The sequence below is a fragment of the Lissotriton helveticus genome, chromosome 1_1 (genome assembly GCF_964261635.1).
Source record: "Lissotriton helveticus chromosome 1_1, aLisHel1.1, whole genome shotgun sequence".
In the NCBI taxonomy this organism is placed as follows: Eukaryota; Metazoa; Chordata; class Amphibia; order Caudata; family Salamandridae; genus Lissotriton; species Lissotriton helveticus.
Window position 1 is genome coordinate 1,242,138,980 of NC_136057.1, and position 72,089 is coordinate 1,242,211,068.

The window sequence follows — 72,089 nt, forward strand, 5'->3', positions numbered from 1 at the left end:
GTGCCTCAATCATAAACTACTAACACATGACTCCACTATTTCTGAAATCAGCGAGTCAATCCGCACCTTTCTTTGCACCAGTGATACACCTGATACACCAGTCGCTTTACGATGGGACTCCCTGAAGGCAGTGCGAGGAGGCTGATTGATAGCTATTGTTGCCCGACTTCATAGGCACTGGAAAGACAAGCAACTTCGCCTAGAGGGACAGGTGAGGGAATTAGAGGAGACCCATTAGCAATCTGGTTCCTATAAAGTACGGCGCCAATTAACAATAGCCCACAAACATCTTAAGGCCCTAGATATGGACTAGGCGGAATACGCCCTCCTTCGTACTGAACAAAAATATTACGCAGGGGGCAATAAAGCAGGCTATCTCTTGCCACACCGGCTACATGCTCAGGCACTCAAACAATCAATCAATCAATCAATCAATCAAAGCATTTGTATAGCGCACTACTCACCCGGAGGGTCTCAAGGTGCTAGGGGAGGGGGGGTCCGCTACTGCTCGAACAGCCAGGTCTTGAGCTGCTTCCTGAAGGCGAGGTGGTCCTGGGTCAGGCGGAGGTGAGTCGGGACGGAGTTCCAAGTCTTGGCGGCGAGGTAGGAGAAGGACCTTCCCCCTGTGTTGGCTCTTCGGATGCGGGGGACGGCGGCGAGGGCGTGGCCGGTCGATCGAAGCTGGCGTTTGGGAGCGTAGAAGTTGAGGCGGCTGTTGAGGTATCCTGGGCCTTGGTTGTGCAGGGCTTTGTGTGCGTGGGTGAGGAGACGGAAGGTGATTCTCTTGTTGACCGGGAGCCAGTGCAGGTCTCTCAGGTGTTAGGAGATGTGGTTGCGACGGGGGATGTCCAGGATGAGTCGTGCCGAGGCGTTCTGGATCCGCTGGAGTCTCTTCTGGAGTTTGGTGGTGGTTCCGGCGTAGAGGGCGTTGCCGTAGTCCAGTCGGCTGGTGATGAGGGCCTGGGTGACCGTCTTCCTGGTCTCGGTGGGGATCCACCGGAAGATCTTGCGTAGCATGCATAGGATGTTGAAGCACGACGAGGAAACGGCGTTGACTTGTCTGGTCATGGAGAGGGAGGAGTCTAGTATGAAGCCCAGGTTGCGTGCGTGGTCTGTTGGTTTGGGCGCGCTGCCCAGGGCGGGGGGCCACCAGGAGTCGTCCCAGGCGGAGGGTGAGGATCCCAGGATGAGGACTTCCGTCTTGTCTGAGTTCAGTTTCAGGCGGCTGTTCAACATCCATTTGGCTACGTCTGTCATCCCTTCGTGCAGGTTGGCTCTGGCGGCGGTGGGGTCGTTGGTGAGGGAGAGGATCAGCTGGGTGTCGTCAGCGTAGGAGATGATGTTGAGGTTGTGCTGGCTTGCGATGGCTGCGAGGGGGCTCATGTAGACGTTGAAGAGGGTTGGGCTGAGCGAAGAGCCTTGAGGAACGCCGCAGATGACTTCGGTGGCTTCTGATCTGAATGGGGGGAGGCAGACTCTCTGTGTCCTTCCGGCAAGGAAGGAGGTGATCCACTCCAGTGCCTTCTCCTGGATTCCGTCGTTGCTGAGGCGCTGTACTAGGGTACGGTGGCAGACAGTGTCGAAGGCCGCGGAGAGGTCTAGGAGGATGAGAGCCGCTGTTTCTCCGTTGTTGAGCAGGGCTCGGATGTCATCGGTTGCTGCGATCAGGGCGGTTTCGGTGCTGTGGTTGGCCCGGAAGCCGGATTGCGAGAGGTCGAGGGATCCGTTCGTCTCGAGGAAGGCGGCCAGCTGCTTGTTGACGGTCTTCTCGATGACTTTTGCGGGAAACGGGAGCAGTGAGATGGGTCGTAGTTCTTGAGGTCGGTGGGGTCGGCTGATGGCTTCTTTAGTAGGGCGCTGAGTTTGGCGTGTTTCCAGCTCTCCGGGAAGGTAGCGGCGTTGAAGGAGGTGTTGATGGTGTCCCGCAGGTGGGGTGCGATGACAGCGTCGGCCTTGTTGAAAACGTGGTGAGGGCAAGGGTCGGTCGGAGATCCGGAGTGGATGGAGTTCATCGTGCGGATGGTGTCTTCGGTGCTGATCGGGGTCCAGGCGCGGAGGGTGGTGGTGGGGGGCGGTGGTTCGGTCGTGGCGTGCGTCGGTTGAGTGCTGAAGCTGTTGTGTATGTCCACGATCTTGTTGTGGAAGTAGGAGGCGAGGGAGTTGCAGAGGTCTTGCGAAGGGGTGATGTCGTTGTTTCCGGCGTTGGGGTTGGAGAGCTCTTTAACGATGTTGAAGAGTTCCTTGCTGTTGTGTGCGTTGTTGTCCAGTCGTTCCTTGAATGCAGTTTTCTTGGTGGTGTGGATCAGTTGGTGGGGTTTTCGGGTGGCGAGCTTGAGGGCAGTCATGTTGTCCGGTGTTGGGTCTCTGCGCCAGGCTTTCTCAAGGGCTCCTCAGTCCTTCTTGGAGCTCTTGAGTTCGTCGGTGAACCAAGGGGCTTTCTTGCTGCCGGGTTTGCTAGGCGGGGTCCTCAGAGGGGCGAGGTCGTCTGCGCAGTCGCTGATCCACTTCATGAGGTTGGTGGCCGCTTGGCTGGGGTTCGTTGCGCTGGTGGGTGGGTTCTTGCTCAGGGAAGTCGCGAGCTGGTCGGCTGTGATCTTGTGAAACAGTGAATAACAGAGACAGAATGGACACAGGGTTTAAGGGTGTTTCAAGACACACCAATCGTGCAAGAATTTAAGCACTTCTACTCTACACTATGCATGGCGGAGGCCTTTGATCAGGGGGACGTTGAGCTCTACCTAACCGAGGTTCCTACAGACCGCATCCCTGAAGATGATCCTTAACAGTTAGATAGGGATATTCATCCCAATTTAGTTCTCATGGCCATAATTCGCCTGCAGTTGGGTAAAGCACCTCTCCAAGATGACTACACTTCTTTTTTTTATAACTAGTTGCCATTCCCCCTGAACCCTGTCCTTGCCTGCCTTTATAACTCCTTCAGCACTCCTGGCTCCCTCACAGATACCATGAGAGAGGCTACAAATATAGCACTCCTCAAAACGGTTTAGAACCCCACATTTTGTACCTTATATTGCCCTATCTTATTCAAGTCAAGTCAAGAATATGTTTATTTAGACCAGTGGTCTTTAAACAATACAGCAATAAAAAGGTGATAAAATACATATGTAGCAATAAAATACATATATAAATTATTTACGCTGCAGCCGTACCCTCCAAACGTGGGAGGAATAAGGGTGGAATATGCATTTACATCTCAAACATGTTGGACGTTGTGAATATCAAAGTAGTCAAGTTAGGACCATGTTACCAAATTTTATTAATTCGGTTGGTTTCTAAGGTCGATATTGTCCTGGTTAATATTTATAACAACTTGCTTGAACGATTAGTCCCTGAATTGGTATCCTCTGTGACCAAAGGCATAAATGGTATTGTTACCCCGATAGGGAGGGACTGTATTATTGTTTGCGGGGGAGATTTTAATTATAATTTGTGTGTTCATGAGAGGGGGGGTTGTGGATTCACCGGGGCAGATGAGGAGGATATTTCCCCACACTTTTCCCACCAGGAAGGCGGTGATTCCCTGAATGAAATGATGGCATCTTTTAATTTAGACTTTGTCAACAGGCTGTGCTCCCCTAGTGTAGAATTTGGCGCAACCTTTGTGGGTAGAGGGCACGGCACCACTATAGATTTTATCGTTGCCTCAGAAAGTCACGCTACTTGGTATGCAGATTACTCCACCTATCCCGTAGGATTTAGTGACCATCTCCCTCTTTCTTTTGCCATTAATATACCTCAGGCTAAGTCTAGTTCATTGATAGAGAGATTGTCTTGGCTGAAATCCTGTGATATGCCCAGACAAAATGGCTACGCCATCAAATGGAGCCAGATTGATTCAGAAGCTATGTCTGTTAAGGTAGTCAGGGGATCCTTGGAATCCATTGATAGGTGTCTTGATGTAGAATCTTCTCACAAGGAGACGCTGGCAGCCTTTGATGCTATCACACGGACCATACGAGATAGTCTGTCTCGTAAGGGGAAAGGCCCTACCACTAGGTTGACGACCAATTAATGGTTTGACGCCCCATGTTCTAGGGCACATTCACATCTCATGGTTGCATTACATAAAAAGATTAGGGATCCGGGTGAGGTGGCCAACTGCAGGAAAGACTATTGTTTTTCCCGGAAGAACTGTAAGTACAACATAAAGCAGGAGGCATGGAATAATCTGGTTACTGCCGCACAATCTAAGGATAGTGCCCTATTTTGGCGAGCAGTCAATGCACCCTTTTTTAACGCACCAAATAATGCTAGGGTGGAGGTGGCCATTAATGAAGCTTCCTGGATCTACTTCTTTTCGGAAGTTTATAACCCGGAGGGGTCCCCAAAACTTGTTGATATGGGGGGTCCGGATAGGGACATGGCCCGGAACTTTCAACCTGTTAACTTGGACATCTCAATTGGCGAAATGTCCGCTGCCATCGAGCAGAGTAGGGGAGGTAAAGCTCCAGGAATAGATGGGGTTCGCATTGATTTATTTAAACACTTAGTCGACCTATGGTCTCCCATACTGCAGAGAGTCCTGGACGCTAGTTGTGAGCTGGGGTTTCTTGGGACCTGGTCTGATTACATCATTATTCCCATCTTCAAGAAGGGAGATAGGGAGAGCCCTTCCTGTTATCGCCCTATCTCCCTTCTTGATTCCTTTATGAAAATTACGGGAAGGGCCGTCATGAACCGGTTATCTTCCTGGGTGGAGGTAGCAGCAGTACTATCTCCGGTTCAGTACGGTTTCCGCAAGGGGATGGGAACTGTGGAACAGGTCTTGAATTTCACACTCCTTCGAGGAAAATACGTCCAGGCCAAGGCAGGCAAACTCTATGCGGCATTCGTCGACTTGAGTGCCGCATTCGACTGCGTGAAGCATGATCGATTGTGGAAGGTGTTGGAGGATCTTAAAGTAGAAGAGGCCATTATTTCTTTTTTAAGACAACTTTATGCTGGGGCAAGGGCAAGGGTGAGATATGGAACCAATGGAGAATGCACCAAGCCGTTTCACGTAAAGCGTGGAGTAAGGCAAGGGTGCGTACTTGCGCCCCTCCTTTTTAATCTATATACAAATGATTTAGAGGATGTTCTGGTGTCCAAAGTTATTGATTCGCCCAGAATTAATTCCAAACAAGTGGTGTCATTATTATATGCTCACGACACCGTCATTATGGCGAGGACAGAGAGAGGTCTGCAGTTAGCCCTGGACGCTTATATGAACTTTATGGATTCCAGGGGATTGTCATTAAATGTGAAAAAAACCTTTGCAATGACGTGCGCCAGGGGCAAGTTCAAAACCTGCAAACTGTTTGCACGCAAGGAAAGAGTGCAGACTACTAAATCTTTCTCTTATCTAGGAGTAGTCCTTGAGGGTGGGGGACTCTGGGGCTCAGCCATAAGGAGTAGGACCCTGTCGTTCTAAAAAGCAACCGCAGCACTCATGGCCTTTTCACGTACAATGGGTAAAAGACCCCCTGAAATTTTACTCAAAATTTACAAGGCCAAATGTGTTAGTACAGCCACTTATGGGGCTGGCGTTTGGGGCATCCAAGATACTAGGGAATTACAAGCTGTAGAAAATGCTTTTTTAAGGTATATTTTAGCCGTTCCATCCAGTTTATCTGTGTTTAATTGTCATGCTGAGCTGGGGGTTAGATACATCAGTGACCTGATTGCGATGCAACCTTTGTTACTTTGGCACAGGGTTTGGACTGGAGCAGACTTGGAACTCAACAGAGAGATTCTTCGCGATGTCATGGCTCTTGATAAATCCAATAACATAGTGTGGCTGTCTTACATTCAAAAGTTCTGCCAGGACCTGGGGAAGCCTGAGTTTTATACCTCACCAGAGGAGCTATCCAGGATCTCGAGGAGAGATCTAAAGAACAGTTGTTGGCTTCATTTAGAATTCTTGCGCCTAGGTTCTGAGTTGAATAAGGAAACGGTAGCGCGGCACCAATTGTTGCTCACCTCGGCTAACATGGAACCCTACCTGAACTGGTGCACCAAAGGTTTTGACAGATTTTTACTCACAAGGCACAGATTTAACATCTTTTTTCGCCTAGTGTCATTCCCACAAACTAACGATTGGTCTAAAATGCTCACCAAATGTCCATGTGATGGGAGGGCAGAACAATCAACCCTCCATGTGATTTTCTTTTGTAAATTCTATCATAATGAGAGAGTTCGATGGATCAAACCACTCTTGAAAAGCCATGGAACTTGGTACCAGTGCCGCCCAACCTTATTGTATCTTACTTAATGATGAACTGTGTGTGGCCACTGTGGTTGGCTTTTTAAAAAGTGTTTTTAGAAAAAGGAAAAGTTTAATATATTTATAATATTTGTATCCTTATTTTCGTAGCCTGTTCTAAATGCAATGTTATTTCTTTGTACATTATGTATTGATTTTTCCTCTGATGTAGCTTTTATGATTTTTTAATTTACAAAAATCGAATAAAGCTTTTCTACTACTATAAATTATTCAGGTAAAATGTACCCTTCAATAAAATCTACTAATAATTTTATAAAACATATCCATACCCCTACTAGTTCTCAATAAGCATTACAATAGCAGCCCTCATAAATCTTCCAAAAGCACATGCTATATCTAAAAAATGCATCTCAGCTAAAAATTCTACGGCATGTACCTTGGGTCCTAATTTCATATTTCAAAAATATTGGGCGTACCCATTGTTTGCACTGTTGTTTGAGTTTTAAGCAGTCCTTCAAAATATGCAGCATGTCACATTCGGTGTCTTATTGTTAAATGTTGATACTAAGATCTTCACCTCTATATTGGCGACCCGCCTCGCCCTTATTAGTGGTCCCTGATCAGGCAGTGTCCATTCCTGAGAGGGGCTGTGGTGACAACACCAAGCACTTCTTCCACCTTATAGATAAGACTTGTTGTTCGCGCACCGCAGCACTCCTACTCTCCTACTCTCCATCGAAGTTGAAAAGGTATTTGACCGGGTGCACTGGCCATATCTTTAGATAGTACTGGCCAAGGCGGGTAATTAGAGGCAAATTTCGGGGCTGAATATGGTGTAGTTACACCAGCCTTCTAGCCACGGTCAGGATCAACGGGCTGATGTCGCAACCCTTCAATGTAGCACGCTGCACTCGTCAAGGATGCCCCTTGTCACCACTCCTTTTTGCCCTTATCTAGTTTAAACTGTATTTCTTTTTATAGGGAATACTGTTTGCCATGCTCCGAATACCAAATGTAATTTGCAAGTCAATTGTTTTTATTATTTGTCAAAGTGTGCTAAGATTGTCAGTGTAAATTAAGCTGGTATGTTAAGTAGCATAATATATTTTATAGTTTTGATATTCACAATTCCACTTTCTGGCATTTTTATTGCAATGCATAAACTGTACTTTGATTTTGGTGTCAAGGTTAGTATGCCTATCTTTGTGACTTGCCTACTGTAGTTAGTCAGACACCAAATTTCATCCACATTTGGGCTGTTAATTCCTTCAAACAGGTAACTAAAGTCACAGGCTTAAGTGCTGATCAGCTTTCATTTGTTGAATCTCGTAATGCACTCTGCACTAGTGACAGACCTGCTAAACATATGTTTGTGACGGTTTAAGATCTGATGTCACTTCCTGTGATGTCACTTCCTACGATGTTAGGACGTGATTTCAATTCATTTGATGTTAATTTCTGGGATGTCAATTCCTGTGATGTCATGGGCCGTGATGCCACTAGCCCTTCCACCACCGGCCGTGATGTCACTAACATACTTGGTGAGTCCCCCCAATACTTTTTTCCGACCTGTGCTCTGAATGAACTCCAGCAATGTGCTTTATGAACATTACAGCTAACGACTGTGGAGTTTAAGAAAAAAACAGTTCAGAGAAAGGAGAGCAAAAGCTGGTCATCTCTTTAATTTTTAAACATTTTGTAAGCAATTGTAATTCTGCCAGCATTTAACACTGTTTGCTCGAACAAGTGGCCTTGTGGTGTCACCACTCAAAGGTGATAATTTCTTATTGTAGAATAGATATGACATTTTACTTCTGGTATTACAGATGACTAGAAATGCCACTAATAGATTGTAAAACAAATTAGTGACATATTTACCCTTTTGTTTATTACAATTATTTATTTATCAGTACAACACTACTGTCAGACAAGCAGTACATAGTAACGGTGGTGCATTGTGTCATAGACATTGGAAAGGTTACTTAAACTTGAAGGGGTGGTTGGTGGTGAGCATGAGTTTTTATAGTTTGAATGAGTTTAACCTACAAAGGAAGCAGAAATTTCTGTTACATATGCCACCGTGTCTTCATTTTTTAAATTTGGCCTACACACAGTTCTATTTTTCTTGCCCGCCAAATGTGAAAAATAAAAATCATAAATTAAAAGCACATACAGATACACATACATAGAGGGGGTATGGGTCAACCCTCTTAATTCATTGGTCTTTTCAAGTGTTATTTACATTTTGCTTCTAGCCACCATAACGTACAGCATGGAGAAATGGTTCCCTCAACTTTAGCCATAGGCTCTCTTGCACTGTGAGTGACATCAGTTTATCCACATCACTTTGCCATTGTTGGTCCATTTTTATTTGTTTAGCCATACTGGCATGTTCAAGCTATGTCTTTAGATTACAGCATTCAAAGCCAATTGTACCTTTTGTTTGTGCCAATAAGAATCATATTTTCCTGTGATGAACACTAAGGGCCTAATTACGATGTCCGTTCTGACCGCTGGTTGGAGGCTTACCGACCAACATAGTAGGTTTACATTCCGACCGCAGAATTATAATGTCGCCGGTTAGAGTGTAAGCCGGTTGGGCAATGCGACTGGGAGCACGTCGGCTGGTGGGCGTCTCCGTCGTCAGGATTATGATGTTGGTTCCCGATTACGTTCCCATGTCAGCCTTTCTGACATGGAAAGGCTTTTTGAGAGAGACTTTGGGGGACCCTAACAGGGCCCCATCTCCCCTGGCCCTCCTGTTGTGCCCCTGGGGAGCACCATATTCCTGCACCTTGTGGTGCCTGCCACAAGGTGCAGCGATGTGCCAAAAATTCCATTTTACAAAGCTTGGACGCTTGAGCTGCAGGCGGTATCGGACCGCCGCACAAACTCTCATTGTAAAATGAAGTGAACCATGTGCGGTCGCATCCTGATTCGGTATGCAGAACCACCGGTCAGACGGTTCCTTAACTGAAACGGTTTGCCTGACATCGTAATGAGGGCCTAAATGGCTTCTTTAGCAGTAATAAGTACACCTGCCCGCACATGTACATGCAAATTATACCCAAAGGTTTTTTTTATTTACAAAATATGGCCATTACATTTAGGCAGTTGTATGATTTCTGTTTTTAATTCTTTTCATTTTTGTCTCTTATGCTTGCAATAAATAATAAATATGACATTTACTATTGCATCTCTTACAAAGGCTAGACCTATTGGCTTTGTCAGTGCTTGCTAATGCTATGCTTCCTTGGGTGCATCAGGGTTCAGTTTGCGGAGTAAGTGGGCATTTGTCCATTCCTGTTACACAGCAGAATCAAATTGCTATACTCTGTTTAGATTGTGTAGAAAGTTACAGAGGAAAATTATTTATCAAAACATTTTTTTTCTTTCTTCCTACAGAATACAAGCTCTTCGCCCTCACAGACAGAAGGGGCAGATGAACTCAGGGGAAAGTCCACAGTGTGCTGAAAAGTGGAGTAATGATGAACTAGCGACCTATGTTGTGATTATTGTCATCATCTCATTAGCCCTTTGGGAGTCTTGGTCAAGGAAAGATCCCTACCGGTAGACAGCATTGAGGGAGAACATTGAATGTCTTGGTTGGAATATGCGCCTCTTGCTCACACCTACACCCGGGACTGCTTGGTAAGAGTGGATCAGTAGTTGATGCACAGGAGTGAAATTATGAGTCCTGGTAAGGACTTGAAACTGCAAGCTATACCTGAAGAGAATGGGACAATGAAGTTGTAATTCCGCCTTTCAGCTGCAACAACTCAACATTGACTCTTTACGATGCACATTGTATGGTATTGTATTAATTTACAATACAGACATATAAGAAGCATTTTGACAAACTCCGAGAGGGGAGGTCATACATCTGTTTACACATTCTCTGTTATGCCTTATGCACTCACTGCATCACAGCAGAGACTTGAAAATGCCTCGCTTTTGGGATTGATTCCAAAGCTTAGAGAAAACACTGAATATATACTTAAGCCATGTGAATTGAATGTTTAAATAATTTATTTTCTATTTATGCTCTAATTTATCAATTGTACCTGCTGTTTGGAACACTCATGTTGCCACTCTGCTTTTGGTTTTGCAAAACTTCATGTACTTCATGTAGAAAGACCAATCAGTGTGGAGTATGAACACAGGAGACCAGTAAAAAGTCATGTTTTCTTTCCAGATCGCTCACAATTGACAATGTGGAGCATGTAGGTCCAAGAGGACAGGCTTCATCATATACATTGTATCTAAATGAATCTAATATGGACATCTTGAAATTTAGACATGGATCTGACCTTCTTCAGAGTCACTGCTGACCTCACAATGAAGAAAGCTTTCATGCCCTATGAAGATGCAGCACTCCGGCATCAGTGCCAATTGTTTGCACTGGCACTGCTCAGCCATACCTCATTTGGGCTTTCGGTGATTTACAATGTTATGGACCTCCAAAGCCTAGGAACAAGCAGGGGAAAAGAGAAGGCTATTGAAAGGCACAGGGCTTCTTCAGACTTTGAAAAGAAGTTTGCTTGTCATATTCTTTGTGATTACTATTAAATAAATTAACAGAGAAGGAGGTGTGGCTTCTTGCTCTTTCGGTAGTAACAGAGGTAATGATGGTGGGAAAGAAGCATTTGTATGATGAGGGGTATATTCACAAATCTTGAGTAAGCATGATAACGTAGGGTTTTCTCTTGAGAGGCAAATGTTTCTTAGTTAGTAAGACATTAGGGACTTCCTTACCGATAACAGAATGTCACCTGCTGTAAGTGGTGGTTATAGCCGACACAGAGTTTTGCCTTTCATAGAAGGATGAAATAGTGGTTTAGTACCATCGGGGTAAACCCCCTGCTGCCGGAGGTAATTTCATTACCATTATCAGAGCCAACGATAAAAATACTGCCAACAACTTGTAGAATTTACAGCTCAAAATAGGATCAGTGCTTGGATGATTTTAAAATGGATAAAATGAATATGAAGCTGTTGCAGCATGGGTATTGGTTTATATGTGGTGATTAAACACTCAGGCAATGGTGCAGGTGTGTATGTCCTCGATGGCCACTATCTCCACCCCTGAACCTGCGGTTTATATTTTGGATAGTGATATGTTTACCACTGAATGATAACGTTTACCCCTGGAATTTGTTCAAAATATGTGTTCAGCTGACTGTATTCAAGCCAGGATAACTACAATCAGCAGTATTTCTTCAGTTTAATACCATTTGTATTAAAGGTAAATGAGAAAATAATGCAACCATATTAACCCTTTGTATGCTGATGACGGAACCGCTCCGTCATCAGGTGCGGTGGCGCTGTGCTGCGCGAGGCGGATCCTGCGCCTGCGCTGGACGTTCTATTGAGTGGGCGGGGCCATGACGGAACCGCTCCGTCATGAGCACAGCCCAACCGCGGCTGATGACGGAGCGGTTCCGTCTCCAGCATGCGGCCGCAGTGCGGCCGCCCCGCCCCCTTAGCACTGCGGCGGAATAGCCGCCGCAGTGAAGGGGTTAAAGAACAAAAAAGAATTACCATCATTAAAAAAGAAACATATAATGATTATACAATGGGTCATGTTATAATGACATGTAAAACTCATTCTAAGAAAAATAAGTGAAAGAGATAAAGAAAAAGAATAGACTAAAGAGAAGAAAGAAGAGAGAAAAATGAAGATATGGTATTTTATAAATATCTAGTTAACCACTTTGCTGCTTTTGACGGCCAACGGCTGTCGCGTGCACTACCTCCGTAGTGCTGCGCACGTCCGTTGGCCGTCGTGGCCCTTCCCACTGCGCTAAACCACCGCAGCGGAATTGCCGCCTCGGTTAAAGGAAACCATAATAAATCTGACTTAATTTTAGCTTCAACTAAACACAAAAAAGGTCCCAGGGGTATGTTTTCAGACCCTGACTGCTAAACCCCCTGATTAGAATTGACACCAACCTTAATTAACAGTGAGTCCACACAAATAATGTACCCGAATATAGAACAAAACAACAGGGAAAGGTTTAACAAAAACGAGTTCCCATCAGTCCACCATCGAGACCGCCCTTCATCATCTGGGATCTCTTGTATATATGTATATCTCACAATCAGGGGTAAAAAACCTGTCCTGGCAGGTGATATGCCATGCGCAGGAGTAATCCACAACAATTGTACAGATGTGAAGAAGTGGCGTGCCTAGTGGGGAACTGAATAGCAGTGCATGGAAAGATGTGTATTGTGAAAAAAGAAAAGAGAAGAAGGCTCTAAAATTAGGTCGTGATCGGGAAAAAAACTATTTTAATATACACCCTCACACTCCTAAATCAGTAAAAACAGTGCAAATTAGTAGTATAACAAATGACCACTAAAAAAAGATGTGGTGATATGGTTTATATTTATTTTTAATTGAGCAGTAGCATTAATGGTCCTGAAGAAGCAGCAGGAGATCTCGAGACTCCATCTGACTGCAGAAACATGTCGACCTTACATCTTTTTTTAGTGGTCATTTGTTATACTACTAATTTGCACTGTTTTTACTGATTTAGGAGTGTGAGGGTGTATATTAAAATTGTTTTTTTCTTAATTTTAGCTTCACCAGTTTGAGCCAAAATTTTATCTATTCTAAGGCTGTCATATATATGATTCCACCAATAAGAAATTAATAAAGTGGAACAATCTTTCCGTGAAGCTGTAATCTGCCTAAAAGATATAACAATAAAAAGAGCTAATAGTTTTAACATTTCTATAAAAATAAGATTCAGGGAGAGCAATTGAACCAAGAAAAACATTAATAAGTGTTAAAGGTAATGAAAAGGTAAATATTTATGAACATTTGGCACAAACAATTTCTCAATATTGGTAAACATGATACATTGGAAAAACATATGCATTAAAGTACCAGCTTCTTTTGTGCAAGACCAACCCAAATCAGAAGCATTAGGATAAAAATTTGAAACTCGGATAGGAGTCATCAACAGCCTATTATAAATAAAGAATAGTAATTCCAAAATAACTGCAGACCTGGCAGTGGGAAAGAATGTTTTGAAAATTGTTGTCTAAATACACATGCCAAAACATTGCTGCATATCACTGTTTCAAATAAGTTCAATAGTAGATTTGGATCTATTTAAGTTTAGTTTGTGTAAACGTTTATAAACAATAGAAGCTCTAGGAGTAGTATGACTGCAAATTAACCTATGAATGTTATGTAGCGGGATAACTACAGATTAACTGTTGCCATGGCATTGGATACAAAAGTAGAAATAAATTCAAACTAATTGTCATAATCCATTTCAAAGCCGTCAAATGAAGTATATTTTGTTTGAAGTGTCATAAAAGGTAAAACAGAAACACCATCACAAATCTGACCAATCCAGGGTATACATTTATCTTTCCACTGTTTACAAGATTTTTTTTCTTCTTATTTTTAAGTAATTCGCCACAGTAGAGGCGAAAAATACAATTAGGTTCAGTATAATCAGAAAGGGGAACGTTAGCAACAGTTTTATCTGTAAATTTCAGTAGTAAGCTGTTATTAAGGATATTAACATTTGAAATATGAAGAGCTTCATATAAAGAAAAGTTGACCAGAAAATACCTCTCCATTTGAACTGATAGTGGAGTAGAAAACATTGGGAAATTAAACATTAACTTGCATGCTTGTCTAATGTATGTCTAATATAAGAGGTGTGATATAGTTTGTGATTAGAGAATCTGGCACCATCTTCCAATTTCGTTCTCGTAAGTATAGACAATGCTATATGTGAAAGATAGTAAAAATACATTATGAGGAATAACCATCATTTCAATAGTATCCATGCAACCACACCATGATGGATGTAGAGGAAACCAAATAGCTAAGAGGTAATAAAATGTAGCTTTCTGGGAGGAAATGTTGAGTTCTATATTTTTCTTGGGATTTGTAGGAAACCATGTACCAAGGCATATCATTTTACAATGAGCCAATACAAAGTTGGTACCATGGAACATATTACTTTTACAGTAAATATTTAATAGTAATACTTTGGTTTTATTTAAATACGTATATAACCTGAATCTTTGAAATGATGTGTTAACTTCTAAAAAAGGGGTCAATGAGGAAGAGGGGTTAGACATATATATTAAAATAGCATCTGCATATGCAGGTAATTTGACTTCATGGCTTATGTTATGTTATGTTATGTTATGTTATGTGTTTTTATTAGGCGCACAGATGCTCCAGCCAAGGAGCGTCCTGGCGCCCGACAAGGCAGCTGCACAACACAACGAAACAATAATCAAACAAATTTAAACTAAGGGAATAAAAAAGTTTTCACCGCACGGCGAAAGGAGAGCAGATCCCCAAGGGCACGAATCGCCGGGGGAAGGGAGTTCCAGAGCACCGCCGCCCGAACTTGAAAGGAACGCCCACCCGCTCTGCTCCGCTGAAAACGCGGGACAACAGCCAGTTCTAAATCAGCAGATCTTAAAGCTCGGGCTGGAATGTAATGGGCCAAAAGTGTAGACAGAATCAAGGTTGGGGACCCCTTCAGAATCTTATAGGCGACACAGAGGACCTTAAACTGGATCCGCTGGGCCACCGGGAGCCAGTGCAATGAGCGCAGGGTACTGGAAGTGGGGCACGATCTAGGTAATCCTACCACCGCCCTTGCTGCGGCATTCTGGATCCGTTGCAGACGTCCGATCTCTGCCTGGTTCAGACCTACCAAAAGGGAGCTTGCGTAATCCAGCCTAGAGATGACAGTAGCTTGGATCATGAGCTGCCTAGTGGAGGCATCAAAGAACTTGAGCACTGGACGGAGCCCGTGCAGGATACCAAAGCAGCAGGCCGCCGTACGCTTGGTATGGCAGGCGAACGTAAGGGAAGGGTCCAGCCAGACCCCGAGGTTTTTAAGCTCGGCAACTGGGATGGGAGTAGGACCCAGATCCCCTGGCCACCATCTCTCTCCCCAAAGTTCCGGTTGTTTGCCAAAAATCATGACCTCGGTCTTGCTAGCGTTCAACTGGAGACAGTTGGACGTCATCCAGCCGGCGACCGCCCGCAGTCCTTGTTGGAATCTGGGGGCATCGACATCGGCATCCCCGCTGATCGTAACCGCTAGCTGGGTGTCATCGGCGTATGACACCATTGTCATACCCCATTGCCTGACAACCTCAGCTAGCGGCCTTACGTAAAGATTGAACAACGTAGGACTCAGCGAGGAGCCTTGGGGAACCCCCAGGTCCAAAGGATGGTATTTGGACTGGTACGGCGGGACGGTCACACTAAAGGCCCGATTGGCTAAAAAGGACCGGAACCACTGGAGAGCGATGCCGGTGACACCAACTTCCTCTAAGCGACGCAGAAGGATCGGGTGCGATACGGTATCAAAGGCGGCGCTCAGATCTAATTGCACAAGCGCCGCCGTTTGACCCGCGTCAAGCACGGAGCGAATATGCTCCACCATATACAGCAGAGCCGTCTCCGTGCTGTGACCGGCCCTGAATCCATTCTGCGTTACATCGAGGACGTCAGCATGAAGTAGATGTTCCGAGAGGACCGCGTTGACATGCGCCTCAGTCACCTTGGCGGGCCATGGTAAGAGTGAGATTGGCCAATAACTCTCGGGCTTGCTACCATCCAAATTAGGTTTCTTAAGGATAGGACGAACCATAGCTTGTTTCCACTTTAGTGGGACTACGCCGGAAGTGAGCGACGTATTGATCAAAGAACACATCGGTGAGGTGTCATATGCCGCTAAGTCTTTGAACACAGCTGGGCAAAGCGGATCCGCAGGGGACCCCGACTTCACTTGGTGAGCCAATTTATCGAGGCTTTCAGGTGTTAAAGTGGGAAAAGAATGCAACCCCTCTGATGTTAATGGCTTAAGAGGTGGATTAGCCGAGGGAGTCGCCAACGGAAATGCCCGATAAATGGCGTTGACCTTTTCCAAAAAGAAATCAGCTAGTTTTTCACAGTGCTCAACAGAGCTCTGGTGGCTCGTCGTTACCTTTTTGGCCGTGAGATCTTTCAGCACCTTGAAGATAGCCTTAGACGGGTTAGAACTCGTCCTGAATTGTGCGGCATAGAAGGCGGCGCGGGTTCTGCACACTGCCCGGTGATACAATTTCACCGTAGACAGGTACAAGATTTTCTTCCCGCTATTATAGGATTTGCGCCAGGCCCGCTCTGCACGCCTACAGGAAACCTTCAATGCCCGCAGCGAGTCATCGTACCAAGGGCTGGATTTACCAGTCCCCACTTTACAGCATACAATTGGGATGAGGGTGTCTAAAGCCCTGGTGACCCAGTTACAAAACCAATCATAGACCTGATCAGCTGACCCGATGATATCAAAGGGGTCGGTCGATAAAAGATGGAAAAACTCATCCAGCTTTAGTTTGTTCCAGCGTCGTCTCGGAATAGAACACACCACTGACTTAGGTTGTATAGCCGGTGTAGGGCAGTGGATCTGTATCAAATAATGATCAGTCCATGCCAATGGTGTATAGCTGGAGATGCAGGCTTCCGAAAGGTTGGTAAAAAACGGATCTGGCATTTAATACCAGTAATTTTTTTAATTTTATTTTTATTTTATATTGCGCACAGCTATCCAAAAAGGGTTTCCCGGCGCCGGAGCGGACATGAGTTAGAGCTAGCAGGTCCTGCAGGTGATCTTACTGATCAAACAACCAGGTTTTAAGGTTTCTGCGACAGCGGATATAGTCAGTTTCTTTACGTATACTGGATGGGAGTGTGTTCCAGATGGACGGGCCCAAAAAAGAGAAAGATCCTCCTCCCATTCTGGAAAGTTTGATCCTAGGCACAAAAAAGTTACCTAGTGTTTCAGATCTTAGACAGCGGGAAGGTTTGTAAGAGCGAACTAAGGCCTGAAGCTGTGCCTGCCTTTATTTTGAACATGTAGCTCAGGGCTTTGAACTTGATCCGGTTCTCCACCCTGAGCCAATGTAGTTCTCGGAGATACCCAGAGATGCTAAAGGTCTTAGGAATTTTACAAAGTAGCCTCGCAGCTGAGTTCTGAATTAGTTGCAGTCTACGAACTATGGCTTTGTTTGATCCCAGGTAGAGAATGTTGCCGTAGTCAAGTCTTGATGTGATAAGTGCGTGAACTACAGTCTTTTGAGTGCACACGGGCAACATCCATATGATTTTCTTTAGCCATTTCAGAATGGTAAAGCAGAGTGCCGTCACTTTGACTGTATGTTGGTGCATAGACAGTGTGTCGTCAATAATGACGCCCAGGTTCTGAATGTGACTAATAGGTTTTGGGAGGTTACCCATTTGAGTGGGCCAGTGAGAATGATTCCAAAGGTCTTTCTGTTTGCCCAAGACAAGGACCTCGATCTTCTCACCATTGTGTTTCAACTGGCTCTTTGTCCTCCAGTTGGAAATATTACTGAGCCCTAATTTTAGATCAGAGGGTGCCAAGGGATTGGAGTTAGTGAGGGAGAAAATAATTTGCGTGTCGTCTGCATAAGTAAAAAGAGTTAGTCCAGCTTGGTCTGCTATATCTGCTAGAGGTCTAACATAAAGGTTAAATAGTAGCGGACTAAGAATCGAGCCCTGGGGTACTCCGTGCGGTGCAGTGTAGGTTTGGGAGCGGGATGTAGTTGACATAATTTGAAAAGTGCGACTGTCCAAGAAGGAAATGATCCAATCAAGTGCCGAACCACCTATACCTGAGTTTTTTAATGTATGCACCAGCAGTTTGTGCGAGATGGTATCGAAAGCCGCACTAAGGTCTAACAGAATTAGTGCGACTGTCTGACCTTCATCTAAGAGTTGACGGAGTTTCTCTGTGACTCCCAGTAATGCTGTCTCAGTAGAGTAGCCGGCTTGAAAGCCGGACTGAGAAGGGTGAAGAGAGTTGTTATTTTCAGTGAGGTGTGAGAGTAGTGAGTGGACGTGTCTTTCCAGTATTTTGGAGAAGGTTGGTAAGAGAGAAATGGGTCTGTAATTAGCCAGGACCTTGGGGTCCGCCATAGGCTTTTTCAAAAGAGGGGTCACGATTGCATGTTTCCAATGGGCTGGTGCGATGGATTGTGAGAATGAGGCATTTAGCGTATTAAGAATTACCTGCAGGTGAGGGGTATCAATTTGTTTTACGATGGTAATAGGTAAGGGGTCATTAGGTGACCCTGATTTGATTTTATTAAGAATGGATTTCAATTCATCCATCTCTATAGGAGGCCAGCAGTCTAGATGGTCCATAAGAACAGAGGCAGTTACAATGTCCTCATGGTTGGTGGGGGAGCTGTTGTCGGGATTGGAAACAGTCATTTCAAAAATAATTTTTTCAATTTTCCCTCTGAAGAATTGTGCAAGATTATTGCATTGGTTGTCATTTGAAGGCAGGGGAGTAAACAATGTGAGTGGTGAGGTGAAGGTGAAAAAATAAAAAATACCTGGCACGTGAGTACTGAAAAATTTTATTAAGTCTCCGGCTGGTATTATTAAAAGAGTGCTGGGATGGTTGTGGTCTACTAATTAGGGTAACCCAACCATGTCAGTGCGTCGACATGTCTCACCACTCACATTGTTTACCCACACACACCAAACACATAGTTCACCTTAAAAGTGCTCCTGCGTAGTCGTGAAGTCGTAGCACGCCGCATCCCGTAGAGGTTTGCGAAGACCCCGATGATGAAGCATGACACCAAGGGGCCTGTTGGTGTGTGAGGGGTATTTTAACAACCCTGGTTGCTCCCCACCATTGTGGTAGCAACCACCTTCCACTTTGTGGATTCCTTTTGTTTAGGATCAAATGAAAGGGTAGCATTCAGAATTTTAAGTTTGGTTGCCAATGAGATCACATTTGCAAAAACTCTTGCATTTTCTGATGTGAGTCTCTTTTAGTATTAAATATTTTTTATTGAAAGAAAAGATAACAAAGGGGGGAAAAACAGCCATCTGCAAACAAGGTGGAGCGGACCCACCAATGATAATACATGTGTGCATGCAGTTCTGTAATCAGATCCACACGGGTGCGTTTATACACAGCAAGCCGCCTACAACCCAGCTGGGCCGGCCGCGTTATAAAGGATCAGGCGTTATCAATGGTTGCTTTATGTCACATAGCAGATGGAAAAAGTGGAAACCCCAACATGCACCCCCCATCCCACCCGCCCCACCCCCCTCCTTGTCCAATCGAGCAATAATCAGTAGGACGCCCGTAGCTCTGCTGGAGGGTCCCAAAGGGTGACTCACTTCCGGGCTCTCGACCCACGTGATTGCGTGTTAGTGTTTGCCAGTTGGGTATCTGCCAGTCGTAGCAGTCGCAGATAGCGGGGGCAGCTCAGCTCCCGGAACTCCTCAGTAAGGAGGGTCAAGAACGGCCGGCAGAGTTTCGCGAATTCCGCACTCTTCCCCGCCTTTGCTAGCGATAACTTCTCCATACCTAGTACCATCCATGGCCTATGCACCCACCCTAGCTGGGGGGGGGTGTTGCGTGTCCCTCCAGTGCGCTACGATGTTCTGTATAGCTGCCCCCGGAGCGATCGCTATAAGTCTCCCCCTCACTGACTTCAGGGGGTACATCAAGGGGTTAGGAAGGCCAAGCAGCACATAGGCGGGGAATCGGGGAAGCTGTGGATCTAGGTGCTGATCTATCAAATCCAAGATGGCAGTCCAGTAAGGTTGTATGCGTTCACAGCTCCATAAGAGGTGTTCTAGGGTGCCCAACCCCCCACACTCCCTCCAGCAGCGGTCACTGGTTCGTGGGTCCCAACGGTGAAGGCGTTCCGGAGTGTGATACCAGTAGGAGGCAACTTTGGTCAAAGTTTCGGTCAGGCCCATGTGGTAGGCCGAGTGTCTAGCTCTGTGATATATGCCCTCCCACTCTTTTCGCGTAAGCTCTCTCCCTAGGTCCTTCTCCCATCTGGCCCTCCCGGCATGGTATGCATGAGTGTTGGTGAGGAGCAAGTGTTGGTACAGGTCAGAGAGTAACTTTTTGTCTGAGGTGCGCGCCAGTAGCCACTTTTCGTACGGTGTGAGAGTTCTTTGCGCGCCCGGCGTAGTGGACGGATGCAGGACCGAGTGACGGACCTGCATATAGGGCAGGCGATCCGCTTCTGGTATGCCGTAGTCCTCTTTGACCTTCTGAAAAGGTAGGATGCCATTAAGGTCAAACATATGACCTACAACTCTGCAGGGCGTTGTCCTCCAAATCAGAAATGCCCGGGGTCGAGACCAGGGGAAAAGTCGGGATTACCGAAGATCGGTGTCATTGGGGAGGGAAAGGAGGTGAGGCCGCGTCGTGTTGCTGCATTGTCCCATGTGGTCAGGACCGTGCTCGTGATCTGTGAGGCATAGAGGTTGGGTGGCCTGTGGCGACGCGGCAGGAACGGGATGCCCTGAAGCGGTCGTCCCGCCACCGCCTGGTCCCGAAAGAGCCAGTGTTTGCTGGATTCCAGTTGGTGCCATTCGACCAGCGTGCGCAACTGGGCGGCCTGAAAATAAAGGGTGAGGTCGGGGATTCAGACTCCACCATGCGCAGGAAGAAGTGTGGCGATCATCCGATTCAGGCGTGGACGGCGACCGCTCCAAATATAACGCGTCAGGTCGGATTGCGTTTTCTGAAGCCATCTCGCCGGTGGGCGGAGGGGAAGAGTCTGAAAGATATAGAGAATTTGCGGCAGCAGGGTCATTTTAGTGGCCGCTATGCGTCCTAGCCATGAGAGCGAGAGGTGTTTCCACCTCCTGAGTTCTTCTTGGAGGCGCGAGCTGAGTCTCGCGTAATTGGCGATTGCCGTGCCTCGCACAGTCGGTGCCAGCAAGACCCCCAGGTACGGGATGGGAGAGTCCGACCATCGTATGTCAAATTCCGCTTTAGCTTCCGCCAGGACGTCCGGCGGTAAGGATATGTTCAGAGCCTCTGACTTCTCGACATTAACCTTGAAGCCAGAGGCCAGCGCAAAGGTGTGGAGCTCTACAAAAAGCGATCGAAGGGACTGCACCGGATTCATCAAAGAGAGGAGAACGTCGTCAGCGTAAAGGCTAACCTTATGGGTATCCCCGCCAAATGGGATGCCCTCAATGAGGCCCTGTTGCCATATACGTTGCGCCAGAGGCTCCATATAAAGCGCGAACAACAGGGGGGAGAGCGGGCAGCCTTGCCTGGTTCCGCGTCCAAACGGGAACCGTGGGGAGGTATGGCCGTTGACTCTGACCGTGGCGGTCGGTCGCCGATAACAATTAAAGATGCGGTTGCGGAGAGTCTCGCCCAAGCCGAATTTCTGCAGTACCCGATCCAGGAATGGCCAGTGCACGCGATCGAACGCTTTCTCAGTGTCGATGGTAAGCAGCATGCAGCCCGGCCGTTTCCGCGACCCGGCTTCTATTAAGTGGAGGACGCGTCTAGTATTATCACTGGGTTGGCGCTGTGGGATAAACCCGGCCTGGTCGGGTTCCATCAGTTGTTGCATATACGGGGCGAGTCGGCCTACGATGATCCCCGTATAGAGTTTGAGGTCGATGTTTAACAGGGATATCGGCCTATAGGAGCCGCATCGGGTGGGGTCCCGGCCGGCTTTAGGGATCACTGAAATCGTGGCCTCCAGGAGATCCGGTGGGATCGCCCCGGGTTGATCGAAGGTGTTAAAGAGGTCACGGAGTAGAGGGGCTATTTGTGGACAGAACGCCTTATAAAAGGCCGCAGAGTAGCCGTCCGGTCCCGGGGATTTACCGAGCTTGAGACGGGATATCGCTGATATTACTTCTTCCAAGCCTATCGGGCGGTCGAGGAATGTCGCCTGCGCTTCATTCAAGGAAGGAAGGGTCGCGCCCCGCAGGTAGTCGTCTCCCACCTGCGGATCCAGCCGATCTGCTGCGTAGAGGTCGGCGTAGAAATCTCCAAAGGCAGCGGCGATAGCCGCATCCTCCGTGATCGGGTCGCCTTGACCACGTTGGAGGGTCCGAGTGTGCTGCCGCTGCTGCTGAACCCGCAGCCTACTCGCCAGCAACTTCCCACATCGGTCTCCCCCTGTGTAGTATGCATGGCGCAGCCGCAGTGCGGCGTATTCAGCCACATCCTGATCTAATGCCGCGAGCATCTTACGTTCAGCACAAAGCTGACGCCATGCCCGCGCCGCCCCCGTGCGCTGATGCATTTGTTCCAGCTCAGCCACACGTTGTGTGATCTCAGCTCTCTTTTGGGCACATTCCTTGTTGTTGTCCGAAGCCAGCGAGATGAATTCTCCCCGCAGGACTGCCTTGAGAGCCACCCACTGGGTGGCTTTGGTGGTGTCTCCGTTGGCATTGTGGTGCAGAAACTGGTTGAGAGCGGCCGTGATCCGCTCAATCACAGCCGGGCTCTGCAGTAGACTGTCGCGCAGGCGCCAGTGCCGCTGCGGCCTAGGTGTATCGGGCATCAGGAAGGATGCCTCTACCGGGGAATGATCCGACAGGGAGGCGGGTTGTATTTCAACATCCCGAGCACGGGATGCCAGTTGGGAGGAGCACAAAAAGTAGTCGAGTCGCGCGTAGGTTTTGTGGGCTGCCGAGTAGTGGGTATACGCCGTGGTACGTGGATGTGTACGCCGCCATAGGTCAGTGAAGCCCAGGTCCGTAAGACGTGTGTGGCCCGCCGCTGATAGAGCCCCCACCTGACCAGAGCGCTGGCCCGACCTATCCTCTATGTTGTGAAATACTAGATTAAGGTCGCCCCCTAAGAGTAAATGTGAATGCGTGTTGGCTGTGACTGTCTCCAGTGCCCTGTGTAAGAACGCCTCCTGCCCTTCGTTAGGAGCGTATATGGAGACGATCAGCAGTGACTGCCCAGCAAGAGTGAAGCGGTGCGCCAGTAATCTGCCCTTGAGCTCCGCCTCTTTTTGTAGGACCCGGCCCCCAAGGATTTGGCCACTAGGATTGCCACCCCAGCTACCTTCTTGTGAGCAGAGGAGAAGAATTGCCATGGGAAGGCGCGTGATTTAAGTCTATGTTGGTCTTTAGGGAGTAAATGTGTTTCCTGCAGGAGGCAGATATCCGCCCCCGACTGTTCCAGTAGAGAGAGCACCGCTTTGCGTTTGACCGGGTTATTCAGTCCTCTCACATTGAGAGAGAGAACGGTCAAGGGGCGAGTCATGTCAAACCTTCAGGTGGAGCTGCGGTATGTAACCCTTGTGTCATGTAAGTGAGAAGCGTGGAACAAACCCACTCAAAACCCATGGACAAGGAGTCCCCCCCTGCTCCCCTCCCCCCTCCCTCTTCCCCCCCTCTGCCCACCATCTCCCCCAACGCCGCCCGTCCCTCCCGTGTCCCCCCCCTAACCCCAACAAGGAACCCAAAAGTGTCATCCAAAACCCGGCTCCCATACCCATCATTGTCCAAGTCCAGTCCCTCAAGGGAACATGTCTGTGGAAGGTCACCTAAGTGGACGTCCAGCCACCAGGCCTCACCTCGGGGCCCCCCATCCCCGGGGCCCAATACCTGCTCAAGATGAATGCTGAAGTGTTCTCCCCCTGAGGATGTCTCAGGCTGTGGGTGCGGTGTCGCGTGCTACTCCCCGCACCGTGTCTTCCATGTCTGCCCTGATGGTCTGCGTGTCTGGTCGCACACCGGATCCCGATGTCAGACGTCGGGAGACCTGTTGCCAGCCGTCTCTGGTAGGACGTCTCCGTCGTGGAGTGGACGTGCCCTCTTCCACGGCCGTGATCCCCAACACCCCGCAGGTGTCCTGGAGGGAGCGAAGCTGGTGTAGGGTCCCATTCCATCTGAAGATGATGCGGAAGGGTTGGCCCCAGGCATATGGAGTCTCATGTTCCCTCAGGAAGTCCGTCGCAATTTTAAAGGACTTACGCTTCTGCAGTGTAATGGCGGACAGGTCCTGGTAGAGAGCCACCGGGTGTCCTTGGAATTGCAGGGGTTGACGCTTCCTGGCTTCACTAAGGATACGTTCCTTGAGTGGATAGTCTGGGAGGAAGGCTAAAATGTCCGGTGGCGGGGCCGAAGTCCGTCGAGCAAGCCCCACCCGGTGGGCCCTGTCGATCCGGATTTGGAAGTCTTCTGCCACGCCCAGTATGTCGCGAAACAGGGTCTGTAGGTAGCCCACCACGTCGGTGCCCTCTTCTTTGGACGGAACGCCCCGGACTCGAATGTTGTTCCGGCGCGATCTGTTTTCAAGGTCTTCGGCGTGCGCCTGGAGATCGAGCTGCTGGTCTTTCAGGCGTATAACCTCCTGCTGCAGCTGCACTATCTCTTCATCCCAGGCGGTGTCCGCCCCCTCTATGGCGGCCACTCTCTCACCGAGGTTGTCTACTTCCCTTCGCACCTCTCTTACTTCGCCCGCCACCTCTTGCTTCAGGGCCTGGAAGTCTTCCCTCAGGGAGCTGAAGAGGGACTCCAGAAAAGAGCGGGTGACCGGCATTTCACTTGTGCCAGCGTCTCGTTGGGGCGTCGAGGGGCTCGACGAGGGTTGTCCTTTATCCGCCTTGGCCTGGGCTTTGATCATCATGTCTGGTAGGGTCCGTTCGCCCTTCTTCCCACCTCCTCGGCCAGTCATCTCTGGGGAAGGTTTGCCGCCTGTGCTCGATCGCAGCCGCGGCGCCCCCGGTCCAAATGTGTACAGCGGCCGCGGGGCCTTGCGGCTATATCATTAGGGTCCCGGCCTTCAAAGTCCCCTCCGCTCCCAGATCAGGGCAACACCGGCAGGCAGCCCGGGCCTCGTCGGGGCCAGGAGGAGCGGGTCGCCGCCCCCAGCACAGGGCGTCCCTAGAGGTCCACGCGCTCACACCCCGTCCATCCACCAATTGCGCCGTCGGTCTCCTCACCTTCAAAGCGCCGTCACCGGTGCCACTCCCCGATGCTGCCCGTTCCGCTGGTAGGGCACACCGCCAGCGGCCTCGCCCCAGGGGGTGGGAGTCCAGGGGCGTGCGGTGTGGGGCGGTCTCCCCAGGGTTCGGGGGGGAGTCCTGAGTCTCAGCCTCGTGGCCGCAGGGAGTGGCGGAGTGTGCTGCAACGCGTAGGCCGGGCGCGACCACCTAAGATGGCGGCTCCGTGTCTCAGCTCAGGCCGCCCAACCAGGTCACCGCCGCAGGGCCGGGCCCCCGATGTCACTACTGCCGCCGGGAGCCCAAGACCACAGCAGGCACAGGCAGGGGTCCACAAGGCGCCTCAGCATCCGCCTCCGAGGTTCACGTGAGCATAGGCCGCAGCCGCGGCCTCAGTTAGTAGTGCGGGCGGCCGCACCCGCCGCCGCCGGCCCCGACCCCAGCCTCAGTCAGTCACAAGGCCGTTTGGTGCTGCAGGGCCGGGCGCCACTACTTCATCGCCCGCTGGGTGGAGAGTGCGGGACTCGCCGTGTCCGCTCGCCGAAGGCCCGGATGGGCGCCTCGCTCTGCGCTGCCGGCTGTCGGTCTCCGGCCGCCTCGGTGCTCCGCCGCGGCCTCTGTCGCCACACTCTCCCGGTGGCGTGCCGGGACCAGATGGTGCACAGGGCCGGTTCGTTGCTCTTGCCTCCGCTGTCCCCGCTATGCCGCAGCAGGGGGGTGAACGCTAAAATGCAGGCTTGGGCCTAGGCGGTTTGGAGGAGCTCCGAAGGGAAGCGTCCGTTCACTCCGCCATCGAAGCCACGCCCCCGTGAGTCTCTTTTAATAAAATATTTTGGGTACGCAATTTGACATAGCTCTTGTCATTTTTTAGAGAAAGCATACAGAAAAGAAACACAGAGGACAAGAAAAAACATCTTGTCTTCTTTTACATTCTGCTTGCTTTCATTCTCCATCCCTGTCCACTCTAAGCAGATCCTCAGTTATATGATATTAATGAGAATCTTCTTGGAAAGACATCATAGCTATCCCTCAGGTCAGACAGATCCTTCAGGTTCAATAGAGCTACAATACACCAGTCTTACCAATTCAGGGCTCAGACGGCCGTTACAACAAGTGAATGATAAACTATAAATGTGGATCATATAAGACTTTTATTTGAGCCTTTAAATAATTGCAACAACAGCTACAACCGTACTCAATCAGCAAGAAGCATCTTGCATTTAGCCTACAGATACTTGCCATATTCTGAAAATATGATCAATGTCCCTTTGTTCTTGAATTTTATTTTTGGGAATAGCCTATAACCACCCCAACTCCCAAAAAACAGCTGGTAAGTTGTTTTTAAATATTTACACAAATATTTCGTTCAATATTACAATGCTCCCTAGTATCTCCAAGATAATACAGTCATTGCTACCAGGTCTTCAGGTACCCCAACATATGGTAGCCAATGCCAACATGTGCTCTGGTTTACCCCATCTCATGGATGTCTCAATGCATGCCAGCCAGTGTCGTGTGCACTGTGATCCTACATGTGCAAGACAGGGTTCTACAGCCTGAGTCAACCCACTATTGAGCTTTGGCCTGATATTTTGTGGCATTGCATTAGAATGGACCAGGCATAGCAGTAGCAGAATGCAGTGTGAGGCACAGCCCACAGACTCTGACTCTCGTTCTACTTGTGTCAGAGTACTCACAGGAGAGTGGAAGATCATATCCAAGTGACCTTATTTGGTAGTTGACTACAAATCAATCATGTGTCAAGCATTGAACAAATGAAAGGTTCAATTAAAACTGAAGTGGGTTAAAAAACATGGGACTTTGCCAATAAAACACATAGGGGTCTATTAGGATGGCGGGCGGACGGCCGCCGCTGGGCCAGCGGTAGCAACCGCCGGCATACATCCGCCCGCGATCGAAACCCCGAAAACTGCCGGTCCGATTAACATTGCGGTCGTGACCGCAGCGGTGTGATTTTCCTCCCGCCACTTTTCCGCCGGTTGCAGTCCGCCCGCTTGCCTGGCGGGCGGAGCTGGACCGCTACAATTGTGGTGGAACAGGTCCAAGCACCGCCGGCATGATTATGATGTCGGTGGTAGCCAGGCTTTCCGCGACGGTGGGACTGCTATGGAAAAGCATGCGGAGAATGTCTCTGGGGGTTCATTGCGGGCCCCCAATGTGTTGGGGGGGTGTGGGTGCACAGGGTGGGTACCCCCCTACATGTCCCTGTACCAGGTGCCAGGTACTGTGCAATGCCTGTCACACAGTGCAGGGACATGCAGGACTTGCTGTCTTGGACATCGCGGCAGTGCTGCTGGCAGCAGCAACCGCCACAATGTTAACTGCTGCAATTCGACCACCGCAGTCGGATTTGCATACTAATTGGACCGGTGGTTTCCCGCGGTCCTAGCGGGCGGTGTGTTCCGGCTACCATGGCGGTCGGAGTGATTTTCTGACCGCCATCCTAATAGACCCGAAAGTGCTCAATAAGAGTGAGTTCTTAAGATGGAGCATTCTTCTCACAAAATGCTGATTTGCACCACTGTCTCTAAGAAGAATTAAATATTCCATGTACTAAGGGCAGTTTGCAAACAGGATGTGCAAATTTGTGAACTGTCACTTATTATGTGATGTGACAGATCCACCAATCAGTTATTTCACAAAATAAATATTTATAGAGGGTTGCAAATACTTCTGCCTCACGAATAATAATGTGGCAGGTTGGATTTTGCGACCTTCTATAAATTGCTGCAAATGTAAGGAACCTCGTCTTTAGAGCTGCCCTGGGACCGCTCAAGGATTTTGGGGGCCCCTGTCCAACTTATTTGAGGGCCCATGTTTGGAATAGCTTTACCTAGGTTCACTGACAAAATATAGACGTAAAAATATAGAAATAAAAAATATCAATGAAAAAATATAGAATGCAAATATATCGACTCCCTTTACTTAAACAGGTAAGTACAAAAATATGAGGATAACAATATCGATGTTAAAAATGAAGTTGTACAAATTACCGATTTTATATGTCTATATATAAAAAAAATATTAAATATGTTACATAATAAATTTTTAATAAAAAATAAAGTAGATTTAATATAAATAAATACTAATATATTTAATAAACGTAATTTAAAGTTTAACACACATACATATTAATTAATTTATATTTAATTTAAAACAATGAATAAACTATTAATTTGAATTTACTTTATAATTTGAAAGATTATATGAAAATGTGCAATGTATATATATATATATACATATACCAATAACATAGGATCTAATAAAAAACACTCTATTATAAATTAAAACATTAAACCATTTAAAAATCTTCAAACTTAAATTTCTCACTCCGATAAATGTAACAGTAGGGAAAGTGTTGTATAGCGGAGGGGTAAAAATTAATATTCCCACTCCAGTGAGTGCAACAGTAGGGAAAGAGGGAAAGTGTTGGATGGGGAGGAGTGAAAATTAATATTCCCACTCCAGTGAGTGCAACAGTAGGGAAAGTGTTAAATAGCGGAGGGGTAAAAATTATTATTCCCACTCTAGTGAGTGCAACAGTAGGGAAATGTGGTATATAAAGTAGCCAAGTAGCCAGATAGATGAATCCAGATTATGTTTATTGAAGTTAAAGAATAGCGACCCCATCCAACATCAGCTCCTGCAACCGTCAAACTGACTGTTGCCTACATTCCAGATCAGAGCATGTTACTGAACATTCTACATTCTACATTCTTAGTTCTAATGTTAAGGTTATATTCCAAGCACACTACATCACCTCCCTTCTCAACAACAACTAAGAAAATAAAGAAGAGAGACTAAAAACATTAAAGAAGATTTGAGAAATGTGCTATGTACAATGGACAAACAAAATCTTCAGATATAGTCTTGAAATCTTGCAGGACATTGAATCACTCTACGATGTCTAACATTATTTTGAGATGAGACCACTTCAGAATCATTTGACACATTTCCTGGATGACATTTAACAACTCAGTTCAAATTCCAAACTTCTTGATTGCTAATTTTCACAGCATTTTTGAAAACTTTAATGACTCTGAAGGGAATGCTAAATTTAGACTTTGCTTTACCCAAACGAGGAGATTTTATCTTTACCCAGTCACCCACAGAAACCTTTGTGTGTTTGACTGCTTTCCTCAGGTCATACCATTTCTTCCTCTTCTCCTTAATTACAGTGTGGATGTATGACGTTACAACACATACTTTTACAACGCCTACCTTTACAACGCGGTTTTTACATCGCATACCAGGCGCTGGATAGTGATTTATTTAATTTACTATTCCAACTCCAGTCCCCGTGGATAGTAGGGAAGGTGTTGGATAGTATATTAAATACATTCCCTATCCTAGAGCGCCCCCCAGCGCAAAGCGTTGTAATGGTTTGCGTTGTAAAAGTTGCGTTGTAATGGTAGTTCATTGTAAAAGTTTCGTTGTAAAGGTTGTATACCTTACAGTGTATCTTTCCTTCCACCCTGACACACTGTGAGCATGTTCATCCACCAACAACCTTTTAGAGGAAACCCACAAAGGGCAAACCTCTACATTGGCTACCCTTTTTTTTAAATAAATGAAAAGGTGAAACACCAGTGGATGAGTGTGGAGTAAATCTATACTCCCTAACCTTTCTCATCATTGCGAACTCCCAATCTCCACCAGTTGCAACAGCCTGTTGAAGAGTCTCCTTTAACACTTTCACAAACCTTTCCACAACACCATTGCTCTCCGGAGGATAAAGAGCTGCCTTCTTGTGTTTTATACCTCTGGATGACAAAAACTCCTCAAACACAGCAGAGGTGAATTGTACACCATTATCAGACAGCAAAGACACTGGAAAACCTTCTCTTTCAAACAGACTATCCAAAAACTGAATCACAATTGAAGACTCTATCGAGTTCACAATTTTAACCTCATGCCAGCGAGAATACATGTCCAGACAAACCAAAACATACGTATCACGTGACTTCAATTTAATAGGTTCCAAAATATCAATAGCAATATCGTTTCAGGGGCCATTAGATTGTTCTCTCACTACCATGGGTTGATTTCTACACTTCAGTACCTTATCACTGCATGCACAATCAGAACAATTTCTCACTTCCCTTTCAATCCAAACATCCATAGCAGGCCACCAATATGCCTCCCTTACCCTCTCCTTTGTTTTTACAATTCCCATATGACTGGCATGAGCAGCTTTCAATAGAGTGTTCCACAATGTACGCGGAGGAATTAATCTGCTACCTCTTAAAAGTATGTCATCTATAACAGATAAATCATCTTTAACTTGCCAAAATACAATCAAGTCATCATCACATTGTTTCTTGTCACACCATCCTGCTGTATTCATTTTTATGACCTTCTTTAGAAGTTCATCTTCAAGTAAAGCTTTCTACCAATCAGTTTCAGATACAATACCATCACTTACTAAACAGACATTTTTTTTTTTTTTCCTCTTCCTCAAATTCTTCACCACCAAACAGATCACATTCCAAATTTTCCTCACGTCCAGTACCAAACCTTTCCACAACACCATTGCTCTCCGGAGGATAAAGAGCTGCCTGACACACTGTGAGCATGTTCATCCACCGACTTGATTGTATTTTGGCAAGGTAAAGATGATTTATCTGTTATAGATGACATACTTTTAAGAGGTAGCAGATTAATTCCTCCGCGTACATTGTGGAACACTCTATTGATGACCTTCTTTAGAAGTTCATCTTCAAGTAAAGCTTTCTACCAATCAGTTTCAGATACAATACCATCACTTACTAAACAGACATTTTTTTTTTTTTCCTCTTCCTCAAATTCTTCACCACCAAACAGATCACATTCCAAATTTTCCTCACGTCCAGTACCAAGTCTTGATAGACAATCCGCAAGTATATTAGATGCACCTGGGAGATAAGAAACAAGAAAATCAAATTCCTGTAGAGCAACCACACATTTACGTATTCTATGAGAAATAAAATCAATTCCCTTTTTTTCAAAAACGTCTTTCAAAGGTTTATGGTCTGTTAGAACCTGAAATTTGCTTCCCCAAAGAAATTTTCGCAACTTACGAATCGATCAATATATAGCTAGAGCTTCTCTCTCTACTACAGAGTAGTTTAATTCCACCCCTCTTAGAGATCTGGACATAAATAAAACTACATTATCTCTAAGAAGTTTGACCCCAACACATCAATCCAAGTTCTGCCAGATTCTTCTTGCTAATCCATTGTGCTTTGCACGCGTGGGTTCGTATCCCATCCTCGTTGCCAAAATGTGGTATATAAAGTAGCCAAGTAGGCAGATAGATGAATCCAGATTATGTTTATTGAAGTTAAAGAATAGCGATCCCCAACCAACATCAGCTCCTGCAACCGTCAAACTGACTGTTGCCTACATTCCAGATCAGAGCATGTTACTTACATTCTACATTCTTAGTTCTAATGCTAAGGTTATATTCCAAGAACACTACAGGAAAGTTTTGAAAAACTATCCACTCTACCGGAGGTAATGCAAGCACTCATACAGGACTTGAAGGCGGGCCTCCCAAAAGGCAAGCATGGAGAGCCGGCGGACAGCCTGAAACCCTCAGTAGCAATATGCATGCGGGCAAAACATTCGCAAAGGACTCTCCATTGAATATACCCCAACCTACATCATTGAATGAGATAGGTCTCATAGCATTATCAATGAGTAAAAGATGATGTGGCTGACTCAAAAGTATGCTTGCCCCAAGCAAAGCAGAATGGGAAGATAGATAATGAATGGTGCACGCTGTCCAGGAAAATAAAAAACTTAAGAATTTGAATAAGAATAACAAAAGGCTTGAAATCTCCACAGTGATTAAGTCAAAAAGAAATACAAGCCATTTCCAATCTTCACAAAAAATGCACCAGGCAATGAAAAGATCTGTAAATCACCAGTCTTACCAAAAACTGAAACAAACATTAACATAATTGAATCTGCTCCATCTAATATAAGGCGGCAGCTGATACAGCAAAACAACACTAGAGGAGACATTGGCAAGAGTGCATGGGGAAGCCCAGGATTCTGATTACAGCAGCCTAGTCAACTCACCATCTCAAACCGAGACATATGTTAATGAAAGGCCGCTAGCACAATCAATGCCATCACCCCATCTAAGAATGCCTCCAATGAGAATTAAAATCAAAAAGGGGAGAGAAACAATCAACAATGTTTTGTCATGTGAGATATCCCAATAGTCTATGAGGGGAATATGAAACCCACAAGCTCTGTGTTAGAATTGGGGGTCTCTGGTTGGCGCAAGTATTCTCTTGTGACAAGCAGGGACCCTCTCCTCTAAGCCAGGGCACAGGATTCCCCTCAAGAAATAACCCCTGCTCACCCTCTAGGTAGTGTGGCGCAAGCAGTCAAGGCTAATCTCAGGAGCACATGTAGCTAAGCATTTGCAATATACCACACAGTAATCACCAACCCACCACACAGAGACACAAGGCTGTAAGTTTAGTAAAAATATATCCTTTATATATATAAACTCTTAAGCAGGCTTTAGCAATACAGTCTTTAGAAATGGTTCTAGTTTCTTTTAAAATGCCACAGTTCTTTAAATGCAGTGTTCTGTCTTAAAAAGGGTTAAGTATTCCAAAACCCACTTCACGGTTCTTCAGGCACTGTTTTTAGGGGTAATGCACTGTCTGTTCAAAGCCTGGGCCCTCGGGAACGCTCCTGTGCGCTCCGTACGATCACCGGCAAAGGCCCTACTAAGTCTCACGTATCTCGCGTGAGACGCGTACACTGTAAGCAATATTAAACAGGGGTACGAGGCTTATCGGCAGCCGTACTGAAAGCACACTGTACGCCCTTCCACTTGCAGGTACGATGCGCACAGGGCACTAGAGATACTAGCGCACAGCTTCAAGCATCCCCCTTCCCTTTGCAGGGTACAACACGCACAGGGCACCAGAGATACCAGCAGGGCCGGCCTGGCCGTAGCAGGCACCGGGCGTTTCCCTGGTCGGCCGCTAGGGTGGGGGCCGATTTTGGGCGCCTGTGGTCCGTTTTTGTTACAGGGCCGTTTTTGCAGCATTGCTGCAAAATCGGCCCTAGTAACAAAAACGGGCGACACCGGCCCTGGCAAACCTCTGCCGCTCCGAGGGGGGCCGGCCGAGCTCTTTGCCAGGGCCAGTTTCGGTTCCCAGTCCGGCCCTGGATACCAGCGCACTACGAGGCGTACCAGCCTCCGGGAAGCAGCAGTACGTTGCGCACAAGTTCAAAGCACACTACGAGGCGTACCACCAGCGCACTGTTCTCAGTGCCCAGTTCTCCTTGATGCCTACGTCGCGCACAGTCTTACTGGCCAAAGCGAAGGGGGGCGAGGCGTACCGGGTGACGCGTCCGGCAGGCTTTAGGTGCAGGAGGGGTGTATGCAGCTTTAAATCCTCTCTGCCTACATCTCACACACCTCACAATGTTACCGACTGTAGAAATGTGCCTCTTCTGAATCTGTCCTGTTCTGCATATAGATTTAATTGTGCATGGTGGCACAGCATAGAACGGTGCACCATATCCACAATGCAGACCCTAGGCTGTATAATCTGCATGGAGTAGGAAATCACTTTTACTTTACATGGACACATCCTTAACCCAGTCATTCTCCCCATAGGAAAATTCAGTGATGCAGAGAAAAAATAAAACAGATGCCCATGAGCAGCACTATCCCACCCCGGTCCTTGTCATATTGAGAATAACCAAAGCCCCTTTCCAGGCCAGGTGTACAGTTATTGAGGAATGATTGTACAAATTCCTAATTAAAGCTATCAAACCCATGTCAATACCCAATTTTTCCATATTTTGACAACAGTTGTTTTGAGTCATTATCTAAATCTAAATCCTGGGCAAGCTCAAGGAATCAAAATAAAGATGTAGATTTTGCCTCTCTTCTCGTTTGGTACAGAATCCCTGTCAACAGCCAGCTTGATTAAACTGAAGAACTCCATTTTAAACAATATGTTTCTGGACCTTGCCCAAGATCCACAAGTAATACATTTGAACACATATCCTGAGGATTTTTGGGCTTATATTCATCCATGTCACCAGTTTTCTTTTCTACACAAAACAGATTAATCGAGTGTCAATATGTGACTCTAATCCATCATCTGATATTTAGAAAAAGTAACATGTGCCCCTAAAGAGTTCTAGTGGTGTTATACAAGCCACCATGCTGGCTAAACAAAAGTTTGGGTGATGGCCTATTGAGAATCAATCATCTTGAACACTAAAGACAGTTACTCCCCATTGCTAATCCTTAAACTTTAAAATACCTGAAGGAACCTCCTAGGACCATAAAACCTTGTGATACTCAAAGAAGCCCAGAGTGTGGCAAACTTATGTCACTGTGGCATAGTCAGACCATACACTGAACTCAATTCTCAATGCTACTGTTGAGGCTGTCACGTACTCCCTAAAGGCCCTCATAGCCAAAACTCCTCACTATACTTATAAATTGACCAACAACAGTACTTCACGGACAAAATAAGCACCAACAAGTCTCAACGTCAGCAGCACATAAATCTCACACTGATCAACAATAACACAGTCTTACCTCACAGCACTATCTCAATAATATCACTTCTAGAAAGTAAATCTAAATTATTTCTTCAAACATTGATTATTAATATTAATAGCACCTAAAATATGATTTGTGAGTGAATCTGCTCTTTTTTGCAGTTTATATAGTGCACCCTCGATTCAAAGGTATTGAAACGCTTTACAAGAGCATCAGTTACATTACACAAGGACACATTTATTATGTTATGCACAGTGACATTAAGTGATTTGCCCAGAACCACAGGATGGTGAGCCGATGCCCAGACCAGAACTTGGTTCCCCAGTTTCCAAAATAGGCAGCGCTGGCTGTTTCGCCACATCCTCTCCCCTAATCTGGGGGAGAAAGCCTGGAGAGTGGATATTCAATTGCTAGAGTGCCTTGCAAACTATGTGAAGACCCACAAACTTGCAAGTTTGCAGGCATTCATAGACGTACATTTAAACGTTGATTTATTGTTGTTGAGGGAAAAGTAAATTGCTTTCACAAGGACGCAGTGCAGTGGGAATAATCTCAAAATTCGTGAGGTGTAGGAGCAGGGGATTGTCTACGGGAAAATCAGCATTACCCTGAAAGAAAGAAAAAGTTATGTGTTAACCGCATTTTCTTATACGTTAACAAATGTGTAACTGTGCACAATGCACATTGACAAATGTGTGTGTTTTCCTGGAAAGCTACTGTAATAATAATCAGTACTTTAAATGGGCTGGTACTTTCAGGGACCGAGTACCTGCACTTTTTCATTTTCAAGTGAGAGTACCTGCACTTCTCTGCAGCAAGAAGGTACTTTGGAATAGTAAATATCCACACTTTTCCATTTCATGCATCTGTCATCCTGTCCCTGCAACACCATAAACAACCGGCCAGGCCCAATCTATGCAGGTCAAGTCACATCCTTAAAAAGCTGCAGGAAAGGGTGGGTAGCGACCTTACTGCATTATGAATTCTCCTTGGCAACTGACACATCAAGATTACCGGGAAAAGGCCAGGTGGCGCCTTCAAATACAACTTCACACAATCAAAGTGCCACTCGGGATAGGGGTACAGGGAGATTTGCCTAGGTCCAATACATTACCGAGAGATGGCATTGCATTTAACCCAGCAGATTCATTCATATGTAGGCCTTAGCATGCCACAAAACATCTAACCGTAACAAAACGCCAGCTTTAACAAACGACGCTCCTAAGGTGCAAACATAGGACATTTGCCAGATTCTGGGGTGGCTGAAAGGGGATAATGTTTTAATGGTCTATGCTTGAAATGAGCTGGCTGCACCCTCGTTGTGTCAAGCCCCCAGGACTCCACAGGGATTAGTTTTCCATTGCGGCGCATCTTCGAGGACTACAACCAACCAACCAAATTATCCAATATCTACCTAGTTACCCTTGTCTACAGAGAGCACTATCAGCAGAGCAAGTTCATGCTTTCACGCCCACATCCGTTTTGCGGTAGAAAGGTTCAGGCGCCTGCCTGCATGCATCCCATATCCCCGAATACAAAAACAAAGGGACGCTTGCATCTAATAAACAGTCATGCATCATTCCTGTTTTTCCGATTACAAAAAAACAGAAATGAGGTATGGCGCACCATATAAACGATGCTCAAAGGCTCAAGAATGTATCCGCATAACAAGTGACACAATCTTTAAGTTTAATGGGGCACACTCAAAAGCGTCACCCGCCGAATTTAATCTAGCACCCGAAAAATTCACAATAGCAGTGTCCAACGTAGGGCAGCCATGCAACATTTTCAGGACTAAATGCAAGCTATGAATTAGTTCAGGCAACAATCGAAGAGAAAACTGCCGTGATTAGGTTGAAAAACACATCAACACAACAGTACGTAACACTCTGAAACAGTAACATCAGCACTTGCGGTAGAGCAGCACTCACTCTGTGCCACTAATTACTATTAAATCAATTAAGTGCACAAACTGCGTGTAGACCCGGCCCTGGTAATTAAGTGCCGGTGCTAAGCACCGGAAAGCACCGGCACAAATGAAGCACTGGGGTCACTCCTCTGGTTGGCGGTGCTCCGGGGGCCACAGGCTCAGAAGGGAAGCGTCCTGGGGTCCTGGCGAGGAGCAGCGGCATGAAGCAAGTCCAGCGGCGTTTCTCACAGAGGGGGGGCGAGCTTCGATGCAGGCAGTCTTTGTGGTGTGTTCCAGGGCTCGGGGGCTCAGGTTCACGTTACTTGGACCAGCTCATCCGTTCTTGCGGTGCTCTCCTGACGTGTAGCAGCAGCTCACGATGCTTGGGCCAGACGGGGCAGGCCTTTGCGGTGTAAGTTGCTTTTGCAGGTGGCCAGGAGTCGCGTTGCTCGGCGGGATGATCTGCACGGGTTCTCAGAGTGCGGGACAGGTTCCCTGTTGCACTCAGGTCTCTGGGGTCAGCGCTGAAGGAAAAGTTCACACCAGCAGCAGCTTCCTTCTTTCAGGGGGTTAGCGCCCAATGTTCCTGGGGCGCAGTTCAGGGGGCAAGTTCACAAGCAAGCCCTTGGAGATCTTTGTAGAAGTTTGGCACAAGTTGAAATAAATGTAAAGTCTGTTTCAATCTTTGTCTTCTCTCCTTCATGCAGCAAGGCACCCACCACAGGCCAGTCTCTCAGGATTAGAGAGAGTAGTCCTCCATGCAGCTTTCCCAGGTCCTTCTCTTCAGGCAGAGTTTCTTCTTAGCGCAAACCGTATCTGATTTCTTAGGAGCAGGGCTCCTTCTTTTATAGGACATTTCTTTTGTTCTCGCAGGCCAGGGGGGCCTTTGCCTAATCCAGTCAATCTCTGAGCACTTTGGTTTGCAGGCTCTGGTTTCTCCTTTCAGTGAGCAGGGCAGGGACATCAGTCGCTCCGCAGGAGGTGGAGCCAGCATTGTGATGACAAGTACAGCCAGGAGTACTCTGTTGACAGTCTTTCCTCTTCCTTGGCCAGGTGCAGGGCAGAGTCATCAGTCGCTCCCCAGGGGGCGGAGCCAGCATTGTGGTGGCAGAGCACAGCCCTATTCAGAGTCAAGGGGCACTCCCTCCACCCATCCTGGTGTAATCCCCCTATTCACCACTCTGTCATCCCTAGCCCTGTCACTCACAGAACCCAGACAGCAGATACACATAAGAGCAGAGGCGGGCTGAAATGGTTAGGGAAGCAAATGCTAACTTTCTAAAAGTAGCATTTGCAAACACAGGATATTAAAATAAACTTTACTAAAATAAGTATTTTATTATTCTGAGTTCAGGAATACTAAACTTGACTTTCTATCATGCTCTCTGAGTCTGCTGGGATTATAGGGTGTAATAATTCCAGCAGCCCATCTTGGCCTATAGAGAGTAGGTAGCCTTACAATAGTGAAAAACGAAAATGGCTGTAATTCACTATTAGGACATGCCACACACATCAGGGCTTGTCCTACCTTATGCTACAATGCACCCTGCCCTTGGGCCTACCATAGGGGTGACTAATATGAAGTTAAGGGAAGGTTTAGGGACTGGCAAGTAGATGTACTTGCGCAGTTAGCATGACAGTCCCAGACTGCACGCAGGTCTTGCAATGGCAGACCTTAGACACATTTTACTAGGCCGCTTCTGTGGAACATTCTAAGATGAGCAGCCAAACTGCCAGGCTTGGAAAATTTGAGTTCAAAGGATATTGAGTATGTGGCTTTTGGTTCACTGATAGAATATCGATGTAAAAAATATAGAAGTAAAAAATATCAATGAAAAAATATAGAATGCAAAAATATCGAGAAAAAAAAATATCGATGTTAAAAATATAGTTGTACAAAATATAAATTTTCATATATGTATATCAAATAATAAATATTAAATAATAAAACTAATTAAAAAAAATAAAGTGGATTTAATATACATTTTAACAATGATAACAAATAAATTTAATGAAACAAATGTAAAAACACATACATAATAATCAATATATATATATATATATATATATATATATATATATATATATATATATATATATATATATATATATATATATATATATATATATATATATATATATACATATTTACTTTAAAACAATTAGTAAACTATTCATTTTTATTTATTTTATAATTTTAAAAATAAACGTACCTGTTGTTTGTAGACAAATAAATCTGCTTTTTCGTAAACCTGGGCTTGCTGGAGCCTGTCAGCATTCCGAGGCGGGCAAGTGGAGGTATATATATATAAATAAATATTACCTACTGGTGGTCGCCAATAGGTAGTAGTTCTAAGAATGTATTTTCCATAGGAAAAGCTTTTTTTGATTTGCCAATATCTTTGGCGCCGTTTCACAAATCTTCGTGAAATTTTAAATACTACAGGGGCACTCCAGCTAGATCCTGTCTTGAAACTTTTGGGATGATTCGTCAAGCGGGGGCCGAGAAAAAAGGGGTGTCCCAAAACACGTTTTCTCCATGTTGTTGTCCATAGGAATTTTGAAACAGGTTACAGCCCGAACTGCTGAACGGAATTACACCAAATTTGGCAAAAAGGTAGGTCTTGGCCCAGAAAGCGACCTTTTTTTAAAATGGTGTAAATCCGTTCAGTAGTTCCTGAGAAATTAAAAAAAGAAAAATATCGATATCTGAGCACCGAGGAGGTTCGCGAACTCTCCCGGCCGGAGCTTTACTCTGATTGGCTGCCAACACTCCAAACCGGAGTGTTTTGGCAGCCATCATATGACTCGGTAACCGAGTCACAAAAAAAGGGTGTGAAAAAGGTTAAAAAACAAGAAAAGGGGGCAGAGTAGAATACCCTTAACCCCTAGGCCTGCTCAGGGGGTCCCACAAGGACCCCCAGGGCTAAATAAAGCATTTTAAAAAAATAATGTCAGCCGAATTTGCGCTGGGTGCGTGAATACTGACTAACTTATTTTAAAAAACGAGGCGCTTGAGACCGCACTTCGTTTGTTAAAAAGCCCCCGGGTGGGCCAGATCCCGGGAGCAATACTATTTATGGTGTGGGGCCTGTGGGGGCTCCCACAGCCCCGGGGACTGCCACCTCCCCGGGGCTTTATGTTTTATATGCGAGGGCACGCGGCCACACTGCAGCCCGGGGGACCTCCACCTCCCAAGGGCTTTCATGAAATTAGGGTGGGGGCGTCACAGCCCCCCCATGCCCCAGGGACCCCCACCTCCCAGGGCACACAATATTCAAATTTGGGGGTCCGTTATGGGGACCACCACCTTTACGGGCTTTAGAAATGTAGGGAAGGGGGCCGCGCGGCCCCTCTCCAGGAGCCCTCGATAGCCCTGGGGACAGCCACCTCCCAAGGCCAGCTCCTGCAATCTCCTGGAGTCCCCAGCCCCGGGACATTGCCGTTTGTTATAGCAGGGCAGGAGCCGGTGCGGCTCCCACTCTGCCATAGCAAACTCTGCTTTGGTTTTTGGAAGCGAGAGCAGGATGCATGTCAGCAGCTCACCTTGTGCAAAAGCAACGTCGGCTCCCACAGGAGGTGGAGAGCCGCCGGGACTCTGGGGGCATTGGGCCTCCCCCACAGTCCCAAATCATGAGGCCAGGCCCCGGGGGATGGGGTCCCCGGGGCCAGAGGTGGCCCAGGAGGGGGGCCATGTGACCCCCTCCCCTGCAATAAAAAAAACTTTTGAAGAAAACCGGAAAGGCTGGCCCCGGGGGATAGGATCCCCAGGGCCAAAATTGGCCTGAGGAGGGGGACCATGCGCACCCCCTCCAAATAATTGAATACACTTAAAAAGAAAATGACTGGCCATGCCCTGGGGATGGGGTCCCCGGGGCCGAAGTTGGCCTCATGAGGGGGTCACGTGGCCCCTTTCCCATTTAAAATGTTTTTTTTATAAAAAGTGGTCAGGCCCTGGGGGATGGGGTCCCCAGGGCCCCAAAAATTTAAAAGAAGGGGGGCCACACAGTCCCCCTTCTAAAAAACAAATATAATAAAGAAATGCCGGCATCTCGCCAGAGGCCCCACCCCCTCCCTGCACCACTCTGCAAACTCGCCCCCTGGCAGGCTATAAGTTGGGGAATTAATTCCCCTTGAATACTGAGGGTCCCTGGGGGCCAACTAGCTCACCAGGTACCTCCAGTATGCGCCACAGAGCTGCGTTGCAGAGAGGTGGTCCACCTCTCAGCAATCCCACTGTGTGAGGCTTACTGGAGGTAAGAGGTAGGCTAGTTGGCCCCTAAAGGACCCCCAGCTGCGAAGGGAACTTCAATCCCCATCCAAGAGCGCGCCAGGGAGCGCGTTTACACATTGGTGGGCAACGGGGGTGTGGCCTGCTATAATAACTTAGCAATCCTGCTGTATAGAACTTACTGGAGGTAATAGGAGGGGTAGTTGGCCCGCAGGGATGTCCTTAGGGGCCAACTACCCCTTTTGTTACCTCCAGTAAGTCCCACACAGTGGGATTGCTAAGACGTCTTTGGAGGCCATGCCACTCTTTCTCCACCACTCTGCAAGCACGCCTCCTGGCTGAGTACGGGATGGGGATGAAGTCCAATTTTTTCCTGAGGGACTTTGGGGGCCAAGAAGCCCTCCTGGTACTTCCTGTAAGTGCTACTCAGCGGAATTCATGAGCGCTGGTTGGAGGCCTAGCACCCTTTCTCCACCACTCTGCAAACGCGACTACTAGTTAAAGAAGCATCTTTCTGCACCTCTGACTTAGAGGTAGTTTTAATTCACCTGCCCTATTATGTACTTGGGCCTTACATGGTAGTTCATGCCAATCACAGGGGCACCCCAACCCAGAGTGTACCCTAGTATATGTAGGTGTTTTCACTGTGTCTTTTAGCATAGCACTGGCTCCGAACCTGGTTAGTCAGAGTCGGTTACCACCAGTACCAGTCAGCAAAAAGTTGGGGCACAGTATGACTTTGCAACAAGGCCTATTTCTGCACTTCTGTTGGTTATTTCTGCATAGCTCTTGCTTCTTTCTGCACCTTTCTTTGTCTTTCTGGACTTCTGTTGCCTCTTTCTGCATTTCTCTTGCTTCTTTCTGTGCCTTTCTTCTGGCTTCTGCACATGTCCTACCTCTGTAGGTATAGTTAGAAATTAGCATTTAAAACACCTTTGAAATTCACTGAAAAAAACATGGGTTTCAGGGATGTTATAGTTAGAAATTGCCATTTAAAAAACCTTTGAAATACAATGAAAAAACCGCAGGTTTCGCGGACCTTATAGTTAGTTGGACATTTCACTCGTACAAAACCAGAGAAATTCGGCTGTTATAGTTAGTTTAGCTAACTATAACTCGCGTCCCTGCAATGCACTGCTGATGACATCACATATTATATCATTCATGACATGGTCAGTGACATCACCGATGACATCACTAATGACATCTTTAATGACATCACTGATGACATCATCTACGTGATAATCTGATGCAACTCCTCACACCCTAATTTAACCTTTGATACACCCGCTCTAAAATACAGATTACCATTTTCGAAATCATAGACACACCAATACCAGTTGCTACATACCCACTCACTGATTCCTAGGTCTACACACATATCCGCCTATTCACTCATACAGTCACTCATACATGCAGTCACTCATCAATACAGCACTATCATATGCACTCATACACCTATACAGACACTCACACACTGCCACACACCCATAGAGTTACTCACACACGTAGTCAGTCATGCAAAGAATCAATCACACTCCCGTTAACTCACCTATACAGTTAAACACACACCACCTCACTTATTCATACATATACTAACACATACTTACTCTCTTATACAATCACTGATACAAGCACACACTCATCCATACAGCCACTATCACAATCACTCACTCTCATATATAGTCATGTATATACTTCAAAACTCACATACACTGCCTTTCACATATGTGGATACTCACACAAGTACCACTGAGACATCCATTCACTCACCAACACAGCCACACACACACTCACCCTCCCATACAGCCCCTCACAGACGCACTCTTGAAACCATACACCCAGTGAATCACCCACTCACACATCTATGCACAGAGTCACACACCCCTCACCCACGCACACAGACATTCAGGCACCCATACAGATACTCAGACAACCAATCAATAACCCATATAGACACTCAAGTAGCTACTCACCAACCAATGCAACCGCGCTCACATCAACTGACAGACTGATACAGACATTTACACAGTTTAGTCACTAACCCATGCATTCACTAAGACACGTTTAATCACTCTCTTATACAGATAGTCATACACCTACTAAATGATATATTCAGACACTTATACACCCACTCATTCTTCAATACACCTTGGCAAATATATATATATATATATATATTTATATATAAAACATACTCAAACTTTTCAGAAACGCAGTCACTGGATGATGTCATCAGTGATGTCATTTGAGATGTCACTGACCATGTCGTGAATGATGTAATAGGTGACGTCATCAGCAGTGCATTCCAGGGGCGCGAGTTATAGTTAGCTGAACTAGCTATAACGGCCGAAGTTCTCTGATTTTGTAGGAGAAGAAAAATATTGTAGATGAAAACAAGCCAACTCAACATTATGATATCCTATAATTCATGCTAGGATCCGGGAAACATTTATGGAAGCATACTCTTGGGCCCGATTAGAAGCATCATGCGTCATCTCTTGAGTAAAACCTATGGTTACAGGAAACTGGGCATTGCCAACTCCAAGATATTTTGATCATCTAAAATGTTGCACACACATAATACATTCGTCTCTTTGGTTCCTTTTACCAGGGCATGCAGTGCTCTGATGTCGGTTCGTAATTTCCAGCAGCAGAACCACGCTGCGATTAAATATCCTTTCACAGTCTCCCAGCAGGAAGAAAAATGGGACGAACTCGCGCTTCCCTTCGTTTTTGCACTTTTTATTTTACAGTTTTCAGATCATGGCAGGCAGGCACAGATCTACGCGTTTCAGGACAGCATGTCCCTTGCTCACGATCCATTATAAAGCTAAGAATGAGGGAATATAAATAGATAAATCAATAAATAGCAAGTGTGATAAGGTGTTCAATGGATCAATCTCCATAAAATATGCATATATATAAATATATATAACCTAAGTCAGCAGCCTTGGAGATTGACAGGGGTCAGATACAGGCTAGATTAATTGTAACATACAATAGACAGCATTCCAAGATTAGAAATATCTTTACCAGGAATTGGAATTTAGTGAAAGGAGACCCAATAATTGGGGATTTGGTGGCCAAGAAACCCGAATTAACATTTCGAAGATCCCCATCTATGTCCAATGCGCTGGTAAACAATAGTCTTGACACAACAATTTCAGGTACATGGAAGTAAAGGTTTCAAGAAGTGCATGTCTTGCAAAGCTTGCCGCTTTGGCATTAATAATACTCACTATACAAGTCGTTTTAAAAACAATCCGATCCCAATCAGCAAGAGACTGACATGCAAAATGGAATATGTGGTCTACGTGGTGCAATGTCCGTGTGGGCTTTGTTATGTGGGCAGCACCCGCTTGCCCGCCCACAAAAGGATATTGCAGCACCTTAGCACAATCTCAGGAAAAGATCAGGCCTATCCGGTGGCTCGACATTTCGAGTCACAACACGATAGTGACCCCAAACATCTCCAGTACTTTCGAATAGATACTATCCCACCCCTTAAACAGGGCGGGAATAGGGAAGCCAAATTACGACTATTGGAGACACGCTATATATTGGAGATGAATAACAAAAGTCCGGGGGGTCTCAATGCGACGGAAGATTTGCATACATGCCTCTGAGCACATATCACATCGAGAGTTTTGAATTATATGAAATATTAGGATAGAGCCAACCTTTTTTATCAGCATGTGTAAATATGAGAACAATTGGATCAGACTAGTGAAGAAATGTAATATGAACGTTTGAAATAATCATTCTCAATTCTTGGGTTGGTTATACTCCAGTTTGGTTCCACAACAGACTTGGCAGCCTTTTAATACTGTATATGATTTTTTAAGTAGCACTAGCACTTATTCACTTGTTGATAGATTTTTTTGTATACAACACCCAGGGTAGGAATTTTATAGAGTGAATTCAAAGTCAAATGTAAGTTATAGGTCTATATTACTCACATGAGTTTAATTAGTATAAGTGAAGAAAGCGGTGGTAATTTAGTTACGACATTTAGTAGGAAACAATGATTAATGAAGAACAATTTATGGGACAGTAATGTTTCTATTTAATCTAATAGCAAAACTGTTTTTAATATATTTATATGTATTAAGTATGTATATATGGACATGTACATATTGTAGATATATGAATTTATATGTTATACAAATTAAGAATAATCAAATATATATATTTATATGTGGATATATTTTTCTATTATGTATTTATATTTATAAATGAACGGTTTTTATGGACACTATGTCCTTTATTTAAATGTCGCGATGTTGCACAAAGTATTTCTTCACTTTTCATACATATGTAATGAACTGCTGACCCAGAGTTCTCTCCTTCTTTTTTGCATAATGTATGCGTCACTCTATGCCTGAAAGGGTTTTGTTTTGATACATATATATAATATATATATATATATATATATATATATTACCTACTGGCGGTCGCGAGTAGGTAGTTATAGTTAGGACCTAGTTTCCATAGGAAATCCACAAAATTCTATTTGGAATAACTTTGGCGCTATTGGACGAATCTTCTTTAATTTCTCCAAGAAAATGGCCAGCTCAGTTCCGCTCCTTCCCTGAAAGTTTGGGGGTGATTCGTCAAGTGGGGGGCGAGAAAAAAGGGGGGTCCCAAAACGTGTTTCCCCATGCAATTTTCCATAGGGACCTTTAGCCAGGGCTACAGCCCGAACGGCTGAACGGAATTACACCAAATTTGGCAGAGAGGTAGAGTTCGGCTCACAGATTGTGCTTTTTGTTAAATGGTATAAATCCGTTCAGTAGTTTCTGAGAATATTGCAAGTAAAATCATAGCGATATCTAGAGTCGGAGTTCAGTACGCGTACTGAAATCTGTTCAATTACGAGCGCGAGCTGCATGCTGATTGGCTGTGAACTGTCTGTCAACACTCAAAACCAGGAAGTGTTGGCGGCCATCTTGTGCCTCGCTAGAACCGAGTCACAAGAAAACAGTAAAACAAAGTTGAGAAATAAGGGAAGGGGGTAGGGTAGAGACATTCTGACCCTTTAGGCTTGCTCAGGGGGTCGTACATGGATGTTTAGGCTCTATTTTTTATTTTATTTAAATAAAAATTGCGATGTACGCGCATGTAAATACCTACAATTACGAGCAGGAGCTGCATGCTGATTGGCTGTCAATACTCCAAACCAGGAAGTGTTGGCAGCCATGTTGTTTGTTGGGAGAGCAGAGTCAGAAGAAAACAGTAAAACAAAGTTGAGAATAAGGAAAGGGGGCAGGGTAGAAACATTCTGAGCCTATAGTCTTGGTCAGGGGGTGGAATATGGATCTTTAGGCTCAATTTTTATTTTTTAGTTTCCTGCCAATAAAAGCGGCAATAATGTATCGCCCTTTACTGATAATATGGCACTGACGGGCATATTATCAAGGACCGGTGTTAAAATTATCTACGTTTTATGGGCAGGAAACTGATGATAAAATGGCGAAAATGGTCTTGATAATACGCCCTTGGTAATTCCCATAGAAGCCCATGTTCTGGTGTTAACATGGGCTTTTATGGGAATTAACAAGGGCGTATTATGAAGCCCAGACGCGGCCCCTGGAGGGAGTTGCGGTGAGACAGGCGGAGCAGGGGAGGGGGAGGGTGGGGGGTGATAAACGACGGAATCTGGATGATTGTAGGTAAGTGAAAAATTAAATTAATAAAATGAATTTCGGGCCATATTATCAACAACATAAGTCGATACATTATCGCTGCTTTTATCGGCAGGAAACTGCCGATAAAGCAGCGATAATGGTCTTGATAATATGCCCTTGTGAATTTCATTAGCAGCCCAGTTTAACACCAGAACCTGGGCTGTTATGGGAATTTACAAGGGCCTATTATCAAGCCCATTATTACCGCTTTATCTGCAGTTTTCTGTCGATAAAAGCGTTGAAAATGTATCGCCTTATGTTGTTCATAATATGCCGCTTCGTTCCGTGCCCTGCATGGCATTTTACGATGCAGGGCTCGTTACGAAATTCGGGGCATATTATCAAGGACCGGTGTTAAAATTATCGCCGTTTTATCGTATTCGTAGCGTATCCTGAGAATGATTAGCAGTAGAAACTATGGTGCGATCACTCTCTCACTGTCAAATGAGAGCACAGGGCGAGCTATGAGAATAGTTAGAAGTGATCACTTATTTGAGATCCGATTCAGCTGTGTGTCTTATTGTGCGATGTTAGGCAATGCATACATGATTACGGTAACTGAGCGTGTGGTTTGATTAAAAAAAAATTGTGTTAACTCCTCTGCATGGGAAGCTGGATGTTTCCATCTGGCTGTCGATTTCGACCTTGAAAGCAGAGTCAACCAAATGAGTCGTATAAGAGCGATATTGTCTCAAAAAGAGGTCGCTCTTACATCTGCTAGAAAAACATTTGTCCTTCATGTAGCAAACACCCGCACAGAAGTGTATGCTTTGTTAAATACAGACGTGCCATGGAATTTTAGGGAGTCAATTTAGACTATCTTTAATGCGTCTTCGAGTAGGGGGTTAACTTACTTTTTTTAAATGATAAGAATTGGTCTTGTGACTTCTGTAGAAAGTATATTTGGTGTCTTGTCGGTGTTTTTTCATTGCATTTTTTGCAGCATCTTTGGTGAATTGTGCTTAATGGTTAGATTAGTTGCCAGTGTGCTTGTATTAATTTGTTTACTTAAAAATGGATGCACATCTTGCAGCAGACGACAATATTTCTCGGTTGTTGCTGGTCCGCAACCGAATGCTTAGTTACTATGGCGCGCTGCCTCTTGCAACGTTGAGTGCAGCTTATGGATTATTGTTTCGATTCTCCTTTTTCACATGCGTTCAGCCTGTCTTCCATTGCCTGAGCTGTGATTTCGACTGGGCCCTGGATTTGTGTCTCTGCAGTACGGTGTCTCCCAACGCGGATTACGACCAGTTGATAAGTCCTTTAGTGGTTCATGACGTGCTCTGTTCTGCCGGCGGGATTATGGCCTTAGCAGTGACACATGGAATAATGGGAAGTTGGAATGTTTTTGCAGCGGCGCATGAGTTATTGGCACGCAGTTACATTGAAGATGACCCGAGTTTTCCTCCGATGGTGATAGAGGCTCCGGTCGTTGAGGAACATATATGTTCATTCTCACTATTGAATTGGATGGCTGAAAGGTTTTCAAATGAGAACAATGAGGAGGCTGTTGCTACATACTGTGCTTACACGTTGTTGGATTAAGACGTAACTTTTTTTTGGAAATGTGAACTTGACTCTGGTTTGTAGTCTTGGAGTGTGCGTTTCTAAGTGGCACACGTTTATATCACGTGCTTTGATGAAGAAAGGGTGCCGTGGTGCTGAGGCTTGCACTGACACCCTGTTAAGTTAGCATGGGTTTATTAGAAGCTTACACGCTATTTTTGCTTTCCTCCTCTGCTTTGCACGTGACACATAATTGTGATATTGTTTAGAGAAGGCTGAGTATTTTGTTTTATATGAGAATAATTTGGTATGCTAGATTTGTAAAGTGCCTCGCTAGTTTTGTGTGTATAGTGAGAGCATGGAACATCAAAGTTATCTTGAATACTGTGTCTGTTCAGAATGATCTTCGGAAGTTCAAGCCATAATACATATGTAGTTGTGTCCACCTTTGATACTTGCGCTTTTCATAATGCATTGTGGAGGCAAAGTTACACACAGTTGGAGAACATTCATAAGTTGATAGTTTGTGGAGTACTGAATGTGATCTATTACTGCTGAGTACCAGAGGTATGGGTCTGACAATGTAATCCTATGAGACTTTCTGTAGTTATAAACTAATCTGCTAGGTAGGGAGGGTGAAATGTAGGTATATTTTAAATTTGTTTACCTTTAGTTTTATAGGATGCTTTTTCCGTTTGTATCTTATAGAATAGTAACAATGCTGAGAATCTTGTTTGTGATAATATGTTTGGTTGTATTATCTAAGGTACTGTGCATGAGATTTTGGCGTTAGAAATAAACATTTCAAAGTTGCACGTATCTTTATTTACATCTTTTATTGGACTGGTCTAAGACTATAATGAAAGAGTGCTATTGTTATCCACGTTACTTCATGTAATCTAAGTGGCATGTTCTGGGTTGGCTAGTCATTGGTGTTTTTGTTGTAGTGCAGTGGTTCCCAAACTTTTGACTCCTGAGCACCACCCATAGAGTCACCACTGGAAGCTGGGGACCCCCAAGCTATTTGTAGGATTTAAATTTCAAACATTAAAACCGTAATTCGGAAACAATTAACACATATGTGCACACAAAACAAATACTCAAATTAACTAATGATTTTGTGGCATATTTACAAGCCCCTATCACCATGGGAACATCACTTTCTGAGAGTTTTCTGTGGCGATAGGGGTTTTGCCTTATTTACAAGGCAACGTTAAGCCACTTAACGTGGCTGAACGGTCCCTTGTAAATAAGACTCCCTTTGACACAATGCTTAGCGCGAAAGCGGTGGGCAGTGCGTGTTGTGTTGGGCGTTTCCTCTGCGACACCCATTGATTTTGATGCTGCCACCTATTTACAGGAGCACCGTAAATGGGAAGCAGCGCCAAAATTAAGGCCAGGGAAAACCTGGTCTTAACTTGGCGAAACAATGAGAAATGCTTAATTTCTCTTCGTTTTTGTAAAACGCCTTGGATTGTTTATGTTCAGGAAGGCGACCCTTCCTGCACATAAACAATATTTAAAAAAAAAAAGACATTTTGTAATTTCTATGTGTGATGCATTAAGCAGTACACATAGAAGTGACAAAATGACATTTCAATATTGTTTATGTGAGGAAGGGGGACCTTCCTGCACATAAACAATCTTCCCCTATTAAATGTAGTGCCAGTGCAGGGGAAACGCAGGGCTGCACCATATTCTTGTAAATATGGTGCAGCCTTGCATTTCTGAAGTAGTAGAGTGTGTTGTTAAGCCAAGGAGGCTGGTCTGGAGAAGCACAAAATAAAGGAGTGCTGGTCTGGAGAAGCACAAACTCAGGATTCAGAACATAACACAGTGGTTAGCATTGACGTTAACAATAAAAATGTATTTCCACCCAAAGAAACCTTTTTAGAAGCATCAGGATACTGAAAGACTGAAAAAAAGCATGTCACTAACTTGTACCTTGCAGTTTGCAAGCAGTTGTTTGATGACAGTTTTTTGGTCACTGTGCTAGATTACGATTGTCACTTATGAACTGCAGTGTAACAAAAGAATCTGTGTGACAAAAGCAGTAACCCACTGACCGATGCATATCACCAAATACTGTTTTTTAAAATGTATGGTACACTTCTTTGCAGTAGGCATATTAACCCTCTGTGTTACATTAGTTCAGTCACAGCTGTCACTGGACAAAACTCTCATGTCTCTCCAGCAGGGAAATCAATCACTGTTGTTATCTTGACATTTTTATTGTTCTTTGAAAACTGCTAATTAAACAAGATACTTTGCAGTGCTTTTAAAACTGCTGTCTGCGGACCCCCTGGGAATGTGTGAGGGGCTCATGGGGGTCCACGGACCACAGTTTGGGAAACACTGCTCTAAGGCGAAGACCCAATGAGTCACTGATTGCTAGTCTGGTAGGTTGTTTGTGTAGTAACGTGGGTTTTGGAACACCGTAATTCACTGAGGTCCTAAGTCTTTATGCACAGTTCTGTGTATGAGCAGAATTCCTGGAACAGTAGTTACAACAAAAAGGCTCGATAAAGGGCTATCACTTTGAATATGAATATAAAATAGTAGAATAGTTGATAATCACACTTAAGGAATGAAGCAAGTAGGTGTGTGTATGTGTGGATGATGTGTAGATTGAGTGGAAGATGAAAAACTTGAAAAATTAGAGAGGTTGTAGAGATGCAAACTTTCCATTTCTTTGTAAAGTAAGTGTGTGTTTAGTTTTCCAGTGCATATATATATTCACTGAAAAAACCATAGGTTTCAGGCACATTATAGTCAGGAATTAGCATTTAAAAAACGTTAGAAATTCACTGAAAAAAAACGTAGGTTTCAGCCACGTTATAGTTAGGAATAAGCATTTAAAAAACCTTAGAAATTCACAGAAAAAAACCATAGGTTTCACACACCTGATAGTTAGGAATTAGCATTTAAAAAACCTTAGAAATTCACTGAAAAAAACATAGGTTTCGCCCATCTTATAGTTAGCTGGACATTTCTCTCATACAAAACCATTGAAATTCCCCCGTTATAGTTAGTTCAGCTAACTATAACTCACGCACCCACAATGCACTGCTGATGACATCACATATTACATCACTCATGACATGGTCAGTGACATCACTCATGACATCACTGATGACATCTCAAATGACATCACTGATGACATGGTCGTGTGATAGAGTGGCAGACCTCCTCTCACCCTAATATTACCTTTGATTCACACATTCAAAAATAGGAACTAACATTTTCAAAAAAATTGAGATACCAATACCAGTTAGAACAACTTATTTAGTAATTCCAGCATCTACATAGACATTCACTCATTCAGCAGTAGTTGTATATAGTCACTCATACATGTACTCACTCATCATATGTACTCGTACACGTATACATCCTGTTACACACCTCACACGCATACTCACACATGGAAATAAACTATCAAATATCCATTTACTTGCATATACAGATCTACACACACCACTACACTTATTTCTTCAGAAACGTACACATACTTACTCTCTTAAACAATCAGGTATAGAAACACATGCTTATTTATACAGGAACTCTTCCAATCTGTCACTGTCATATATAATCACTTATATACATCAATACTGACATATACTAGATTAAAACATATGTATTTACTCATTAAGATACTATTGAGACAGTCATTCACTCACTAACACACCCATTTACACACTCATCTACCCATACAGTGCTGCACACATGCTGTTTTCAAAATACATACAAACAATGAGTCACTCATTGATGCATTTATACGCTAAGTAATATCCCTCACCGAATCATAAAGACACTCATACTGATACTCAAAAAACAAACTAATAACCCATATACACACTCATGTAGCTACTCACCAACCCATGCAGCCACTTATAGACAAAGTGAGACACTGATACAGATATTTACATATTTAAACATTGCTCGCTCATACATGTATTCACTAAGATATCTCTAATAAGTCAGTTATGCAATAATTTTTACAAAAGAACATCCATTCAGACACTTATTTACCCATTTATTCTTCAATCGACGTTTAGATATAGATATATAAAACATATTTATTTTTCAGAAAGACACACATTCCCTGGATGATGTCATCAGTGATGTCATGAGTGATGTCACTGACCATGTCATGAGTGATGTAATATGTGATGTCATCAGCAGTGCATTGCGGGTGCGCGAGTTATAGTTAGCTGAACAAACTATAACGGGGGAATTTCAATGGTTTTGTATGCGAGAAATGTCCAGCTAACTATAACACGGGTGAAACCTATGGTTTTTTCAGTGAATTTCTAAGGTTTTTTAAATGCTAATTCCTAACTATAACGTGTGTGAAACCTATGTTTTTTTCAGTGAATATATATATACCAATAACATAAAATCTAGTAAAAAACATTCTATTTTAAATTGAAACATTAAACTATTTCAAAATCTTTCAACTTAAATTTACCACTCCAGTCAGTGCAACAGTAGGGAAAGTGTTCGATAGCTGGGTGGTAAAAATTACTATTCTTACTCCAGTGAGTGTAACAGTAGGGAAAGTGTTAGATAGCGGAGGGATAAAAATGACTATTCCCACTCCAGTGAGTGTAAGAGTAGGGAAAGTGTTGGATAGCGGAGTGGTAAAAATTACTATTCCCACTCTAGTGAGTGCAATTGTAGGGAAAATGTTGGATAGCAGAGGGGTAAAAATGAATATTCCCACTCCAGTGAGTGCAACAGTAGGGAGGAAAGTGTTGGATAGTGGAGGGTTAAAAATGAATATTCCCAGTGTTGGATAGTGGCAGGACAAAATGTACTATTCCCACACCAATAATTGTAAAAGTAGGGAAAGTGTTAGATAGCTGAGGGGTAAAAATTACTATTCCCACTCCAGTGAGTGTAAGAGTAGGGAAAGTGTTGGTTAGCGGAGGTGTAAACATTACTATTCCCACTCCAGTGAGCGCAACAGTAGGAAAAGTGTTGGGTAGTGGAGGGTTAAAAATGTATATTCCCACTAGAGTGAGTGCATGTTCTGCTTGGGTTTTCAGATTAGATAGGACCAGCTCATCAGAGCATCACTAACCCAGACAGAACGTTACCCTCTGCCCCTCCCTAGGACCTATTCACAACAGGTATCTACCCCCTAAGGACAGGGAATTCCTAAGATGCATACCATGTACCTCCTATAATGTTATCAATCAGTGGCCTCGCGGTCCCATTCGAACCCAGACCTCTCTACCCAGACGGCAGTATCAGAATCGGCGATCTCGCGGTCCCATACGAACCCAGATCTCTCTACCCAGACGGCAGTATCAGAATCGGCGATCTCGCGGTCCCATACGAACCCAGATCTCTCTACCCAGACGGCAGTATCAGAATCGGCGGCCTCGCGGTCCCATTCGAACCCAGACCTCTCTACCCAGACGGCAGTATCAGAATCGGCGATCTCGCGGTCCCATACGAACCCAGATCTCTCTACCCAGACGGCAGTACCAGAATCGGCGATCTCGCGGTCCCCTACGAACCCAGATCTCTCTACCCAGACGGCATTATCAGAATCGGCGATCTTGCGGTCCCATACGAACCCAGATCTCTCTACCCAGACGGCAGTATCAGAATCGGCGATCTCGCGGTCCCATACGAACCCAGATCTCTCTATCCAGACGGCAGTATCAGAATCGGCGGCCTCGCGGTCCCATACGAACCCAGACCTCTCTACCCAGACGGCAGTATCAGAATCGGCGGCCTCGCGGTCCCATACGAACCCAGACCTCTCTACCCAGATGGCAGTATCAGAATCGGCGATCTCGCGGTCCCATACGAACTCAGATCTCTCTACCCAGACGGCAGTATCAGAATCGGCGATCTCGCGGTCCCATACGAACCCAGATCTCTCTACCCAGACGGCAGTATCAGAATCGGCGGCCTCGCGGTCCCATTCGAACCCAGACCTCTCTACCCAGCCGCCAGTATCAGAATCGGCGATCTCGCGGTCCCATACGAACCCAGATCTCTCTACCCAGACGGCAGTATCAAAATCGGCGATCTCGCGGTCCCATACGAACCCAGATCTCTCTACCCAGAGGGCAGTATCAGAATCGTCGATCTCGCGGTCTCATACAGACCCAGACAACCTACCCAGATGGCAGCTTATCCTATGATTACCATTACATAAAGGGATCAGTCTCACTATTCATCAGGGGTATAGTACTACAATATTCTGGATCACACAATAGTTGCCAAATTAGATAATGTACTGCATGGTCGTTAATTCAAGGGGCTCCTCTCTCCCTTATTCAGTTACCACTTACCTGATCAGGATTAGCATCTGTTCACATAGCAGCATCTGACTAGAAGAATAGGTTACCCTCTCATACAAGAACACACGGCACATGTCGGTTCACTAAGAACTGGGGTACTTTATTTCCCATCATTACAAACAAACATATAACACCATACTACAACACATAGCCTGCAAAGAAAAGTCAAAGATTAGGTTGTACGCTCTAATAAGAAAGGGTCGACATCACCTTATTAATATGAAGTCCACACTCAGCAGTCATCTAGGTTCCCTTCTCGTCTGGGCCTTGGCTTGTCTTGAAGTCACACCTCCGCAATCACGGGTACACGGCTGCACCGCTATGCGCTGTTCCCTTCACCCTTCTCCAAGCCCCTGGGACCTTCCTCTCATCGGCTACTCTCCTTCCCTGGCTGTTCTGCTAGGAGAGTATCTGTCTCTCGATTCTTCTCCGCTTTTAGAATGGTGTCTGTCTTCCCTGGAATAAGTAATAGGTTTGCTACTAACGGCTAGATGCCGCCTACGAACTGACTGCACAACTATCTCGGGCTTTCACTAATATAGAAGCGTGTTTCTTCATGGAAAATTCCAGCCAGTAACCTGCCGCCCACCAAATTCTTGTACCTCCCCGTACCAAGGACACGTTCCCAGCTGGCCGGCCTGATGTTGTGTCTTCGGCATGAAGAAAAATACAATCCTTCGACAAGGGCCGGCCTGAACCGGTTCTCTCCAAGCGAACAACACCTCGTAACTAAAACATTACACTTGACCTAGAAGCATCCCAAGCTGCCGGGGCAGAAAGAAAGATGGAGTCTCTCCTGTTTGAGGCCTACCAGGCCCGAATTCAGCATAACTCCATGGAAAGTATAATAATACCCTAACTAAAGGACGGATTATCCCTGATACTAGCGAATCTATCCCCCAGCCTATAGGTATAAGCTCTAATCTAGGGAGGAGGATGCAGAATTATATCGAAGTGCCTCGTAAATAGGCTCTATCCCCTACTCTGACCCTTGCACTGGAATGATAAGAGACTGAAGTCACCATCAATCACCTTTCCTCAAAAGAGGGCCGGGAAAATCGAGCAGAACATTTCACCCTTGACTTTAGTCTATTATACATTCATCAAACAGAACTAACATCTGTGGAGGAATAATAGGAAACAAAACTAACTGATCTATGTCTAGTACCAGGTTTGCAGTATTGAAGTAGAGAAGGAATACACTGAATAAAGCAACAGATAGCAATCAGAATGCTGATAGTAATCAAAATCCCCCTAATATTTGACGCAACATATGTAAATCAGGTAGCCAATTAAAGAGCCAGTCAAACCAGCCTTGGTCAATGTGTTTTCTAACCTCTTCTGTCAAGTCATGAAGTTTGTCAATATGAGCCTGAATGGATTTTGTATGGTCAGACAGGTTAAAACAACAAAGACCCTCAAAATCAGAACAATCATGTCCATGTTTAAGCAAAAGATAATCAATAGCCGCCCGGTTCTGCAAGATAGCTCTACGTTCACCCTGGGCGTCTAATAGTATGTCAGACAAAATCGTAGAAGTATGATTAATGGATTTCACCATCCAGCAGGCCATTTTCCCAATAGACTTGGCATTATAGACCGCCAAGGCAGGAACACCAACAATTGAGAAAGCTAAGCTAAGGTATTCAGATTTGGAATATAAATGCATAGATGAATCACAGTCCTCCTGTAACATTACAGCATCTCGGATCACACGGGAATTAGCATGAGGATGTGAGGAGAACATCAACAAACTCAGTCTGGTAATGGCACAAGGGCCTCCGGAAATGTTCGCGGGAATATATGGCCAGGATGTATTACCACAAGAGAAGAGCCAACCAGAGGGTAGCAGCATTGTACGGTAATGACTGGGGGTCACCACTAAACTCTTACAAGTCATATTATTTTGAACAGAGATACATAATTTCGGTGATCTTCGGAAGCACAAAGTCCTTTCATGAGCTGTGAATGATGTAGCACCTTTCAATTTTAAACGCACACACTCAGAAATAGCATTGGGATCACAAGTAAGGAAGAAGCATAAATCACCCTGCGTGATATTATAAGTTATGATCTGGGACTGGATCAAGGGTGTCGAATCTGACAACTCAATACATAAAGGGCAGTATTCATGTGTAGCAACGTCTCCCAAAAGGACATTAGGACGGGCATTCGATACATTGAAAATAATGGGCCAAAGTCTCTAATGAAGCAGGGACAGCAACTAAACAAGTCGCTAGAATGTCAGTCACCGACCGCATCGGCGTTAAACAAAAATGAGGGGCATTAGTTACTCGCTTGGCCAAAGTAGTCCAAAAGTTCGATGATGAATCCCACGCAGCAAAGGAACGCGGCATCCGGGTTCTCAAATCAGCCCGGGTTGATGGGTTCCCTCCTCTCCCGTCGTAGCAGTCCAAAAGGAGTCCAACGCCGACACATCCTGCAGCAACAGTCCAGAGAATGATCTGAAAGAAAATCAAAGACAGGCATTATTCATTCTCGTAGGTAACATTTGTCAGCTGGGACAGCTTCCCAGCTATCTTTCCCTGGTCTCATGACTAGAACCGTATTATCATGACCGGTTGCAATAATCTCAGCTTGTTCAGGGGGATTCTTAGGCGATTGCACCCAAACTCTAGCTCCAGGATTATCCGTGGAGCCGAATCCTTTTTGTCCTCGTACAGTTAGCAACGTTGGGGCAGTGCCTTTTGCGATCTCACCACTGAAAACAGGCATTATCAACAATTGAGCAATTCGGTCAGTTTTATGAATCGGTAAATCAACCCCACTGCTATTCAGCAGGAGCACCTTAATCTCTCCCTGATAGTCACTGTCAATGACTACTCCGAGCACTTGAATACCTTTCACAGCCAGCCCCGATCTAGGGGCGATTAATCCAAAATTTCCAGTGGGTATACAGACACCAACACCGATTTCAATGATGACTCGATCTTTACTCTTCAAAATAGTATCATTCATGGCATGCAGGTCTAGACCTGCCGACCCCGGGGTCGCTCTGCATGGAGCCAGTGCTCCGGGGGTAATTTCCCAGTATATCACAGGGTCACCAATTTGGTTGGGCTTTGCATCGACACTTGGAGGAAACAAACGCATCAATGGAGATTCAGCACTTAGAAAGGGACGATTATGTAAAATTAACAAGGCCTGAAATAAATAGTCCCTCCAATTCCTATAGCGGTCGCCGGTTAGCTTACACAGTTGATGTTTCAGCAAACCGTTCATCCGCTCAATTAAACCCGAGGCCTGAGGATAATATGGTATATGAAACACCCATTCAATATTATTCTCCACACAAAATTCCTGTACCAATCTTCCACGAAAATGGGATGCATTATCAGATTGAATTTGGAAGGGGACACCATAATAAAGCATAATCAATTCCAATGTCTTAATTGTATTCACTTGGGTAGCTTGTTTACAGGGGAGGGCCACTAACAGGCCACTGTATGTATCCACAATGGTGCAAATGTATTGACAGTTTTTACTCATAGGAAGTGGACCAATATAATCAATTTGCCAAATTTGGGCGGGCAGTTTCCCACGATGTAAATGACCTTTAACAATTTGAGGCACTTTCCGCTGTCTAGCATGCTGACAAATGGGACAATGCAAAATAATGTCTTTGATTAAATCTAAAGGAATATAAATTCCTCGATCAGCGGCCCACCTGCTAGTGGCTTTCTCTCCATAATGTCCTGCTTTCTGGTGGGCCCATTTCGCCAATCCTTCCATATCAGAATCCTGCATGTCCACCATTGCCTCAGCAATTTTAGATTGTTCATCTGCAATATTATGAAAAACTTTGTCAAGGGAGTCTATTGGGGTATGAGCATCCACGTGAAAGATTGTAACAGTACTCTGCGGGAGCATGTCCCAAATCTCTTGCCATAATTCTTTCCCCCACAGTTCTTTTGAATGCAATTCCCAATTATGGGAATGCCAAGTCGGTAACCAAACTGCCAATCCATTGGCAGTGGACCAGGAATCAGTAAAAATATGACATGTGCCAGGTAACTCTTGCTTCAGAACTTGATAAACAGCATAAAGCTCAGCAAATTGGCTGCTCTTTCCCTCGCCAGTTGTACTCAGCAACTTTTGTGTGATCGGATTATAGGACACTGACTTCCAATGTCGTTTTGTCCCTATGAACCTTGCCGAACCATCAGTAAACCAAACGTGGTTTCTGTCCTCCAGGGACAAATCATCAAATGGCTTACCCCACTTGACAGGGGATTCCTGTACTAAAGGTACGGAGCATTCACTCTCTGTCTCAACCGATGGTGCCCGCGCCACCTGCTCATGCAAGGATGCAACTCCCTTTGGTCCCACACGTGCCCTGTCCTGTATGTACCATTTCCATTTAATCACACTCGCCTCCTGAGCATGTCCAATTCTGTGAGTTTTCGGCGAACTCAAAACCCACTGCATGATAGGAATTTCAGGTCGCAGGACCACATCATGTCCCAAAGTTAATTGCTCGGTATCCACCAGAGCCCAATAACATGCAAGCAACTGTTTCTCAAAAGGTGTATAACGCTCACCAGCATCGGGTAACTTTTTAGTCCAAAAACCTAATGGTACTTTACTTCTGCCTTGTTTTTGCCACAAACTCCAATTGGCATAAAGGCCTTGCACAGACACATTCAAATCCACATCACCATCGCACACAGGCCATAAATCTAAGGCATACTGAATCGCTTCTTTTGCCAAACTAAACACATCTTGCTGTGGTTTACCCCATTCAAACGCATTCTTTTTACGAGTGACTCGATACAAGGGGGCCAATATTTGACTCAAATGAGTAATATGCTGGCGCCAAAAACCAAATAAGCCGATGAAGCTTTGGGCTTCTTTCCTATTCCTCGGAACTGCAAAATCAAGAATCTTTTGTTTTACTTGTGGAATCACCTCTCTGTGACCTTCATGCCAATTAATACCCAAAAATTTTACAGTCTGGGATGGACCTTGTAATTTATCCGGGTTGATTTCCCAACCTTTCTCACGCAAACACTCAAGGATTTTATCTAATTGGGTCTGAACTTCATCTTGTGTTTCACCTTGAATCAGAACATCATCAATATAATGACATATCTGAATTTTCGAATGTACAGGTACCTCAGCCAAATGCTCTGCCACCAGCCGGTGACAGATCGTAGGACTATGCACATAGCCCTGGGGAAGACTTCTAAACGTCATTTGACGTCCGTTCCATGTAAAACTGAATTGTTCCTGGCATTCAGGGGCAATCGGAATTGAAAAGAAAGCATTAGCAATATCAATGGACGCATACCATGTACCTGGATGCTTTTGAATTCTTTCAATTAAAGTAATGATATCCGGTACTGCGACAGTCAAAGGGGGCGTATACTTATTCAATTCTCGATAATCAACAGTCATGCGCCAGGAGTTATCACTCTTACGCACGGGCCAAACAGGATTATTCCAGGCAGAAGTAACCGGAGTTATAACTCCTGCATCCACCAAATCCTGAATAGTGGTACTAATTTCTTCATGACCACCTGGGATACGATACTGCTTCTGGCAAACCACTTTTGTCGCCTGGGGAATTTTTATGGGGGGCTTAAACGACCAACCCGTACGGGTCTGGACGATATGTAATGTTTAGTTCCAAATTGATAACATCCATCATCCAAATGTAAAGTCATTCCTTTCAAAATGTCAATTCCAATGATATACTCTACGAGGGGCACGACTAATACAGAATATTCTTTTCTAGGAATTCTGCCTATTCTCATTTCAATTGCAGTTTGTACTGCGGGAGTTTCCTTTCCACCTAAACCAGTAATTGTAAAAAATTGGCCTTTAAATTTCTTTGATTTTCCATGAATAAGAGTGGCCTCCGCTCCTGTATCTACCAATGCTCGGGCCCTTTGAATATTACGATGTCTCCAAAAAATTTCAATATCTACATAGGGTCTATTATCTCGGTGAGCCCATCTGTGTACGGAAGCTTGACCTACTTCCTAGTCATTTTTACTGCGTTCTATCATCCAGGACAAATCAGGATAAAGGTTCTCACGTTTCTCAGGTATCAATATATCATGTTCATATCCATCTCCCTTACGAAATGGATTCCTGTCCTCCGCAATATACTGTGAATTTCGATCGGAAAATCTGTGTCGATCCTCCCTCCTCCTCAACTCAGGGGACTGATCTCTTTCATCTCTACGTCGGCTGTTACCATAATCATCTCTCCCCCTTTCTCTCTCCCCCTCTCTCTCTCTCTCTCTTCCATGACGAGGGGACGCATCACGTACATATCGTCGTTCATCACGACGATCAGAACGCACACGTCGGTTGTCATCACCGCTGTCATCAGAAAACTCACGATCACACTCATTCGTCCGCACACGCCGGGCACCCTCCTTTCGGTCTAAACCGCGTTTGCGAAACAAGTCCCACAAACGAGAAGTAGTTTCACCATCAATATCCTCCTTCCTCACACCGTCAGCCAAAAGTGCCATAAACATGTCACGTCTAGTAAGCTTATTGTCTCCAGGAGTACGAGTGTCAGGCCGAGACTGACGGTCAGGTTTAAACCAATCGCCCAACTCACCGAGCTGGCGCACAGATTCCAGTACCATAGACAACGCATTACCAGTCTGATTGATCAATAAGGTCATCATGACCTGCTTATAAGCAACCGGGGAAGAACGAATAATACGATTCCGCACAGAAGATGTCAACAAACCATCCAGCAATCTGTCAGCAGTACTCAGAAAAATTGCAGTTTTCATCACCTCCTCTTTGAGACGTTGTGCAGCATCGCGCAATGTATACCACGGCTTGTCATTCACAGGCCAGTCAGATTCAGTAGGGTACTTTTGATTACAACCCTCAGTCGCCAACTGAAGCAAACTGATTTGACCACCACCATTATAATTACGAAAATGATCTTGTACAGTAGAATCCGAACTCAAGGAACAGAATTTCAAAGAATCGCCAGCATCCAACATAATGCCAGCAGCGCCCAGTTCATAAAGGCGCACCATCCACGTAAGCAAGGTCTCACCAGTGCGCTGTCGAAAGCGCTGCAAGATATCACTAATTTCCTGTTGAGTAAAATCCTCCAAAGAATCTAAAGGAATACCGTTCGGATTACCGGGAGCCTGCTGCAACTTTCTACGAAAAACAGGATGTGCAGAGACCGCAGGAAGAGCACCAGAAGGAGCCTGATCAGTAAACCTAGGAGAACAATCCGTATGGGTAGTATCAACAGAATGCAAAGAACGATCACAGTCGCGGGACTCAACATCCGTAGCACAAGAAGCAGATTTAAAAGCCCGTCTAGAGCGAGAAGACTCGCGATTGTTAGACTCCTCATCCGAGGAACGGGAATCACTCGAATTCCAGATATTACCATCCCATTCATCAGGATTCCAATCCAGTCCGGCTTTCGCCACGACCAATCGCACTTTCCGTTTAGAAACGTGACCCCGACGATTCTTGTATTTATGTCGTGCAATCCGCACAGCCGCCCTTTCGGCGATAGTCTGATACGTTTCAAGCTTGTCGGCAAGCAACTTATTTTGACACCGCAACAAAGTATGGTCATTCTGAATTTCAACAAACTTCCGTTCCATTTCCACATGCTCCCTAAGCAAGTTCACCAACCTCTCATGTACAAGCCTGTACGCAGACAAGACAATCCAACCCCTGCGACCCAAAATAGGAAGCTCATCACCCTTCGCTACTGGCGCCTTCTGCAAACAGGAAATCACATCAGCCGGCTCCGCCAGCACCAGACAAGAATTCCAATTTTCACTCAAACCAGTAGAATCAGCCCACTCGCGGGCCAAGGCCTCATAAGGCGTTGAATCCCAGCCGGGAATATCAACAGGCAACTTAAAAACAGATTTCGACTTTCTCAAAAACATTTCGACAAAACAAAACTACACACACAAAATAAAAAAGAATACACAAACGAAAGCACGTACGCGCCGAGAACAAACAGAAAAACAACAACGACGCACACAGGTTTCGTAAACGGTTCGTGACGCCAAATGTTCTGCTTGGTTTTTCAGATTAGATAGGACCAGCTCATCAGAGCATCACTAACCCAGACAGAACGTTACCCTCTGCCCCTCCCTAGGACCTATTCACAACAGGTATCTACCCCCTAAGGACAGGGAATTCCTAAGATGCATACCATGTACCTCCTATAATGTTATCAATCAGTGGCCTCGCGGTCCCATTCGAACCCAGACCTCTCTACCCAGACGGCAGTATCAGAATCGGCGATCTCGCGGTCCCATACGAACCCATATCTCTCTACCCAGACGGCAGTATCAGAATCGGTGGCCTCGCGGTCCCATTCGAACCCAGACCTCTCTACCCAGACGGCAGTATCAGAATCGGCGATCTCGCGGTCCCATACGAACCCAGATCTCTCTACCCAGACGGCAGTATCAGAATCGGCGATCTCGCGGTCCCCTACGAACCCAGATCTCTCTACCCAGACGGCAGTATCAGAATCGGCGATCTCGCGGTCCCATACGAACCCAGATCTCTCTACCCAGACGGCAGTATCAGAATCGGCGATCTCGCGGTCCCATACGAACCCAGATCTCACTACCCAGACGGCAGTATCAGAATCGGCGGCCTCGCGGTCCCATACGAACCCAGACCTCTCTACCCAGACGGCAGTATCAGAATCGGCGGCCTCGCGGTCCCATACGAACCCAGACCTCTCTACCCAGACGGCAGTATCAGAATCGGCGATCTCGCGGTCCCATACGAACCCAGATCTCTCTACCCAGACGGCAGTATCAGAATCGGCGATCTCACGGTCCCATACGAACCCAGATCTCTCTACCCAGACGGCAGTATCAGAATCGGCGGCCTCGCGGTCCCATTCGAACCCAGACCTCTCTACCCAGCCGGCAGTATCAGAATCGGCGATCTCGCGGTCCCATACGAACCCAGATCTCTCTACCCAGACGGCAGTATCAAAATCGGCGATCTCACGGTCCCATACGAACCCAGATCTCTCTACCCAGACGGCAGTATCAGAATCGGCGATCTCGCGGTCTCATACAGACCCAGACAACCTACCCAGATGGCAGCTTATTCTATGATTACCATTACATAAAGGGATCAGTCTCACTATTCATCAGGGGTATAGTACTACAATATTCTGGATCACACAATAGTTGCCAAATTAGATAATGTACTGCATGGTCGTTAATTCAAGGGGCTCCTCTCTCCCTTATTCAGTTACCACTTACCTGATCAGGATTAGCATCTGTTCACATAGCAGCATCTGACTAGAAGAATAGGTTACCCTCTCATACAAGAACACACGGCACATGTCAGTTCACTAAGAACTGGGGTACTTTATTTCCCATCATTACAAACAAACATATAACACCATACTACAACACATAGCCTGCAAAGAAAAGTCAAAGATTAGGTTGTACGCTCTAATAAGAAAGGGTCGACATCACCTTATTAATATGAAGTCCACACTCAGCAGTCATCTAGGTTCCCTTCTCGTCTGGGCCTTGGCTTGTCTTGAAGTCACACCTCCGCAATCACGGGTACACGGCTGCACCGCTATGCACTGTTCCCTTCACCCTTCTCCAAGCCCCTGGGACATTCCTCTCATCGGCTACTCTCCTTCCCTGGCTGTTCTGCTAGGAGAGTATCTGTCTCTCGATTCTTCTCCGCTTTTAGAATGGTGTCTGTCTTCCCTGGAATAAGTAATAGGTTTGCTACTAACGGCTAGATGCCGCCTACGAACTGACTGCACAACTATCTCGGGCTTTCACTAATATAGAAGCGTGTTTCTTCATGGAAAATTCCAGCCAGTAACCTGCCGCCCACCAAATTCTTGTACCTCCCCGTACCAAGGACACGTTCCCAGCCGGCCGGCCTGATGTTGTGTCTTCGGCATGAAGAAAAATACAATCCTTCGACAAGGGCCGGCCTGAACCGGTTCTCTCCAAGCGAACAACACCTCGTACATAAAACATTACACTTGACCTAGAAGCATCCCAAGCTGCCGGGGCAGAAAGAAAGATGGAGTCTCTCCCGTTTGAGGCCTACCAGGCCCGAATTCAGCATAACTCCATGGAAAGTATAATAATACCCTAACTAAAGGACGGATTATCCCTGATACTAGCGAATCTATCCCCCAGCCTATAGGTATAAGCTCTAATCTAGGGAGGAGGATGCAGAATTATATCAAAGTGCCTCGTAAATAGGCTCTATCCCCTACTCTGACCCTTGCACTGGAATGATAAGAGACTGAAGTCACCATCAATCACCTTTCCTCAAAAGAGGGCCAGGAAAATCGAGCAGAACAGTGCAACAGTAGGGAAAGTGTTGGATAGCGGAGGGGTAAAAATGAATATTCCCACTCCAGTGAGTGCGCCAGTAGGGAAAGTGTTGCTTAGCGGAGGGGTAAAAATGACAATCCCACTTCGGAGAGTACAATAGTAGGGAGAGTGTTGGATAATGGCAGGACAACATTTACTATCCCCACTCCAATAATTATAAAAGTAGGGAAAGTGTTAGATAGCTGAGGGTTCAAAATTACTATTCCCACTCCAGTGAGTGTAAGAGCAGGGAAAGTGTTGGATAGCGGAGGTGTAAAAATTACTATTCCCACTCCAGTGAGCGCAACAGTAGGGAAAGTGTTGGATAGCAGAGGGGTAAAAATGAATATTCACACTCCAGTGAGTGCGCCAGTAGGGAAAGTGTTGCTTAGCGGAGGGGTAAAAATGACAATCCCACTTCAGAGAGTGCAACAGTAGGGAAAGTGTTGAATAGCGGAGGGGTAAAAATTACTATTACCACTCCAGTAAGTGCAACAGTAGAGAAAGTGTTGGATAGTGAAGGGGTACAAAAGTACTAGTCCCACTCCAGTGAGTGCAACAGTAGGGAAAGTGTTGGATAGCAGAGGGGTAACAATTAATATTCCCAATCCAGTGAGTGAGCCAGTAGAGAAAGTGTTGGTTAGCGGAGGGTTAAACATTACTATTCCCACTTCAGTGAGGACAACAGTAGGGAAAATGTTGTAAAGTGGCAGGATAAGATTTACTATTCCCACTCCAATAATTGTTAAAGTAGGGTAGGTGTTGGATAGCGGAGGGGTTAAAATGACTATTCCCAACCACACCAGTGAGTGCAACAGTAAGGAATGTGTTTGATTACAGAGGAGTAACAATCAATATATTCTCACTCCAGTAAGTTCAAAATTAATAACAAACACAATTTTAAAAACAACAAAAATATTTAAAAAACGAGATCAATTAAAAAATATATAAATGTTGAAAAATTAAATACGAATATATTTAAAATGTATAAAAATAATAGATATGACCAATACCTACAAATATTATATTTAATATAATACATATTTGTGATTAGAAGTTATTTAGAAACAAAAACATGAATTATTACATAAATGTGCTCTTTTTATTTCCTACTCTATAACACCACCCAATTCACAACCTGCATCTAACTTTAAAAAAGAGTACATCCTTAATTAACAGATTTAATTATCAATTAAAGAAATATTAATTTAAAAACTAAATAAAACTCATAAAAAGTATTTAAATTCACACACTTTACCCCTATAATCCCCACAACCCACAGCTAAAATTAAACTGTAATTAATTACACAATTAAAGCTTATTTTCAAATAAAAACTAATAGTATTTAACAACTAATTATAAAGTAAGTACAATTAATTTACTCCCCACTTTATACCCCTATAACAATAAAACCCACACACAAAAATATACAAATACCCTCATTAAAGTTACATTAATTAATTAATATTAATAATCAACTATTTTTGATTAATTAAACATTAATAACTTCCCACCCTTTACCCCATAAACCCCAATACTCACTCCTAAAATTAATTACACACATTCCCTATTTAACTTTTGGGTAATTAATTAATAATAATTAACAACTAATTATTAACTAATTAAACATAAATTTCTTCCCACCCTTTACCCCATATAATCCACAACCCACACCTAAAAAGATCATACAATTACCATAATTATCAATCAATTAGTTAATATAAATTAACAACTAATTAATAAATAATTAAACATAAATTACTTACCACCCTTTATGCCTATAAACACCACAACATGCACCTAAAATTAATTACAGAATTTCCATAATTAAGTTTCAATCATTTAATTAATAATAATTAAGAACTAATTATTAATTAATTAAAAATAAATGGCTTCCACCCTTTACCCTATAAACCCCGCAACCCACACCTAAATAAAATCACACAAATACCATAATTAATTATCGATTAATTAGTTAATATAAATTAACAACTAATAATTAAATAAACATAAATTACTTTCCACCCTTTACCCCTATAAATGCCACAACCCACCCCTAAAATTAATTACACGATTTCTATAATTAATTTTCAATAAATTAATTAATATTAATTAACAACTAATTATTAAATAATCAAAAATAAATTACTTCCCGCAAGTTACCCCTATAAACCCCACAACCCGTACCTAAAATTAATACACTATTTCCATAATTAATTATCAATTAATCAATTAATATTAGTTAACAAACAATTGATAATTAATTACAAATAAATTACTTCCCACAATTAACACTATAAAATGTAAATTAAATAAATAAAAAATAATCATTAATTTATTATCATTAAATTATTTTCCACCCTATTCCCCTATAAACCCACTACGAAACAAAAAAATGCAAAATGTAATAATTTTTGTTTTATAACTACAAAATATTTAACACATATTGAAAAACATAAACAATACTTATACAAAAAACATACATTTAAAATATAAACTAAAATACATAACACTAATTAAAAAATTGATATTTTAAACAACTATATTTTTGCAACTAATATTAATGATTTCTATATTTTAAAAAACAATATTGATATTTCTGAATCACGTTATTCCAACTTGATATTTGTATAAATCGAGATTTTCAACTCGATATTCTGTTTCAACAACCTTTGAATTTATGATCCAATGTCTGCTCTTTCTTGCCCTCTTTGGCCAGGCCACTGACAGTGCACAGGCACACTCGTTCAAATTCTAAATGTGTTTACATCTAATATTCAGGGATAGTGATGTGTATTTTCAATATTGTAACACAGCAGAAGCTCACAAAATATTTTTTGTGAAAACCTCCCATTTAATTTCTCACATGTGTGGTCCTGTTTTGATCTTTTCATGGCTGGTACATGAAACATATACACACATTTCTCTGCAATATGTCTGTAATGCTCACACATCATCCACATTAATAATAAATGAAAGGAAAAGGGTATTTAAAACAATCTGTTTAATAATTATTAAAGATTATCAGGGTAACACTCTACAGAACAGAGCTGGCTCTATCAGGAGGCCCCTTGAAAGGCTGGGTCCCTGGGCCAGAGCCCACTTTGCCCATGTCTACCACTTGGATGCTAAGCTATCTGTAGCACTTTACTGTAATTTCCATTGAAATGAATGGGCACTCCATGACGAGTTACCCTTGTAATTAGCATTCAAGTGGTTAAAACGTCTTTGGAGCAGACGACTTTAGAACGGAGGTGCCATCACATCCTAATGATTCTAGGCAAATTGATTAACCTCAGTTGGTCTAAAACATTTATAATGTCTTGTTTTGTGTCAGGTGCTTGATTGCCCTTCTGCCAAGTTCGAGATATATATAATGGCAAACAAAAACTGCGATTCAGAAAGGGTTGTAAAACGCCTTTTGTCAGAATTACTCTTTTGACTCACAAAAGTGTTTTGTACATTTTGAAAACATATCTGTGAGAAATTGGGTTGTTGGGTGACTGGGGTGTGAGCCCTGGCCAAGCAACAGCCACAATCATTTGGAGGGTGAACCACAAAAAAAGTCACCAAATTAACCTGAGCTCAACCCTGGGTATCTTGGCACAAAAAGCAGTTGGGCTTAACTTAGAGGCAATGTGTAAAGTATTTATGTAACACACAAACAGTAATAACATGAAAACACAACACAAGAAAAATCCCACACGAATTTAGAAAAATAGAGTACATTTTAACAAATTATTTGACACCAAAGCGACAAAAATCCCATGAGTAGAACCGAGTTCTGATTTTTTAAAGTTTTAAGTAAAAACTACTGCCTAAAAGATCAAAGCATCAACCCCAAGCCCGGATCAAAGTTGAAAACTGTAGTCGATGTGATGAAGCGCAGTTCGGATACAAGAAATGGATTGGGGCCAGTCAGCTCTTACCTTTGAACTTAGAAGACATTTTGAGAAAAATATTCTGTGAAGTTCAGCAGGGCAAAGCTGCAGGCGGTGTTCAAGGAGGGAGCGTCGTTGTCGAGGAGCCTTGGTTCAAAGCTGCAGTAAAGATTTCTATGTTAGTACTTAGTCTCCTCTTTGGAAATCAAAATTCTCCAGCGGGACGAAACAGGAGGCTGTACTCGAAGACAGTTCCAGGGGATCGGATACCCCTTTGGTGAAGGACCGCTGAGCAATTTGCTGCTGCAGAGGAGAAAGTAGCGGGAGCGGCAGTGAAGTCAGGCCAACTGGCGATGGACTTTGGCCAGATAGAGGAACAGGTTGGTCCCAGTCATCTCCTGGTTCTCTTCTCAGAGCAGTTTCATCCCAAAACTGCTGATGTCTTCAGTTTTGGATTTTAGCTATCTAGGCACCTTTAGCACCACAACCAAGGGTTCAGGGTTGGTGGGACACCATTTGTGGGTTCAGGACTCCCTCAGAATGGGTTCAGGTGCAGGTTCAAATGGTGGGAGCCTTTTGTGTTCCTATTGGTCTGAGTAGAAGGCCAGCAAAATAGCCCATAGAGTCACTCTGGTAGTCTGGGGTTCTGGTGAAGATGCACGGCTCAACAGCAGGCCTCTGAGGGTTCAAGGCAGGCAACAAATAGTATTTCCCAATACAGCAAAGCAGTCTTTCAGAGTGCAGAGCAGGTCACAGCAGCAGGTAGTCCTCTGAGGGTCCTTCCGCAGGTCCAGAAAGTGAACTAAATAATGAATTGAAGGGCCCTATTTTATACCTGGTGCCCTTCCTCTGGAAAAAGCTTCTCAAAAGTCGGTTTGAAGTGCATGGAATTTCCTGACTCCACTGCTGGCTGCAGTGACAATGTGGAGATAGTAAATGCTATGTGTGAAGACAGAGCACAGCCTAGTCAGTAGTAAGGGGGTTGTGCTCATTTTCACTCCCCATCCAGCCATCAGGTTGCCCATTCAGGCACACCAAATTGCACTATTGTGTGACTATCTGGGAGGAATTCACAAAGTCAACGTTTAAAAAGTGACATTTCCAAAATTGTAATAAAAAATCTTACATTACCATTAAAGAGGATTTTTCATTTCAATTTCATAGACTGACTACCTGGCCCCAATCAAAAGTTAGCACTTATTAAATGTAATAAGGCTACCCAATGTTATCCTATGGGAGTGATAGGCCCCACAGTAATGAAAAACACATTTAGGGATTTTTCACTACCACACATGTAAAAATTAAAACCTCAAGTCCAACCTTTTAATTACAATGCACCCAGCCCTATGGGCTACCTAGACCCTACCTTAGTGGTGACATATGCAATAAAAGGGGAGAGTAAGGCTTGGCAACGGGACTATATTGCTAAGTTGAACAGCTTCGAACTGTAGTGGCAGGCCTGAGATAGGGTTTAAGGTGCTACTTGTGTGGGTGGCACCATAAATTCTGCAAGCCCACTATTAGCATTTAATTTACAGAACCTGAGTATATGGCATACCACTTTACAAGGGCTTTATAAGTAAATTAAATATGCCAATCAGGTGTAAAACAATTAAACCATGTTTAGGCAAGAGAGCACAAGCACTTTGGCACCACTTAGCAATGGCTTAGCCTAAGGCCAACAAAAATGAATTTCAGCATCAAAAATGGAGGTAAGTAGGCAAAACATTTCGAAGACCACACTAAGGCTGACAGGATTAACATTGTTGGTCGCAGTCCTTGTTTTTTATAGTTCCATAAATTTACATATCAGGCATCCACTTACCACTCAGTCTCAAGTGCTGCTGGTTACAGATAATCGCAATAATTTAGAATCTGTTGCGAGATTACTGTAGTGGTTGAAAAGTTTGCATAGTACTTTAAAAAAGTTGTCCGCACACTAGAGAATGTTTTCTTTAAATTAAAAACAAAGCACTTTATTTTTGACATCTTTGAAAGTGTAAGGTACTGGTATACTGCAAGGTCTATGATACAAGGTGGTTCTTCGAAGACCTTCCTGATTGCGATGGAAGCAGCAGTCTTCAGGTGACCATCATAACTTGCAAGTAGCAGTGCGTGATTTCAGTGTTCCTGCTTTCCTTTAATATTCATCTTAATGCACTCTCAATCATCATCATGACCCTTCCCAGTAGGGAAAGAGGCGGGCCTTCTACTACTGCAGAAGCAAATGACACTCCAATCCCGATGCTCCACCAGTATACTCTTCCAGCTCAGTTAGTAGTGCTGTGAGTTGGCTTGGATGTGATTGGTGGAGTTTGGATGGAAAGCTCCTTTGCATGGTAATAGACATGCACTCCTTCCCTGAGTTACCCAGTTGAAGTGATATCTGGATCCTTGGCACAGATTTTTTAGTCATAGGCTAACATGGGTCATGCGTATGCGCCATGATATAGGACTGTTTCACAGATTGCGGTCTTGTTAGACCGGGAGGGGCACACAAAGGTTTACCTGCTCGTAGTAAAGAGCTACTGCCCTTGCCCAGAGTTAAATAGCATGAGTGCAGTGGTCAGAGCACACCGTTTTTGTGACAAGTGATCAGTATAATGAATAGGCCTTTTGACCTGTGTCACTCGAGTGAGGCCTACTGTACCTAATGCAACATTGACCTACATCATTTTAGTATGTAGCGCTGCGCAGCATGCATGTGAATGCGTACACCTGTTGTATGTTATGTGTGCCTGTGTATGGTACAGTAAATGGAAAACTGTGGGTTCCATATTGGTAGTTGATGGCCTTAGAGAGGCAGGTGGAGGTGGAAGAGCCATTTCAGACAGATTTGTGGATTGCCTGTATTCTTGAGAGCTGGGTGGGACAAACACAGGAAGAAGGGAGAAATATGCTCTTTTGTGCACTTCAAATGGTTTCTTTGATTCTGCAATGGACACTGGTCAGTGAGGCTTGGGCACATCTCAGGAGGGAGGTAGGGGTAATAAGGTGATCATAATGAATACGGCTGGGGGCATTGCTAACCTTTTGATATGCATATATCAGTGACGCTGACATCCCGGGTTGATCCTCTAGTTCCTACCATAGCCTGCATGTGGGACTATCACGTTTGGGGTCACTCTTACTGTGACAAACTGCTTATTGGACAAAAGGCAAGACAGGGGAGTGGACCCTTCAAACGGAGCAACCACTACATCATGAACTTCAAAGACACAGACAATAAATCACATCTGTGCCTGGAAATGGATCATAAATAGGAGAGCTTGAGCCTCTCAAAATTGTCAAAAAGGAGCTGTACATTAGCATGGAGAAGCTCATCATAACAACATGACATCTGCCTGTTGAAACCAGGACTCAGAACTGAGGTCTGCTGTTTCCCAGAAGGGTGAGAGGACATTCCCCAGTAAAATCAAGACCACTCACCCTGGAGCATCAGCATCTGCTTGCCTGCCAAGACAAGAGGACCATGATAGGAGGAGAGGAACTCATGGATGGAGTGGGATCCAGTGAGGATCATGTTGAGTGGATCCCTGAAGCAGAGTGTGAGATCCGGGATCATTGATGAGGGATGTTACACCGATCAAGCCTTCCACCCGAGAGCTGATATTCATGATCCCTGTTGCCAGGTGGGGAAGATAAAGGTT